Raw genomic sequence first — 58767 nt, 5'->3', positions numbered from 1 at the left:
TCACCCTCAACTCCCCTGGTTTCTGTCCTTCTGTCCTGAGGGCAATGTCAGCCACCCAGGTGCTGATATATCCACTCCTGACCCCTGGAAGGGTCTTGTGGACCTATCCACATGCCTTCCCTGCTGCAGCTGGAGCCTCTGTTGTTGCCAGGCTGCCCCCTTCACTCCCCCTTCCAGTCTGGCCTTGGGGACATGAGAGGTGGCAATGGCACAGCAGTGACTGAGTTTGTTTTGCTGGGGTTCTCAGGTTACGGTTCCCTCCGGGGCCCTCTGTTCTGGGGGGTGCTTCTGGTCTACCTGGTCACCCTGCTGGGCAACTTGCTGATCATCCTCCTCACCCTGGCTGACGCTGCCCTGCACTCGCCCATGTACTTCTTCCTGCGCCACTTCTCCGGGTTGGAGATACTTTACACCACGACTGTGGTCCCCAGGATGCTGGCCGACCTCCTTTCCTCCTGCCCCACCATCCTGCAAGCCAGCTGCTTTACCCAGGTGTATTTCTTCTCACTGTTTGGCATCACTGAATGTGGCCTGCTCACTGCCATGGCCTATGACCGCTATGCTGCCATCTGCCGGCCGCTGCGTTATAGCACCCTGCTGAACCCGGGAGCCTGTGTGTGCCTGGTGGGTGCCTGCTACCTCATGGGCATCATCACCAGCACCACTTACTCCATCCTCATCTTCACTTTGCCCTTCCACGGTACCAACATCATCCATCACTTCCTGTGTGACATCCTTCCTGTGCTGAGTCTGGCCAGCGCCAGCACCTTTTGGGGTGAAGTGGGCAATCTTGTCGTCACCATAGCCTTTATCCTGACACCCTTCTCACTGATCATAGTGTCCTATGCCTGTATTCTTGTCACCATCCTTGGGGTCGCGACATCCCAGGGACGTCGAAAAGTCTTCTCTACCTGTTCCTCCCACCTATTTGTGGTCATGCTCTTTTTTGGGACGGGGATCGTTGCCTACATGAGGCTGGGGGCAGGCTCCTCCCAGACCAGGGACCAGATCCTTGCCCTCTTCTACGCAGTTGCCACTCCCATGTTCAACCCTTTCATCTATACTCTGAGGAACAAGGAGGTCACAGGGGCAATGAGGCGGCTTGTGAAGAAATACCTCTGGAGTCCTTGACCCTCTTTCATTGTTGGAGGGCCTGATCCTTGGAGACTTTCAAGGAAGAGTGAGGAAGAAGCCCCGGCTCTGAGTGGTGTGTCGGGGTCCCTAGCCTGCCCAGCTCGAGTGCAATGTTGCTCAGAGCTTGGCTTCTGCAGCCTGTTCTTTTGGCCCTAATCTGACTTTTTCTTAGGTACAAAGCTGGAGAGACATGCATTGGGTGGAGGCTGAGGAGTGAGGGTGACTGTGCCCATCTCGTGCCATGTTTGAGCACTTTTGGTCTTTCCTGAGGCTTAGGGCCCCCTCCTGGGGCTACGATTTCTGGAGACAGTGCTTTTCTTCCTCTCAGACTCCTCACTGCAAGCCTTTCTCTTTCTTGTCAGTTGCCTCTGCTTCTACATGAACGCCTTTACTCGAGGTGGGAGGTCTGACTTGGGTGGAAACAGGGCAGAGAATAGTTTTTAATATTTTTGTTATAAAGAAAGCTGATCACCGAAGAATTGATGTTTTTGAACTGTGGTGTTGGAGAAGACTCTTGAGAGTCCCTTGGACTGCAAGGAGATCCAACCAGTTCATCCTAAAGGAAATCAGTCCTGAATATTCATTGGAAGGACTGATGTTGAAGCTGAAACTCCAATACTTTGGTCACCTGATGCGAAGAGCTGACTCATTTGAAAAGACCCTGATGCTGTGAAAAATTGAAGGCGAGAGGAGAAGGGGATGACAGAGGATGAGATGATTGGATGGCATCATTGACTCAATGGACATGAGTTTGAGTAAACTCTGGGAGTTAGTGATGGACAGGGAAGCCTGGCGTGCTGCAGTCCATGGGGCCGCTAAGAGCCGGACACGACTGAGCAACTGAACTGAACTGAACTGAACTGATTGCTGAATAGATGTCATTATACTTGTGTACTTTTATATTCTTCTGATCATAAACTTCTAGAAATAGAATTTCTGAGTCAAAATATAGGCACATTTTTTGAGTTTTCAAAACTTATTGCCAAATGCCCTCTAAGAGAGTTTTTGTTGTTTTATGGTCCAGTTGAGAGCAGTCGAATTTCCAGGGCAAGGAAATGTACTAAGAGTTGGGATGGAGCTAAATAATATACATGATTCTCATATACTCCAAATCTGGTTACCTGTATTTTTAACATCTTAAATTAGTATGATATATTTGTCAGAATTAGTGAACCAATACTGATACATTATTATTACCTAAGATTGACACTTGATTCAGATTTCTCTAGTTTTTGCCTAATATACTTTTATCTCTTCCAAGATACCACAGTACATTTAGCTGTTTTGTCTAAGTTTCTGAGAGGTTCCTTGTCTTGGATGATAATTACATCCAATCTATTCTGAGCATGCAGTTCAATAGTCACTTGTTGATCAGTGGTCAGGTGTTTAGTATATACTTTTGCCTATAAGGAGCCTGAGAACTATTTTGCAATAAGATAATTATTTGCTCCAAAGGGCAAGCCTTGGTTCTCAAAACCTGGATTTAGTTCTCAAGTGTGGGTTTGCCTCTTGGACTTACCATAGGGTCCAGTGCCACTGCCACGGAGCTTCTTAGGGTCTGCTGAGTAGTTCAGAAGGTCCAAATGGCAGAACTGAGGCCTGGACCAGCTAGAGAGCCTTTTCATGCTCTGATTGTAAGATATCTGCTAAGTAGTTTGAAGCAGCACATCCATATGAATTATGTGTTTCTTCCCCAATCCAAGATCCTCAGGAGGTCTTTTTCTTACTGTAGAGAGAAAAAGGTAAGGCAGCTTGTCCTTAATATTTGAGGAGATGTCTTGACATTCCCACAGTGGCTTCCCTGGTGGCTCAGACAGTAAAGAATCAGGAAGACCTGGGTTCAGTCCCTGGATTGGGAAGATCCCCTGGAGGAAGAAATGGCAACCCACCCCAGTACTCTTGCCTGAAGAAGCCCCATGGACAGAAGAGACTGGTGGGCTATGCTCCATGGGGTCACAAATAGTCGGACACGACCAAGCGACTAACACTTGACATCCCCAATCTTCATTGAGTGACACGTCTCTGCATTTGGTGGGACTTATCTCCTGCCCTCTGATGTGAATGTATATCTACCATGCCTACCATCTGCTTCTTTCCAGGTGCTGTCAGCATAGTCTCATGAATATGATGGGTCATGTGGTGTCCTATAGGATGGTGGGATGATCAAGATGCCTGGAGATTAAGAGATGGCACACCGCTAGAGTTGGTGTAACTCTGAGGCAAGACAAGAAAGGTGAATTTCTATCCCTGCCCAGAGAAAACATACTGAATCTGGATCGAACCAGTGCGAGGGCAGTGGAAACACAGAATCCTAACCACTGGACTGCCAGAGAGCTCCCTTCCTTGTCTGTTCCCATCTTCCTACTTTCTCTAAACTCACATTATCAGAGGGAGAATTAATCCTGTACAGAGTAAAAATAAGGGCTCTAGTGTTGAAAGCTCAAGTGTGTTATTCTGTAGCTGTGTTACCTAGGGAAAGTTGTTCAACATCTCTGAGTTTTGTTTCCTCATCTTGTGCAACTGGTATAACAACAGTGTCTACTTAGAGGAAGATACCTGTGAAGCTTAAACTTGGAGGTAGATTTACTGTGATGCTTACCATTCACTTGCATGGACTCCTTAAAAGGGCCAGAAAATTCTAGCAATTGTGTTCCTCTGGTCATATATTTTTACAAAAATTGCATAGTGATATATTTTAACTGCAATCTGTTGTAACTTCTTCTTTTCTTAATATTTATTGATTTGGCTGTACCCTGTCTTAGTTGCAGCATGTGGGATCTAGTTCCCTGACCAGAGATATTGGACCACCAGGAAAGTTCCGTAACTTCTTCTTCTTTTTTTTTTTTTTAATTTTATTTTATTTAATCTGTTGTGACTTCTGTCTCTCTCCTCTATGACTTCCTCAGCCCAGTTTCCCCTTGTAATGTGTACTGTTGAAATGTCAATGGATAATTTTAGATCTAAGGCAAAGTTGAGTTGGGGATAGATTGAGTTTGGTAGGATGATAGTGTTTGGATTTATGTTGTTCACAGTTGCTTTTGAGTATAGTTAAGTTATTGGTAGTTGTCCTGATGCAGGAATGACTTTCAGGAATGTGCCTTCTATCCATAGTGTTATATCACTCAGCATTTCAACCCAGAGTGAAGTACCAGATGTTGTGTTATGGCAAAAATGTGTCTGAAGGTGCCTGGCACTGAAAATATACAGGAAATGGAGGAGAAAAAAGATTAGAAATTTATGGATAAAGGAGTTAGCATGTGGCAAAGAACACTCAAGTCATCACACGTGTAATGTTATAAGCAGGATTCGATTTTCATCCTCTAAGTGAAAAAAGTTCTCCTCTATCAGAAATGTATTGATAATGCAGGAACATATATAGTTATAAACCCACCATTTACTAAAAAAATAGGAATGGGGGCTTTGATTCAATTCAAATATTTCATTTTAATTGAAATTTTAAGACATGTTTTGAGTGTTTCAATGAAAAAGTAAGAAATCAAAACCACTTTTCATTGATTTGAATGCATATATTTATAAAGGAAGTGAGAGCAAACCTCACTTTATTATGAAAATAATAATAAAAATATTTGTATTACATAAATATGAATAAAGATGAATGGTGAAATTATTCTTATATGAGAAGTAAATTATAATAGAAATTTCAAATTGTATTATAATAAAAACAGTTATTCATTATGAGGAACAGATAGATTCGGCATGAAGTATAGGCTCTTGGGGGCTTCCCTTGTGGCTCAGCTGGTAAAGAATCCGCCTGCAATGCAGGAGACTTGGGTTCAATCCCTGGGTTGGGAAGATCCCCTGGAGGAGGGAAAGGCTACCCACTCCAGTATTCTGGCCTGGAGAATTCCATGGACTGTATAGTCCATGGGGTCTCAAAGAGTCGGACCTGACTGAGCGACTTTTGCTTTCGCTTTCGCTTTCATGGGCTCTTGGAGGCTTCCCAGGTGGCACTAGTGGTAAAGAACCCGCCTGCAAATGCAGGAGACATTAGAGACATGGGTTAAATCCCTGGGTCAGGATGATCCCCTGGAGGAGGGCATGGTAACCTGCTCCAGTATTCATGGGCTTCCCTGGTGGGTCAGAAGGTAAAGAATCTGCCTGCAATGATGGAGACATGGGTATGATCTCTGGGTTGGGAACATCCCCTGGAGGAGGGCATGGCAACCCACTCCAGTATTCTTGCCTGGAGAATCCCATGCACAGAAGAGCCTGGCAGGCTACAGTCCATGGTGTCGCAAAAAGTCAGACATGACAGCATGCACGCACATAGGCTCTCAGATTACTTGATAATCTATATCTAACAAATAAGATTTCCCAAACATTGCAGCAGCAATCTCTCCCACTCCACATGCACTTTTGCTTTTTTAAAAAAATTTTCTGTCATGCTGTGTGGCATATTGGGATACTAGTCCCCTGACCAGGTATAGGATCCATGTCCCCTGCAGTAGAAGTGGGGAGTCTTAACCACTGGACTACCAAATAAATGCCCATATGCACTTTAAAGATTATTTACTTGATTTATTTGGCTGGGCTGGGTCTCTGTTGCAGCACATGGGATCTCTGATCTTCCTTGTTAGGATGAGGGATCTTTAGTTGTGGCATGTAGACTCTTAGTTGCCACGTGAGTCATGTGGGATCTATTTCCCAAATCAGGGATTGAACCCAGGCCCCCTTCATTGAGAGCTTGGAGTCTTAGCCACTGGAAGTACCAGAGAAGTAGCCCCTCCCCACTCCATGCAGGGCAATGTGACCTTGTAACTCTCCTATATCAGACGGTGGACTCTACCCCCTACTCTTGAATATGGGCTTGCCTTAGTGACCCTCTTGTAACCAGTGGTGGAAATGATGCTGTGTGACTTCCAGGGTTAGGACAACAGAAGCCTCACAGCTTTTGTCTTGGCTTTCGGTTTGGGATGTTTTCTCTTGGAATGCTCCTTCTTGGAAACCAGCAGCTATGCTGTGAGAAACCCAAAGCTCATAGAGAGGTCACATGTAGGTGAATAAACCCAGTCATTGCTGGCACCTGACAAGTGAATGAAGAACTGTTAGATGACTGTTCTCAGCTGCTCAAGTCCCTTCTAGCTACCGAAACTCTTCTAGCTGATGACAGAGACATTGAGCAGCAGAGAACAGACATCTTTGGTGTCCTCTTTCTAAACTCCTAGACTATAGAAATTATGAGCACAATAAACTGCCTGTTGCTTTATGCCACTAGATTTAGGGTGGTTTGTTATGTGGCAATAGATAACTTCAATACCACCCAGTTAATGAATAGGAGTAAGTCACAGAGACACAATGGGAAAAGTTTTAGATTCCTTGCTGATTAGACATAAAATACTGACATCAAAGAAGGAAATGTTCAGTGTACATGAAAGTATGATTGGATATGAAATTCTTTTTCATTATCAATGAGGATTTTCAAGATTATCCTTGTAAATAAAAGAAAGAGCTAGTAAATATAAATATATATTTAGGTATAACTTCAACTATTGGAAAATTTTGAATGACTTTGAAAAAGGTTTTACATTTTTTTATCATCCACTTCTGTGAGCAGTTTTTGTTTAGCTCGTCTCTAAATTTATGGTAGAATTCAGCTGTGAAGCCGTCTGGTCCTGGGCTTTTGTTTGCTGGAAGATTTCTGATTACAGTTTCAATTTCTGTGCTTGTGATGGGTCTGTTAAGATTTTCTATTTCTTCCTGGTTCAGTTTTGGAAAGTTGTACTTTTCTAAGAATTTGTCCATTTCTTCCACGTTGTCCATTTTACTGGCATATAGTTGGTGATAGTAGTCTCTTATGCTCCTTTGTATTTCTGTGTTGTCTATTGTGATCTCTCCATTTTCATTTCTAATTTTGTTGATTTGATTCTTCTCCCTTTGTTTCTTGATGAGTCTGGTTTGTCAATTTTATTTATCTTTTCAAAGAACCAGCTTTTGGCTTTTTTGATTTTTGCTATGGTCTCTTTGTTTCCTTTGCATTTATTTCTGCCCTAATTTTTAAGATTTCTTTCCTTCTACTAACCCTGGGGTTCTTCATTTCTTCCTTTTCTAGTTGCTTTAGGTGTAGAGTTAGGTTATTTATTTGACTTTTTTCTTGTTTCTTGAGGTAAGCCTGTATTGCTATGAACCTTCCCCTTAGCACTGCTTTTACAGTGTCCCATAGGTTTTGGGTTGTTGTGTTTTCATTTTCATTCATTTCTATGCATATTTTGATTTATTTTTTGATTTCTTCTGTGATTTGTTGGTTATTCAGTAGGGTGTTGTTTAGCCTCCATATGTTGGAATTTTTAATAGTTTTTCTCCTGTAATTGAGATCTAATCTTACTGCATTGTGGTCAGAAAAGATGCTTGGAATGATTTCAATATTTTTGAATTTACTAGGGCAAGATTTATGGCCCAGGATGTGATCTATTCTGGAGAAGATCCATGTGCACTTGAGAAAAAGGTGAAATTCATTGTTTTGGGGTGAAATGTCCTATAGATATCAATTAGGGCTAACTGGTCTATTGTATCATTTAAAGTTTGTGTTTCCTTGTTAATTTTCTGTTTAGTTGATCTATCCATAGGTGTGAGTGGGGTATTAAAGTCTCCCACTATTATTGTGTTATTGTTAATTTCCCCTTTCATACTTGTTAGCATTTGTCTTACATATTGCGGTGCTCCTATGTTGGATGCATACATATTTATAATTGTTATATCTTCTTCTTGGATTGATCTTTTGATCATTATGTAGTGTCCTTCTTTGTCTCTTTCACAGCTTTTATTCTGAAGTCTATTTTATCTGATATGAGTATTGCTACTCCTGCTTTCTTTTGGTCTCTGTTTGCATGGAAAATCTTTTTCCAGCCCTTCACTTTCAGTCGGTATGTGCCCCCTGTTTTGAGGTGGGTCTCTTGTAGACAACATATATAGGGGTCTTGTTTTTGTATCCATTCAGCCAGTCTTTGTCTTTTGGTTGGGGCATTCAACCCATTTACGTTTAAGGTAATTATTGATAAGTATGATCCTGTTGCCATTTACTTTGTTGTTTTGGGTTTGAGTTTACACACCCTTTCTGTGTTTCCTGTCTAGAGAAGATCCTTTAGCATTTGTTGGAGAGCTGGTTTGGTGGTGCTGAATTCTCTCAGCTTTTGCTTGTCTGTAAAGCTTTTGATTTCTCCTTCATGATTAATATGTGTCTTGGGGTGTTTCACCTTGGGTTTATCCTGTTTGGGACTCTCTGGGTTTCTTGGACTTGGGTGACTATTTCCTTCCCCATTTTAGGGAAGTTTTCAATGATTATCTCCTCAAGTATTTTCTCATGGTCTTTCTTTTGTCTTCTTCTTCTGGGATTCCTATGATTCGAATGTTGGGGCGTTTAACATTGTCCCAGAAGTCTCTGAGGTTGTCCTCATTTCTTTTAATTCTTTTTTCTTTTTTCCCTCTCTGTTTCATTTATTTCTACCATTCTATCTTCTACCTCACTTATCCTATCTTCTGCCTCTGTTATTCTGCTGTTGGTCCCCTCCAGAGTGTTTTTTATCTCATTTATTGCATTATTCATTATATATTGACTCTTTTTATTTCTTCTAGGTCCATGTTAAACATTTATTGCATCTTCTCAATCTTGTCTCCAGGCTATTTATCTGTAACTCCATTTTGTTTTCATCATTTTGGATCATTTTCACTATCATTATTCAGAATTCTTTATCAGGTAGATTCCCTATCTCTTCCTCTTTTGTTTGGTTTGGTGGGCATTTATCTTGTTCCTTTACCTGCTGAGTATTTCTCTGACTTTTCATCTTGTTTATATTGCTGTGTGGGGGTGGCCTTTCCATATTCTGGCAGTTTGTGGTTCCCCTTTACTGTGGCGGTTCCTCGCTGTGGGTGGGGTTGGACGGGTGACTTGTCAAGGTTTCCTGGTTAGGGAAGCTTGTGTTGGTGTTCTAGTGGGTGGAGCTGGATTTCCTCTCTCTGGAGTGCAACCAAGGGTCTAGTAGTGAGTTTTGAGATGTCAGTGGGTTTGGTGTGACTTTGGGAGCCTGTATATTGAAGCCCAGGGCTATGTTCCTGTGTTGCTGGAGAATTTGTGTGGTATGTCTTGCTCTGGAACTTGTTGGCCCTTGGATGCTGCTAGGTTTCAGTCTAAGTATGGAGGCGTTTGATGAGCTCCTATCGATTAATGTTCCCTGGAGTCAGGAGGTCTCTGGTGTTCTCAGGATTTGGACTTAAGCCTCCTGCCTCTGGTTTTCAGTCTTATTCTTAAAATAGCCTCAAGACTTCTCCATCTAGGTTACATTTTTCCCTTCCATCTCAGCAGTTTGTTCAGGTCAATTTGATCACTCTCTTCTGCAGCCCGGCTTCCGGGTGGCGGCAACACCTAGCAATGCTCCTACCAGCTGCTGCTGCTAAGTCGCTTCAGTCGTGTCCGACTCTGTGAGACCCCATAGATGGCAGCCCACAAAGCTCCCCCATTCCTAGGATTCTCCAGGCAAGAACACTGGAGCGGGTTGCCATTTCCTTCTCCAATGCATGAAAGTGAAAAGTGAAAGTGAAGACACTCAGTTGTATCTGACTCTTAGCGACCCCATGGACTGCAGCCTACCAGGCTTCTCCATCCATGGGATTTTCTAGGCAAGAGTACTGGAGTGGTGTGCCATTGCTCCTACCAGCAGTTTTTGTTTAATCCCACATTGCAGGCAGATTCTTTACCAGCTGGGCCACAAGGGAAGCCCAAGAATACTCGAGTGGGTAGCCTATCCATTCTCCAGGGGATCTTCCTGACCCGGGAATTGAACTGGGGTCTCCTGCATTGCAGGCGGATTCTTTACCGACTGAGCCATCAGGGAAGCCCATTTAATAGGTGACTGCTGTGAAAACCTTGAGGGAAAACTGGCTAATATGTGAGGTTCAAAGACTAAGGACTTCCCTGGTGGTCCAGTGCTGGGGATATGGGTTTGATTCCTCATCTGGGAGGATCCCAGATGCTGTGGGGCAACTAAAGTGCTTTTCAACCTTCATGCCTACTCCCTGCAGCCAGTTCATGCCTGTCCTGCTGCCCACTGTGGATGAGAGACTTGTGGAGGAGGTGGGCTTCCCATGTGACCAAGGAACACAGTGCACAGCCCAAGGCGTGGCCTGCAGGGTAGAAGGGTGGGGAGTTCAAGGGGCTTCCTGAGAGTCCAGCTCTCCACAGTGGTCCTAGATAGTCTGTCTGTTCCCTGCTGATGTGCCCCTCTTGTGGTATCTAGCTGGCTTCACAGAAGGTGTGCTAATTTGTGCACATTTGTTCAGTGTGCATGAAAAGTATGATTGGACATGAAATTCTTTTTCATTATTGATGAGGATTTTCAAGATTACCCTTGTAAATAAAAGAAAAGAAAGAGCTAGTAAATATGAATATATATTTAGGTATAATTTCAACTACTGCAAAATTTTGAATGACTTTGAAAAAGGTTTTACAGTTTTTTATCATCCACTTCTGTGAGCAGTTTTTGTTCATGATGAACATAGTTATTTTAAGAAATTAATACTCTAAAGGCTTGATCAAAAAGTTAACTATAGTTCAACTAAAAATAAATAAAAAATTTTGATCAGGAGGTGTTTAGTCATTTTTCAAGCACAAAACCTAATATAAAAATTATGTTCACAGAAGCAAGCTCCTTATAAACATTTAAATATTTTATTTGGAAGCCTTATGTAAAACCTGTATTTAAAAACTTCCATATTATTATATATTTTGTTTTACCAATAATTATATAGTAAAAAGAGGGTGCATTGAATTCTTTTTCTATCAAGTCCTTTCTGTGTACATGCTAAGTTGCTTCAGTCCTGTCTGACTCCATGTGACCCTATGGAGTGCAGCCTGCCAGGCTCCTCTGTCCATGGGATTCTCCAGGCAAGAATATGGGAGTGGGTTGCCATGCCCTCCTCCAAGGGCAAGTCCTTTCTAGATACCTCCAAATCCCTTTCAGTTTGTCCTGAAATATGAGCACTTTCTATGTGTGCCATGATGTGAGGAAGGTTGGAAACCCTACATCAAGTCACTTATTCCAGGAAGCCTTCCAGAAACACCTCTAAAGAATAAATCAATCTTTAACTAGGAGTAACTCCCAAACATGAGCTGGTCAGTTGAGGAAACCATTGATGTTGTCATGAGAGACCAGATGCCACTTCTACAGCAGGAACTTGCTTCTTCAGCTGCAGAATTCTTTGCTGTTGTCAGAGAAAGGGGCTGCTCTCTGCCTTTTGTGGAGCCTCAGTCAAAGTTAGGCAATGGTGCCTCCAATTGGTGGAAACGGGCCATGTGCCTGGGTGGGGGTTTAAGAACTATTCTCAGCTCTCAGAGGAGGTAGTTTTTCTCCCCACCAGACTTCTAAAGTGAAGGATTCTTCTAACAATGAAGGAGGGTCCAATGCTGGGTGGCCACAGTGACTGTTAAGTGTCCACTTTCCAATTCCCATCCAGCGTGGCCTCAGGGCTTCATATGGTCTGAGGTGCATATGAAGGATGTCCGGGATCAAGCTGATGGCACAGGTTGGAAGAAGAACAGGGGACACTGGGGAGATGCTCTTGACAGTTGGACATGTTATTACCAGTTAAGGATGATGTCAGAAATCAAGGATGGGGAAAGGCAGGGAGGAACATTCATGTGGGCTATTTCGAGGGGATAACAGTTCCCTCTCTTCTAAAAGGCATCCAGGGCATAAGATTGCATTGTGTTTCTGGGAAAAAGGAGATGAAGGGCAAGGTAAACTCCATGGCCTCTAGGTGGGTCACTTAGTTGGATGTCACGTTCATAGACATGTGCCTTCATGACTGACATGGACCTCTGATGACTGGTGTAGCCATGACAATCACCTTGTTTAGGGATCCAGAACAGCCTAGAAGATGTTCAGTATTCTTCCCCATAGGCAGCATCCCTTCCCATTCTGCCTTGCCCTAATAACTCATTCTTTGAGAGTGAGTCTGGGGTGTGGGAGAGAAGGTAAGTTCGTGATTTCTCTCTGTTTTAATGTCAACCCTTTCTGCCAGGAAGCCTAATCCCTTTGAGATGCTGCATGGGGCTTTTCAGATGGTGCAGTGGTAAAGAACCCGTCTGCCGATCAAGGAGACACAAGAGACGCAAATTCGATCCTTGGGTTGGGAAGATCTCCTGGAGGAGGAAATGGCAACCCACTATAGTATTCTTGACTGGAAAATTTCATGGACAGATGAGCCTGGTGGGCTACAGTCCATGGGGTTGCAAAGAGTCGGACATGACTGAGTGACTGAGTGTGATCGCACACCCCCCCCCCCACACACCCACACACACCCACACACACATGGTTTCTGGTCAGCTGGGTTTTAAACTAGCATCTGGGGGCTGGGAGGAGCATCAGTGAGTGAGTGAGCAGACAACCCCTGAGTCTTTTCAGGGTGAGGGGACCTGCCTCTTTACCACATGCCACAGGGCTCTTGTCACCTCCTTGTTCCGAAGGGTGTAGATGATGGGGTTCAGCATGGGTGTGACGACCGTGTAGAATAGGCTGAGGATGCGGTCCATGGTGACAGAGGAGCCTGCCCGGGGCCGGATGTAGGTGATGCTGGCTGTTCCAAAGAAGAGGAAGACCACGAGCAGGTGGGAAGAACAAGTGGAGAAGACCTTTCGGCGGCTCAGGGTGGAGGCCATTGCCAGGATGGCACTCAGGATGCGGGCATAAGAGGTGACAATCAGAGAGAAGGGGACCATGATGAAGACCACGGTGGCCATCATCACAGAGACCTCGCTCCTGTGTTTCCCAGCACTTGCCAATCTCAGTACTGGCAGAATGTCACAGAGGAAGTGTGGGATGACTGGGCGGCTGGGAAAAGACAGGGTGAAGATGAGGGAGGAATGGGTGGTGGCTGTGATGATGCCCATGAGCCAGGAGATGCCCACCATGGCCATGCAGGCCTGCCAGCTCATGAGGGTGGAGTAGTGCAGGGGCTGGCAGATGGCAGCATAGCGGTCATAGGCCATGGCTGTGAGCAGGCAGCACTCTGAGATGCCCAGCACAATGAAGACATACATCTGGGCTGCACAGCCCCAGAAGGAGATGGCATGGGGGTGTGGGAAGGCCAGGTCAGCCAGTGTCCTGGGCACAATGTCGGTGGTGTAGAGTAGCTCCACCAGGGAGAGGTGGCGCAGGAAGAAGTACATGGGAGAGTCTAGGGTGGGGCTGGCCCGTGTGAGGAGGATGATCAGAGAGTTACCCAGCAAGGTCACCAGGTAGACCAGCAACACCCCCCAGAACAGGGGGCCTTGCAGGGCCCTGAGGTCGGAGAATCCCAGAAGGAGGAATTCAGGCAGAGTCTGATTTTCTTTAGCCATAAGTTCAGGCTGGAGCCTATGGCACAACCAAAAAAGAGATGTTAATATAAAAACAATTGGCCTTTATGTAATTTAGTAAAGCACTTTTCATACAGTCCCTCTTGAATCAACTGAGAGAGTTAGGGTCTGCACTTTATGGATCTGTCAGCCATTGCAGGAAGCATAAGAGACTCAGGTTCAATTCCTGGTTTGGGAAGATTCCCTGGAGGAGGGCACGGCAACCTGTCTCAGCATTCTTGTCTGGAGAATCCCAAGGATAGAGGAGCCTGGCAAGCTATGGTCCATAGTATTGCAAAGAGTCAGACATGATTGAAGTGATTTAGCATGCACATGGGTATCAGAAGTGTCAAATAATTTGTCGGAGGCTGTATGGAGGGTGTGGCCAGCATGGACTCAAATCTAGGTCTCCTGACTCTAGATTCCGTGTATTTCCCACTTTTCCCTGTGCTCTGGGTCCTGGGTGTGGGGCCTGACCCCAGGTGTGCATTGGGTCTTTCTTCAGAGTAGGGTTGGATCAGTTGCTATGTCCTAGTTCTCTTTGTATTCCCTGGACTGAAACCCCAGCCTGAAAGAAACTATGCAGCCCCCCAACAGTGGACTCAGTCAGGGACAGTCCCAAGCCTATGTCTAATGATCACCACGGTGGGCTGTGGATTTAGAATGTCAGGCAATGACGTGACTGTGTGTGTGATAATATTGCCCCATTGTATCCTACTTTGGGATTCTGTAGGCTTCCCTGGCGCCTCAGCAGTAGAGTCAGTCTGCAGTACAGGAGACGTAGGTTCAATCCCTGGGGCGGGAAGATCTGCTGGAGAAGGAAATGGCAACCCACTCCAGCAATTTTGTCTGAGAAATCTCCATGGACAGAGGAGCCTGGCGGGCTACAATCCATAGGGTCACAAGAGTCACAAACTACTTAGCAACTAAACCACTACCACCACCACCACCACCACCCACCACCTTAGGATACTTAGAATCTTTTTCATAGATTGTCAGCTTCTGGCACTTGCTTTGTGAGGGGAGTGGGGCAGCCACAGGCAATGTTGCATGCTGTACTTTGCTCTCCTCTTAGCTGGGCCCTGTGATCTTCCGTCCCAGCTGTCCGTACTCTGTTCTCCAGGCCTCCATGCATTTCCATAGACAGTGCCCCCTGCAGGAAATGTCTTTATGCATTCTATTAAAATCCCACTAATCCTTCAAGCTCAACTCAAGTTCTCCCTGCCTATGGCAGCTTCTCTGCTCCTCCTGATCAGAAATAATTACCCATGGAATTTCAGGATTAATAGTGACCTTAATACATGCATGTGTATGGCTGAGTCTCTTTGTTGTCCACCTGAAACTATCACAACATTGTTAATTGACTGTACTCCAATATAAAATAAAAAGCTTAAAAAAAGTGACCTTAAGGGTCATATTAGGGCTTCCTTCATAGCTCGGTTGGTAAAGAATCCACCTACAATGCAGGAGACCCTGGTTTGATTCCAGCGGGTCGGGAAGATCCGCTGGAGAAGGGATAGGCTACCCACTCCAGTATTCTTGAACTTCCTTTGTGGCTCACTTGGTAAAGAATCTGACTGCAATGTGGGAGATCTGGGTTTGATCCCTGGGTTGGAAAGATCCCCTGAAGAAAGGAAAGGCTACCCACTCCAGTATTCTGGCCTGGAGAATTCCATGGATGGTATAGTCCACGGGGTTGCAAAGAGTTGGACATGGCTGAGCGACTTTCACTTTCAAGGGTCATATATTTCAGCATGACAGTGCTCAGATGTTATCTACAACATCTTAGAAGGATGTTGTGTAGTGTCTCTGAGCATCTTCAGTCATGGGGAACTCACCACCTATTTAGGTAGCCCCCTTTAGCACTGGCCTCCTCTGTAGGACAAGTCTTCATTCATTGGTCTTGGCCAAATTCTCAGATCTTGTAGAATGTCAAAGCCCTTTTGTAACAGACAACTTTCAAATATTTGAAGAAAGAACCTTTGCCAATGCTCTCATGAGACATTACTTGTATCTCAGTTTCAGCACTTTTTAGAGAAGAGTCTCTACTGTAAGGTCCTACAGGGAAAGTTGGGGGAGTTTGTAGGGGGCTGTCTGTTTTCACAATTGCTAATGTTCTCACATTAGCTGGGGAACTAGTGCTGGGTCCCCACCAGGCACTATGTTAAAAGACTTAATATTCATGAAACCCTTGGATATTCACAATTACACTATGACATAGAAACCTTTATTTTCTCTGATTTACAGATGAGCACATGAAAGCTCAGACAGTATCATTCTCAAAGTCACACATCTAGTAACTGAGAGAGTTTGGGCTCAAAGCCAAGAGTTTGGAGTTCTGTCTAACTCCAGCTCCTGTGCTCTTGATCACTAAGTTATCAACTGTCTTAGAGGCTAATTTAATCACCAGAACAACTAGCATGGTACACTGCACATGCCAAGTGTTCAGCTACAGATTTATTAAATGAATGAATGCACTAATAAAGACAGGGGGACTGATGAAAAAAAGGGTTAAGGGATTTGCTTAAAGTTATGCAGCTAGTTGGACAAAGGCGGGAAACTGGTCCCAAGTCTTTGAGAAGTCAGGGTTCCCAAGATTTGCAGAGCTTGTATTATCCCTATTTACCCCACACATGAAGATTAGCTAGTCATCTTCATCTTTAAGCAGGCGAGTCTCCAAGTTCTGCCCATTGCTCAGACCCTTAACCTTCCCCCACCCTCATTTTGTCCACTCACCGTATTTTTGGTTTTAAGTCATTTAGTCTGTAGCTGACACTTAGAGATTGCTGCATGCTCTGCAGTATCTCAGTTGACTTTATAATAACTCTAGTGATAGTTGTTATTCTGTCACTGCAATAAGGAACCAGAGCTCCAAGAGCTTCAATTACTTCTTCAAGATCACACCATAACAGAGTGGATGGTGGAACCAGAACTGTAACTTGGGACCTGAGGCTTCAACCACCATACCTACTGTATCTCCAGTGAGGTCAACAGCCTTACCCTACGCTTCTGGGAGATGAACTCCATCTAGTCAGTTTGGACAGCAGTATCTGAGTCCCTTTTCCTCTTGACTCTGGTCAATAATCCTTCAGATGATCAATCCACTTAAATAATCTATGGGCTAGATTGTGCTGTTTTTAGCGTTTAAAAATAATATCTTTGCAACTAAAATATTTAAAAAATATTTGGAGTAAAGTCATCTATGATTTTCCCATCTTGGTTAAATTTCTTTCTCGTGTATTGCCCTCAAGTCTTTATCCCGCTGCAAACCCATCTTATATGCTCTTAATCATAGTGCTTATACTAATTTGTCTTTTCCCTTTCCTTTTCAATGCTTGCTAGAGCCATTTTGCCATGAGATCACATAACATTCTGAGGGATCCTTTTAAAAGCTCTTGTAGTCATCCATTGAATTTCTCTACCAGCATTCAACAAATACCTCTCATACTCTTACAACTCAAATTCTTCCATTTTGGGGGATAGTTTAGATAATGATGCAAATATTATATTAATGTATGTCTCTTGTTGGTTCTGTTAACTTACTCCCTTGGGCGAAATTTCTGGGAGAGGGATAAGAGTGTGGACATTTTTATGGGTCTTGCCATGCACTATATAATTTTGGATTTCTTTTAACTGGACACAAGTGGCAATCCCAACCTCCCCTCCTTCCCTGAATAAAGCTGAATTCTCCTTCATCTTGTCTGTCCTCACTAAGGCCTCTCCCTCCAGATTCACACTTCTTTGCCATGCTATGAATATCTCTTTGGCCTTCCTTGGTGGCTCAGCTTGGTAAAGAATCCACTTGCAATGTGGGAGACCTGGGTTTGATCCCTGGGTTGGGAAGATCTGGAGAAGGGGATGGTTACCCACTCCAGTATTCTGGCCTGGAGAATTCCATGGACTGTATAGTCCATGGGGTCACGAAGAGTTGGACACAACTGCCGGACATGGACATCTCTTTACTCCCAGTCCCCTAGTGACATTTTTCCCTGAGATATCACTTGTGAGAAGTGTCTCCTGCATCCTTCACTCTCCCCACTCTTCCCTCAGCTCCTGTCATCCCTGTATCCACTCTGCCTTTGTTGGTTTCCCACTTCAGCTTCTCTTATCTCCATATAAGCTGTCAGAGTTGGGACACTCATTAGAGACATACAGACCCTGAAGCCACAGTTATCTTTTTCAAAGTCTCCCACAGAGGAACAGAGAGGACGAAGTGTCCTTCTGGGTCACAGAGAGGGGCTGAGGTTTTTTTTAAGATAAAATTTATTTTAAATTGTGGCTTAAAATCACACAACATGAAAGTTTTCACCCTAACAGTTTTTTTTTTTGTATACATTCTTTGGTAGTGTTAAATACATTTACCTTGCTGTGCAACACATCTCCAGAACTTTTTATTTTGCAAACCTAAAACTCTATGTCATAGCATTGACATATATACAATATCATGTGTAAAATAGTAGCATTGACATATATACAATATCATGTGTAAAATAGATAATATTTTACAGGAAGGTAACATAACATACATGCATAACATACAGCAGGAAGCTGCTATATGACACAGGGGGCCCAGTCTGGCACTCTGTGACTACTTAGAGAGATGGAATGGAGTGGAGAGGGAGGCTCAACAGGGAGGGGTTATACATATATGCATAATTATGTATAGTATATGTATAATTCGGAGAAGGCAACGGCACCCCACTCCAGTACTCTTGCCTGGAAAATCCCATGGCCAGAGGAGCTTTGTAGGCTGCAGTCCATGGGTTGGCTAAGAGTCAGACATAACTGAGCGACTTCACTTTGACTTTTCACTTTCATGCATTGGAGAAGGAAATGGCAACCCACTCTAGTGTTCTTGGCTGGAGAATCCCAGGGACGGGGGAGCCTGGTGGGCTGCCGTCTATGGGGTCACACAGGGTCGGACATGACTGAAGCGACTTAGCAGCATATGTATAATTATGACGTATTCATGCTGATGTATGGCAGAGACCACCACAATATTGTAAAGCAATTATCCTCTAATGAAAAATATAAAAAGAAATAAAAAAGACTCTATACCTGTGAAGCAACAACATCTCATTTCCCCATTCCCATCACTCTTTTTAAGGCAGATACCCACTGCATCCCCTGCCTCCATCACCCCTTCAATAAGTCTTCATAAGACAGACAGACAAATTGGTCCATTAGTTGGTATATGGTTGGATCAAGGCTGTATATTGTCACCCTGCTTATTTAACTTATATGCAGAGTACATCATGAGAAATGCTGGGCTGGAAGAAGCACAAGCTGGAATCAAGAGTGCCGGGAGAAATATCAATCACCTCAGATAGGCAGGTGACACCACCTTAATGGCAGAAAGTGAAGAGGAACTAAAAAGCCTCTTGATGAAAGTGAAAGAGAAGAGTGAAAAAGTTGGCTTAAAGCTCAATATTCAGAAAACTAAGATCATAGCATCTGGTCCCGTCACTTCATGGGAAACAGATGGGGAAACAGTGGAAACAGAGTCAGACTTTATTTTTTTGGGCTCCAAAATCACTGCAGATGGTGATTGCAGCCATGAAATTAAAAGATGCTTACTCCTTGGAAGGAAAGTTATGACCAACCTAGATAGCATATTGAAAAGCAGAGACATTACTTTGTCAACAAAGGTCCATCTAGTCAAGGCTATGGTTTTTCCAGTGGTCATGTATGGATGTGAGAATTGGACTGTGAAGAAAGCTGAGTGACGAAGAATTGATGCTTTTGAACTGTGATGTTGGAGAAGACTCTTGAGAGTCCCTTGGACTGCAAGGAGATCCAACCAGTCCATCCTAAAGAAGATCAGTCTTGGGTGTTCATTGGAAGGACTGATGCTAAAGCTGAAACTCCAATACTTTGGCCACCTCATGTGAAGAGCTGACTCATTGGAAAAGATTCTGATGCTGGGAGGGGTTGGGGGCAAGAGGAGAAGGGGACGACAGAGGATGAGATGGCTGGATGGCATCACTGACTCGATGCGCATGAGTCTGAGTGAACTCCGGGAGTTGGTGATGGACAGGGAGGCCTGGCGTGTTGCAATTCATGGGGTCGCAAAGAGTCGGACGTGACTGAGTGACTGAACTGAACTAACTGAATTGGATCAACAGGTAAGTGTGGATAACTAGCTATTTGGGCAGATGATGAGCGATGAATATGTGGCTGGCTGGCTGCACTGCTGGTCAGCTCAGAGAGCTCTGAATGCATAAAGTGAAGCTCTTGAAGGGTACACTGGAATAGGCAGCAGTCCTGAGGGGTAGATTTGTCATCTTGGAGGCTGAGCTTCTGGATTCTACTGGGGGATTTGGGAAATGGGGAAAATGGGGGAGGAGAGCAGTATTTTTTTTTTAACATTTATTTTTATTTGGCTGTGCTGGGTCTTAGTTTCAGTATGTGGGGATCTAGTTCCGTGACCAGGGATAGAACGTGGGTGCCCTGCATTGGGAGTGCAGAGTCTTAGCCACCGGACCACCAGAGAAGTCCTGAGGGCAATCTTTATTGGCAGGGAAATCTTGGGAAGCGTAGTTAAACAGTTAATCTTTTTCTTTCAGGTTTTTTCTTTTTGCCTGAAGTATTAATGAGAGCTCTGCATGGGGTAGTGTTTGTGCATTAGTGTGTGCATGTTGTTTCTGCTGGGGAGCATATGGAGGACAAAGGAGGATGCATCCAGGTCCATCTCTGGGCTCTGAGATGAGGACCATCAATAAGAACTTGAGAAGAATGTCCTAAGTTCTCATCAGACACTGACCACAGATAGTGTGGAGGCTATGAATGCACTGACCTGCACTCACTAGCCACTACCTCAACCCCACCACTTAACCACACACAACCCATCCTATTAGGCACACTACAAGCATGCATATCACAGGATTGCACAATTATCACATGGTATGACCCATCCCATAGCACAACTACTCACAGTACATGCTCAAAGGTTTGCATATTCTGAATATATACACTTGCCTGCTGTATTATTTGCAGCTTTATCTGATAGAAATTGTCCACGGTTTCCTGTTTCCTTCTCATCCCTTCTCCCAGTCTGGCCAGGCTGGTGACCTCTAAAGCATATTTTTGCACATGAGTAGTAGAGATCTGGGAAACCTCCCCTGGCCTCTTTTCTCCTTGACCAGGTACAGGTATTGGCTTCCAGCCCAGAGAGACAGCTCATAAGGCCCTGAGCAAGTCCTGATCTATCCCCTGTTCCTCCTTTTTTGTCCCTGGGCAGGGTCTAATCTTATTAGGGAAAGGTCCAAGCCTGCCCAGCACTCTGTGGGCCACTTACTTGGAGAGGTGGAAATGGCCACCAGGTTAGAGTGGGGCTGATGGGCACAGGCTTGGGTTCTGTTGTTCTCTTTCTCCTCTGTGAGACATGACCTCTGTGGCTCCACAGTTATTCTATTGCTGATGTTGTACCTCTACCCCTGGGGATCTGGGAGGCTCTGACTCTTGGGGGCTCCTTGAGTAACTCTGAACTGATATAGTGTCATGGGCTGTTGATTCTAAGTCTCCAATGATTGCTGCATCCTTTTTCCTCTCCTTAGTCTCATTTTTTTTTTTTTTGGCCAAGCTATGTCCTCATTTTCCTCATACCTTGTTCCTCTCCTGGCTAACTTTGTTTCCTCACACATTGTAGGATTTTCTTGGTTGCAAATGACATGAGACTTGAGGGTCTCCCTCCATTTGTGTAGAATCTCATGATGGGCAATTCATTCCTCTGTGTGAAATCTTGGCTCCTGTTAAATGTAGATCCTTCTGGAAAACTCTAGAAGTTAATAACAGTGAAATAAGGTTGAGTCAGATTGATTTTCATGCCTGGTTTTCTTTTTAGATGGAAAGTGTTCCAGTGAACCCATTACCCATCAGTTCATGGCAAAGAGCCAGGGTTTGCATCAATGTTCAGGCAGCCCCTCATGTTACTGCAGATGTTCTTAGTGGGGTTTTTACCCAAAGAATTAAGCTTTATGAATGTTTAACATGTCTGGGAAAATTGGTGAAATTTGGGAATAGAACATAGGTGTTACCTGGAATAGCTTGGGCCTTTCCCTCAACTCTTGATGCCCTCTAGTTGATGCTTGTCTTCACTTTAAAAGAAATTTTATTTATTTATTTGGCTGCCCAGGGTCTTAGTTGTGGCATGAAGAGTTTTTAGTTGTGGCCGGGGAACTCTTAGTTGAGGCATGTGGTATCTAGTTCCTTGACTGGGGATCGACCCAGGGCTCCCTGCATTGGCAGCGCAGAGTCTTAAATCACTGGACCATTCCCCCCACCTTTTTTGTCTCCTCTTTTTATCTTCCATTCTCTCCAATTTTCTCTATTACTCCACTGATCCTTTCTTATTGAGATCACCAACAACCCTCATGTTACCAAATCGAATGGATAATTTTCAGTCTTTATGTTATTGAGTCTCTCAGCAATATTTGACATACTTGACCTCCTTTCCTTCTTGCTGCTGCTGCTGCTGCTAAGTTGCTTCAGTCGTGTCCGACTCTGTGCGACCCCATGGACTGCATCCTACTAGGCTTCTCCGTCCATGGGATTCTCCACGCAAGAACACTGGAGTGGGTTGCAATTTCCTTCTTCAATGCATGAAAGTGGAAAGTGAAAATGAAGTCGCTCAGTCATGTCTGACTCTTAGCGACCCCATGGACTGCAGCCTACCAGGCTCCTCCATCCATGGGATTTTCTGGGCAACAGTACTGGAGTGGGGTGCCATTGCCTTCTCCCCCTTTCCTTCTTAAAACTTTCCTTTTTAAATTCTGTGATTTCTACACTTAAATCTTTGACCATGGCTTCTACTGTATATATAGCTGAATATCTCTCCTGAGATGTCTTAGAGGCATCTCAAACTTACCATGTCCCAAGTAGAACACTTGTTCCTCTTCCAAGCTTCCCTGTCAATAGTAAGGGACCTGTTACCACTCAGTTGCCCACATAAAAAATCTGACTGTCTATTTTAATACATTTATTTCATAACACTGCATATTCAAATTCTCAGCAAAGCCTGTTAATCCTGCATCCAAAATTTAATCCCAAGCAACCACCTCTTATCATCTTTGCTGCTAAATTTGCAGTCTAGCTGATTGTCCCTCTCCCTCACCAGAGTCATTCTTGTTCCATCTCTTGTCTCCACCCAGCCAATGTGATTTTCTCCAAGTATAAGTCAGATGGTATCATTTTCTTTCTTTAAATCTTCTAATAGGTCAATAGCTTCTCATTTTAGATAAACTATAGACTCCTTCACTTGATTTATAGGACCCTAATAATTTAGTCCCTGTGTTTAAGCATGTCTTTTTATTCTTTTTTTTTTCTTTTTGCCAAGCCATGTTGCTTGAAGAATCTCAGTTCCCCCATCAGGGATTGAACCTGGGCACTCCAGCAGTGAAAGTGATGAGTCCTAATCATTAGATCACCAGGGAATTCCCAGCATGTCTTTTTATTCTGATGTTTTGACATGTGGGTAGACCACTCCTCTCAGGGTCAGCTAATTCCTAAGGATAAGAAATTACTTACCTGGAAGCATACCTTTCATATGCAAACCAAGCATTCTAGAGTCCATACCCATAGCTATCAGCATTATTGAGCTCTGATATCTGGCTTGGTACCAGACAACTAGAGACAGCCAATAGAAATTATTCAAACTAGTTAATACTAAACGTCTACTTTGCCTACTCTGCCTACATGGCCTTACCCATTCCTTCCCATGAAAAGCACAATAAAGGCTCCTGCTCATGCTATCCTCTAGTTCCCTCTGCCTGCTGATTGACCCTAGTACTACTTCATGGGGCTCTGCATGGTCTGGCATGCTCCACCATCTTGGTGACTGTGAATAACAATCTATCTTTCCAATAGCAATTAATTCCTGATCTGTGGCCCTCACTTGTGTTTTGGCCCACCATGTGATCTATCCTGGAGATTGTTTCATGAGCATTTGAAAAAAAGTGTGTATTCTGCTGCTTTTGGGTGCAGTATTCCATATATATTTATTACATCATGTAATCTATCATGTCACTTGAGGCTAGTGTCAGACCAGTAGTGCTATCTCACTTATGGGTGGATCTGGGTCCCGGGATCTCTGACTATAGGGCCCTGGGGGTCCTAGAGCTGGCGTTTGCCCACTGATAGGCTTGTCTTTTTCCTGAAAAAGTTGGCTGTGGGGCCTGGGATGTCTCAAAGCTTGTGTTGACCCCACTGGTGGGTGTGATTGGATACTGGGGCTTCTGCCTGAGGGTCCAAGGTGTCTCAGAGCTGCTCTTGTCATGTTGGTGGTTGGGGCCAGGGCCCAAGGTGTCTGGGGACAGGCACCAGCCTGCTGGTGGGTGGACTGTGTCCTGCCACAGCAGGTTGCAGGCTTGTGCTGGTCCTGGAGCTGGTGTCTGTCCCCTGATGGGTACAGCAAGGGCCTAGGGGGCCTTGGGCTGGTGTTGTCTCACTGGTAGGTGGAGCTGGGTCTGGGTGGTCCTGGAGTTGATGTGTCAGTCTGCTGGACAATGGAGTTGGGGCTCTGGGTCTTGGAGCTGGTACCTGACCATGGGTGGGTGAGGATGGTTGTGGGGCTAGAGCTAGCTGGCTGGTGGGTTGGGCCAGGGAACAGGTGGTCCAAGGGATATTGCCTTTTTACTAGTTGGACACTGCAATCTCTGGCTGCAGGCCCTGGGGCTTCTGATGGGAGTGTCTGCATGCTGGTGTGTGGTGCCAGGTTCTGGATTCTCTCAAGTACAGGGCCATGTCCCAGGGCAGTTGTGGCTTCAGGGGATCTTATACAGCCTGCCTGCTGTTGATTGGGCAAGGCCCTGGTGCTGATAAGCTAGAGGGAGGATTCCCAAATGGTGCTGGGCAGCATCAGTATTCATGTCATAGAATAGGTTCCCAAATATGGCTGCTTACAGTGTCTCTATCCCCAAGGTGAGCTCCAGCTGCCTCCTGACTCTCTTGGATAATTTCCAAGGTGAGTAGGTGAATCTAACCCAAGCTCCTTTCAAATCACTGATTCTTCTTTGATTGCCTGAGCATGTGAAATTTTGTGTGTGCCCTTTAAGAGCAGAATCTCTATTCCCCACAACCCTTATATCTTTACTTGCAGAAGATATTTTCTACTAGATTCTGGTCTTTTTCATCAATAATTACACTGTAAATAGTTGCAATTTTGGTGTGCCCATGAGAGAAGGTGAGCTCACAGTCTTTCTACTGTACCATCTTAGCCAAGCACTCTCACATTTTGGTCTTAATTTTAGAAAGATATTTTTACTAGGCATATAGTTGTGAGTTAATAGTTTCTCATCCCTGTATTTTAAAGCCAGCATCCCACTGTCTTCTGTCTGGCATAATTTCATTTGAAAAGTCTCAGATTCTCATCTTTTAGTAGTTTTCAACATATTCTCATTTTTGTTTTAGCAGTTTGACTTTGACGTATCTAAGTGTGTGTGTGTGTGTGTGTGTGAGAGAGAGAGAGAGAGAGAAGGAGAGGGAGGGGGAGAGGGAGAGAGAGAGAAACTGATTGACATATCCTGACATTTTGCTGTGAGTTCTCCAGTTTCCCTGGGTTTGTTGTTTGTTTCTTTACAACTGGAAGGTTATCTGACATTATTCCCAGGTGGTTCAGTGGTAAAGAATCTGTCTTCCAATGCAGGAGACACAGGAGACTTGAGTTTGATCCCTGGGTGAGGAAGGTCACTTGGAGGAGGAAATGGCAACCCACTTCAGTATTCTCTGATGGCTCATCTGGTAAAGAATCTGCTGGCAATGTGGGAGACCTGGGTTCCATTCCTGGGTTGGAAGATCCCCTGGAGAAGGGAATGGCTACCCACTCTGGTATTCGGGCCTGGAGAATTCCACGGATTGCATAGTCCATGGAGTTGCAAAGAGTTGATACGACTGAGCAACTTTCACTTCACTTCATTTCAGTATTCATGCCTGAAAAATCCCATGGACAGAGGAGCCTGGTGGGCTACAGTCCACAGGGATCTCAAAGAGTCAGACATGCCTGAGTGACTGAGCACATGACCTCAAATATTTATTTCCCTCATTCTGTTCTGTTATTCTGGACTCCTATTGCATATATTTTTGAATGTTTGATATTGTCTCATTGCTTTAAAATAATCTGCTTTTTTTCTCACACAGTTTCCTCTTTGCACTCAATTTGGATAATTCCTGTTGACCATTCTTCAGTTTTACTGATTTTTCCTAAACTCTGTCCACTAGCTAATGAGCTCATAACAGAAATTCTTTATTTCTGTTATTGTGTTTTCTAGTTCTAAAATTCTATTATACTCTCAAAAAACTTTCTCTCTTTGTTAAAAGTATTAGATATTTTAACATTGGCATCATAATTATTTTATGATAATTATGTTATTGTTAGTCTGTGTATGATAATTCCAAGATGTGTGTCACTTCTGGGTCTGGCTCAAAGTTTTATGTTGTCATTAATGGGTTGTTTTTTCTTACTTTTTTGTGTGTTTTGTAATTTCTGAATGCATGTTTATTATTAAGTACAGACAAATAGTAGAAGTTGAGGTAAACAGTATTTGTACACATAAATGGGCATTATTTTGGTGTGTAAGGCTGATAATTGATAGATCAGATCTACTGAGTTAGAAATTGCTGGAGTTTAGTTTTAATTGGTGTTATCAATAATTTCAGTACACCACAGTTTTCAAAATCTTTCAGTTGTGGGCTGCTATTACCTTGCATATAGTGTGGTGGCTCATTGTTAAATTTTCACTGGTGTTAATCTGGAAAAATCTCCTGGTGGAGGGGAAGACAGTGGCAGATGTGATCTTGCAGGCATTAGAAAAATACAGTGGAAAAAAATGCCTACAAAGACAGTAGAGTTGACTGTTGCTAAGTTGTATTGATGCTCTGAAGAGGGTAATAAGAATCTAAGGGCTATTAACGAGCAGTTAATGGCAAAGTGTGACAGCTAGAGAGCTCACCTATGTGTTGGTTAGTTAGAGGCTTTATCTCCTGTAGTGAGAGAACAGACATAGTTGAGTGGCTTGTTGATCTACTTGTTAGCAGCAGAGAGCTTCAGAGACGTTTGAATGCTTAGATTTGGCAGGTCCTTTATGAAGCTCAGGACCCTGATGGAGGAAACACAGATACTGAAAATGTGGAAAAGGCATATCTGGAGAGATGCTTCTGAGGATTTTAACTTTTCAGCTTGCTATGAGCACTTTGGATTTGCAAAGGTGGCCACTATTCCCTACCAAGGGCTAGCTGGAAGATGTTTAGGAGGCCTCCTATTTACAAGACATCAGATGTTCCCCTTAAGAGCCGTCCCTGACTCCTCTCCTAGATGTCAGACTGATAACTAGGATTAAACCCTGAATAATCCAGCTGAAGAAATGCTGGACTTGGTAAAAGAGGAAAGAACCTATACACTAAGGAATGAAAAGAATTGGCTTGCTTGTACTGGCAGAAGTCAGAGAAGTGTTCCTGGGACTAGGATTTGATCAGGGTCCCAGAATGTAAGACTGTCTTGACTGAGCAAGAATTTATTGACTTGGGAACACATTTTCAGGATGTGGGATTTAACATCCTCCCAGAGGCCCCACTTCAACACTGGGATAGCTCTCAGTGCCTGAAAAAGTGATGTCCAACACTCAGTGATGCAGAAATACCTGAGTTGTCTGAAAGTTGGTGAAGGAAGGAGTAAAAAAGCCCAAGGGAGGTGGGAATAATGGAAAAGATATAGGACATATGAACTTAAGGCCTATTAATTGGTTTGTTCCATTGGAAGGCCCGCAGCACATTTCATTCACAAGGTCATGGGAAATGTACTGCTGAGAGGGCCAACAGCATCATTAAAAAGTTCACTGACAGCTCTCCTTTACCAGGGATGATGGTGGGACAGATATTCATGGAGCTAGGCTTGTTAATATTCATGGGAATGATAGAGCTTGAAGAGGTAGAGGACAGTTAACTCTCAGAAGCAATGACCACATGATTGGCGAGGTCAGAGAGGCAGCCAAAGGACTCCAAATGCAGGAAGTTGTAGAGAGTTAATAGACTTTAGCATCCCAAGGCCTCCCTAAGAAGCATCTGTAACATGCCCAACCTCCTCAGGTTCATCTAGAAATGTATCCTGTAAAAGTCAGGTGGATTCATGTTGATATATGGCAAAACCAATACAATATTGTAAAGTTAAAAAATAAAATAAAAAAAAAAAAGAAAAGAAGAAGAAGAAAAAAAAAAAGTCAGGTGGAGTTTGCCAGACTCCAGCTACAACAGATTCAGGTCATTGCCAACATAACCTAAGATATCTCTTCACCAAGATTTACCTTTAAATGGAGTCCAAATGATTCCTTGGTAATGGTTTTCATTCTGATCTCAGTGGTCAGAAATGTCCTTATGAACAGACATGAGATTCCATACAGTACTTTACAGTAGGAATCACTTTCTGTAGGAGACGCCAGAAAGAGGCAGGCTTTTTTTGGAATTGTTTGAGGGAGAAGAAAATTGCTTAAAACCTGAGAATGTTTTATGAAATAGATTTTTTTGTATGTGTGTGGCATCATGAATAATCTCTTCTGGGAAGTATCTAGGAATTTCTGACACAATATATTTACAACTTTTTGATAGTGATTGATAAGACTAAGAGCCCTTCATGTAAGGTAGATATAGTCATTCACCTGATCACTAGATTTGTGACAAGTAAAGCAATTTTTAATCAGACTCTTCTGTTTTATATGTACTCTTAAGATATTATTTTCCTTCTTTATTAAAAGATATCTATAGGAAATAAAATATCTGAACTGGCCTTCTTTGAATACCTTTCTCTTGCTGACAGATGTAGAATTAAATTTTGATATGTGTTTTCAGTCAGTTTATCTGAGAAATAGTTTTAACAAAAGGAGTTATCACAAGGTCAAATTATCAGTTGGCATAACTTTATGAATCATTCAAAATTTCCCTTGATTTTGAGGCCACTAAAATGAATAAAGATGTGGTATTTTTCTGGCCACATTACTGAAGGCTTCTTTTACTTGTTTATTCCTTAGAGTATAAATGAATGGATTCAATAAAGGGGCAATTAATGTATTGAGTATGGCGACTCCCTTATTGAAGGCAACTCCATCTTTTGCTGAAGGTTTTATGTACATGAAGATGCAGCTGCCATAAGAGAGGGTGATGACAATCATGTGGGATGAGCATGTGGAAAAGGCTTTCTTCCTTTTCTGAGCAGAAGGGATCCTTAGAATGGTCTGGATGATGTTTGCGTAGGAGAGAATCACCAGCATCAGGGTGAGCACCAACGTCACAACTGCTGAGATGAAGTCAACCAGCTCCAGGACTCTTGTGTCTGAGCAAGATATTTCTATGAGGGGTCCGTAGTCACAAAAATAATGATTCAGGACATTGGAGGCACAGAAGTCCAGTTGACTGGTCATGATGATTGGGGATAGGATGATGAGAAATCCAGCCAGCCAAGAGCAGAGGACTAGCTGGATGCAGACTCTGCTGTTCATGATGGTCGTGTAATGTAGGGGTTTGCATACGGCCACATAGCGGTCATAGGACATGGCAGCCAGAAGGTAAAACTCTGTGGCTCCGAAGAATATCACAAAGAAATACTGAGTGAGGCAACCAGCAAAGCTGATGCTCTTGTTCCCAGTTGAGATACTGAATAGTAGCCTAGGAGTGAAAGTGGATATAAAGAAAATTTCTAAGAAGGAGAAGTTCCAGAGGAAGAAATACATGGGCGTGTGGAGATGGGAGTCCAGTAGTGTGAGGGTGATGATTGTCAGGTTTCCTAAGATACTGATTATGTAGGTAAGGAGGAGAAGTATTAAGATGATATTTTGAAGCTCTGGGATGTCTGTTAGTCCCAGCAGAATGAATTCTGTCAAAGTTCGGTTTTTCATTGCTAATGATTCTGCCTGTGAAACTGAGAAGAGAAATGAGGTATGAAAAGGGCAGCAAAGCTCAGGAATATTGAGGGGAGAATGTGGGTTCCCCTTGAAATTTATTCATGGAAAATTCCTCTAAGTTAACAAAATGTCTGTTGGTCTCAACTGGCCCTTCACAAAATATGTTTACCCAGGTTCCCATGTAGGCAGCTTTCTTTTTGAAGCCTTTTTCTTGAGGCAATGAAATAGTCATCTGGCACTCCATAATGCATCTTCTGCACATAAAAATTTACCCGTTTATCCACTCTTTGCTTTTTCCCCTCTCTATCTATGAAACCCTTCTCCAAGATCTTGTAGGAATGTTTCATCTTTCCTTAGTGTTAATGTTTTGATCATTTGCTTCATTGCTGTCTTCAATATATTGGACACACCCATATCCATTTGCTTTGCAGGAGTGAATAGCTCTTTTTATATTCTGGCTTTTGTGCCTGGTGGCAGGTTTGGAGAAAGCTCTGAAATATTGAATTCTTTTTTGTATGAGACTTTTTCTCCTGGTTTTAACTGATAGAAGAGATTACAGTTAGCCAATAATTTTAGGCAAGCTTTCTTTAAATATTCTTTAAGTACTGTTTAAATATTCAGGGAGTAATGTTTACTGGACCAGGAGCCTTTCTTACGTTCTTTTAGTTTTCAGGACATAGATGTTACTGCTACAGAAAAGTAGGAAAGAGTCAGCCTGGTCCCTTACAGACTGATATGGATTCCTCCCAGAAAAATACCTGCTAGGGTCAAGAATTATTTTAGGCATTTATCTTTGTTCTGATCTTCCAGTATCACAGGAACTAAGGGTCTTCAAGGGTGCTTATCTAGAACAAGTTCATAGTGGAAGTCCCTGCTGCCCTTGGCCCACTGTGATCACTGGACTCTAATGTCAAGGCAGTGTCACCCTCTGAATGGGAGGCTCAGGCTTCTGTTCACTTTTTGCTCTTTGGAGAATTTTTCTACATTATCATTGAGAAATTTACATTTGTATTTCACAGAAATATAATCACAAGTCTGAATATATAATTGTTTGGAGAAGTTCATTTCATTATTGTAATGTAGAAAAATTGTAAAAGATAAAAATTCCACTTATTCAATAGGTGACTAAATACATAAATTGTGACCTTTTGTATTTGGAATAAAATGGGAAAATTATTTGTACTGACTTTCGTGGTTTACAATATATTGCTAGGGAAGTAAACACAATCACAAGTATAGATTGTGATTTTTACCTGTGTAAGAAACTGGGAATGTATACATATATTTCCAAATGTCTGGAAGAATTTTAAATGGTCAATGACAGTTATTTTTGGAGTGCTATTGATCACAAAATGAAAGTTTTTCTCTTTTCCTTTATCCCCATATTCATAATCTAAAAATAAAAATATGAACCTGAATGAGATTTTTAACAGTAAAAAACAGTAGTAGAAATTACATTCAGTTGGATTTCATAATCTGTCACCATAAAATGATAATATTGATGAACTGAGGACATACTCACTTTTTGACACTCAGAAAAGATGTTGAGGGATTTTACCTCTGGATGCTGTTAGGAAGAGTCAAAATTGAGAAGTCAGTTGTGGATAAGAAAGTAAGATAAAATGTAACACATATTCCACTTTTCTAATACTACTCCATGCTCACAAAGCATACAGGTTTCTTGGGCAAGAGTTTGAAAAGAAATAGTTTCTAGCTCCTTTTGCCTTTAATCAATCACTTGTTCCTGCCTTTTCTATAAGTTGATCCCATTTAGGATTGGTTCTACAATTTCTGAAGTTGCTACCTTATTTAAAGTATTTGAAGAATAGAGGAACATTTTACTTCTCACAGTCTCTTTTTTTCCCTCCATTTGATCTGGACTTCTTTACAATTTTTTATCAGTTTGAGTGATACACATTTTATCGCGTTTACTCAGCAGAGACATTGGGGAATAAATTTTTCCCTAGGGGCCCAGGTCAAGAAAACTTTAATTAGCCTTAATAAATAATGCTGGGAATTAACTTTTGACAGGTAACTAGGAAGATGCTCCAAAGAGACCCACGAGGAGGCTGTTACATGGGCATCAGTTACAGGATAAAAGTCTTGTGGGAACTGAAGTAATAATGGTGATCATAATAATAAAAATGAAATATTAGTTTATCAAGCATTTTATCTGAGCTGGGCAGAGTTTTATTAATTTCCATTCTTTATCACTTTATGCTCACTACATTTGAGGCATTTGTTATTTTTAGGCTCTTGGCCCACCTAGTTAGTAGGTGTGTGACCTTCAGAAGGTTCTCTAGCCTCTCTGTGCCTCAGTTGCTTCATCTGTTAAATGGGGATAAGAATAGTAATTGGAACAAAAATCTGTCATAAGCACTAAATGTGTTGATAGATGTGGAGTGCTTGGAATACAGTAAATGGAAGACAAGTTATCATTATTATTACTGTTATTATTTTACCCATTTTGCAGATGAGGGAATGAAGAACATAAAATTGTGTAGTTTTCCCAACATCACATAACAGGAACTCTGAATTATTGGCGTCTGAGGGCTGGTTTGCCTAATTCTATAACATGCCATGTGCCTCTTCAGGAGCATGAGGAATGCAGAAGCAGTTGGCTTCCTACTGTCAGTGGCATCACTGTTTCACCATGGGGGTGGGGAGTTTAGCATTTATTTCAGAGCAAATTCTTTCTTTCCTGTGTTGGGCCACTGTTCTCTGATTCCTGCTTTCTGATGAAAGGCAGGATGTTATATATGCTTCTATCTTCCCCTCCATGGACTTGAACTACCTTCCCTGATATTCCTTCCCCATTTTCTTTCTTCAAACTTTTTTTTTATGTGGACAATTTAAAAAGTCTTTATTGAATTTGATACAGTATTGCTTCTGTCTTATGTTTTGGCTTTTTGGCCATGAGGCATGTAGGATCATAGTTCTCCACCGGGGATGAAATCTACATCCCCTATATTGGAAGGCAAAGTCTCAACCACTGGACCATGAGGGAAGTCTCTCTCACCCATTTTCTTTTCGATCTGCATCTCAGAAGCCTAGGTGGCTTCTGTTCATATACTTGGAGTCCATAGATCATTTACATGGAAAAGTCAATAGCAGACCAATCTTCAGGGATCACAGAATCGTTGAAAGAGAGGTCCATGGTGTCGTTACACTTGACTCTGGTCAAGAGATCAAATGGTACTGGAGTTTCCTCTTGAGTTTGGTGAGAAGAATGGTTTCTATTTTTAGGGTTGGTCTAAGGTAAATCTATGAGATCATGAAGTTTGTCTTTTGTTATCCGTGGTTGAATGAGTGCTTACTCTTTAGCTGTAGGCAGAGTGACTTAAAAGATGAAAGCTGTAAATACGGGTTTGAGACTGATAATATGTAGCTGACCAAGAGTCTTCCAACCCATAGACCCCCAGTAGGAAAGACAAAACAAGCTAATGGAAACGGCAGAAGGACAAAGGTGTGTAAACCAAGGCAGGAGAGGTACTGGAAATGGATTTTTCAAAGAAGCAAAGGACGGGAAGATAAAAAAGAAGCCAAGATGGTGTAAACATGTGAAAGAAGAGGTAAATGTGGTCATTCAGAAGCTGACACAGTGAGATTATTTTGTATTCAATACGTGGGATCATTTCTTCCAAGCCCACATTTCCCTAAGAGAATCTTTCTTGGGTTTATCCTAGAATGGGTAGCTCCTTGACCACTGATGATTGGAGCTTGATAGCACAGGGGCCAAGCTGTCATAATTAGAATCTCTTTCCTGGGTGCTTATACCATATTTGAGTTTGCTAACTGTACACAGTCAGGCTGGAAGATTTAGATTTTATGGGGCAGGCATAAAGGGCTATGTCACAGTGGATGAAGAATCAAGGATGCTGGACCATAGTGAGAAAAGCTGGGATAGAGCCACAGTGAGAGAGGGAGGGAGAAAGAGAGTGGGGGGAGGGGGAGGAAAGGAGAAGGATGAGAAAAGGGAGGAGGAAAGAGAAAGGGCTGAAGTGCCAAAGAATTGATGCTTTTGAACAGTGGTGTTGGAGAAGACTCTTGAGAGTCCCTTGGACTTCAAGGAGATCAAAGCAATCAATCCTAAAGGAAATCAGTCCTGAATATTCATTGGAAGGACTAATGCTGAAGCAGAAGCTCCAATACTTTGGCCACTTGATGCTAAGAACTGACTTATTGGAAAAGACCCCGATGCTGGGAAAGATTGAAGGCAGGAGGAGAAGAGGACCACAGAGGATGAGATGATTGGATGGCATCACTGACTTAATGGATGTGAATTTGAGCAAGCTCTGGGAGTTGGTGAAGGACAGGGAAGCTGGGCATGCTGCAGTCCACAGGTCACAAAGAGTTGAACATGATTGGACGACTGAATTGAACTGAAGAGAAAGGAAGAGAGAAATTCAGTAATCTTGAAACTGATGTTTCCAAGTAGATTTTAAGGTAGTCAAAGGATAGGTTCTCATAAATTATTCCACCAGGAGATTTCTGTCTAAATACAAAATTTTAAAATACTGGGACATAAACTTCACACTTGAGCCCTAACACATTAGCTACATAAATACAACCCATTTCATGTTTATATATTGAAAAAAATTTATTTTTATAAACAGACAAAATATAGAAGATAATAGTGAATCCCCATAGCTGATTATTTATGTCCTACAATTTGAAGATTTTGATATCATTTTAATCAAACCAAGGCCTTTTCAACTGGGTACAAGCAGAAAACCATGGAGGGTTTTAGAAACACTAAAATCTATAGATATCTGTGCTCAGTGGACTTGTTCCAAGCATCCAATCTGTTTGGCCAGATCACGTTGAGATATTCACCTTTTAAATAAAAGTTTCAAAAACATTTTTTTTGCATCTTTACAAATGTATTTTATGCCTCAAATGAAGCGCTTAAAAAATTTACACTTAGGCACTTTCCTGGCAGTCCAATGGTTAGGACTCTGAGCTTCCATTGCAGGAGGTGGGTGTTCAATCCCTGGTCAAGGAACTAAGATCCCACATGCTACTTAGTGCTGACAAAAAGTTATAAAAAAAATTACACTTAGAAGGAAATTTCCAAGGGGAAATAATTTTGGAGAACTCATGCTTTGACTACCTTGACATGTATTTGTAAACAGGAGTTTCAAGATTAGAGTTGCTCTGTCTCCCTCCTTCCCTCCTATTATTCCTACTCCCTCTCATTCTTTTCCATTTCCTTCCTACTCCTTAAAAACAATATTTATTTCTTTATTTATTTTGGCTCCACTGGGTGGCATGTGGGATCAACATGACCAGGGATCAAACCCAGGCCTCTTGCATTAGGAGTGTTCCCTGAATTGGGAGTGTGGAGTCTTAGCCACTGAACTACCAGGGAAGTTCCCCTCCTTGCCTATCTTTTATTTATCCTTTTCTCTCTCCCTTCCTCTGCTCCCCCACACCTAGAATGAGGTGTGTTGTCCAGGATGAAAACAAAGATGATCTCTCCTACACTGAAACAGAATGAAAAGTTAGAGCAGCTCTGAGCTCCACACTCACCTTCAGAGACAGCCTTGGTACCTGTTATTAGGAAGAGAGGAAAAGAAAACTTCAAGTTATTATTTTTCCCTTTTGAGGTCTGAGACAAGAGTAGATGTATGGTCAATTATCACTTTTTTAAAAAGGATTTTATACTGATCTTTTAATTTTTATTGAGAGTCCTTAAGACTTCTCTTGAGGATTTTTTCTAAGCAGAGTTCCCTGGGTACTTCCCTTCAGTGTTTGACATTTTCTAAGACAAAACAGAATGAGACAAAACAAAACCACACAAAACCCCGCTAGAGGGAGTTATTTGTCTAAATTATTCCCGGGACAGAGATTCCATTGTTTGAGAATTGAAATCCTTTCAGGTTTTGTAACTTGCGTGGTGTGTAACATTTGATAGAAAATCCTTCTGGAAACAGCCATGTAACCAGATTATCTCTAGAGTATTGATTCTGTGCCTTGAACATCTGGTTTCTTCTACATGAACATGTTATAAACTGTGTCCTGGGTCCTCAGTCCCTCTCCCCATCATTCCACAGACCTGGTGGGTGTCTCACACTGGAATAACCTTCACTTTGTAAAACTTGGGAGTGCAGGTGAAATGGATTTAGAGGTATCAATGCAGTGTGTTAGCCTTTAAAGTGCAGCTGCCAAGCTGGGAGCATACTGCATTTGTCTGCTTTGGACCTGGCTCATTAGTTGTCTGTCTTTACTGGGCTTGGGGAATGGAATTAAGACTGAGTCAGAGATTTCCCTGGTGGTCCAGTGGTGGAGAATCCACCTGCCAATGCAGGGGACAGGGGTTCAATCCCTGGTCCAGCAAGAACACACATAGATCCCAGGCAACTAAACCCGTGCACCATAACTACTGAGCCCACACACCCAGAGCCCACAAGCTGCAACTATTGAAACCTGCACACCCTAGAGCTTGTGCTCTGCAGCAAGAGAGGCCACTGCGTGCATCCCAACCAGAGCAATTCAGTGGGCAGTGACAGAGACCCAGTGTAGTCAAAAATATATAAAAAAATTGATTCAGCCTGGGAAGTGGGCAAATCAGCACACCCTCCTCTTGCCTGACCATTTCCTGCAGCTTCAGAGAAATACATACCCAGATAGGGAAGCTCTGGGTCTCTCTCCTGTAGGGCATCACCTTCATCAGACAACTTTATTTTGAGTGACAAGGTCCTTGGAAATCAATGTCTCAGAAGTGCCCTTGATGAGAGTATGGGGGAGTTGAGAGTATGGGGGAGTTGAGAGTATGGGGGAGTTTAGAAAGCTCCTGAGCTTTCTGGGAAATTAAAAAACCTCATTTTATACAGAGAATGTGCTCAAGTTAGGCTCCATGGGATAAGACCTTCAAAATCTACCAACCTCCCTGTCTGAATCTTATTTCAGGGGCCAGATTACCTGTGACGAGGACACTGAAGGCCCCAGAAGAAAAATAAATAACTCTGTCTCAATATGCATTCTGTAGACAATCTATTTCTCGGTAACTATGGTCTGTGACCATAGGTGAGAAGAGACCAGGTCCTCCGTCCTGACCTGATCATCCCAACTACAGTTCATATGAGCAATGACTCTCTGTCCCTCACTTCTTAATGGTAGATCCTGAACCAGGACACTGCATGTATTTACCATATATGCTTACTTTTTGTTGATGAATTTTTGTTGACTAATAAACCACATTAATACTTAGTGGCTGAAAGCAGCCACATTTGTTTTATTCATGATTCTGTGGGTTGGCCATTTGGGCTGGGTTCATCTGGATGGTTCTCTATTGGCCTTTGATGGGCTCATTCATGTATCTTTGACCACTGTCAGCTGGGCAGCTCTGTTTCATGGTGGCAGGGAGCATGTGTGTATGTGTGTGTCTGTGTGTGTGAGTTTATCTGCAAGGGTGATGGGGGCAAATTTTGCCTAGGTTAGTTCAGGCTTGTTCATATAGTGGTAGGTTTCAAGGACTTCTTGTTTCTGCAAGTTTCCTGGTGGCTCAGATGGTAAAGAATCTGCCTGCAATGAGGGAGACCTGGGTTCAATCTCTGGGTCAGAAAGATCCCCTGGAGAGAGGAATGGCTTACCCACCCCAGTATTCTTGCCTGCAGAATTCCACGGACACTCTGGTGGGCTACAGTCCATGGGCTTGCAGAGTTGGACATGACTGAGCAACTAACAATGCAAACATAAAGTGTCACTTGTATGAAGCAAGCCACATGGCTAAACCCAATGTCAGTGTGAGAGGGCACAACCAATGTAGGTGGCTACAGGGAAGCAAAGAGTATATACTAATCACTTGCAGTCTCTGACAGCTGGTCATCTTTGACACATGAACTATGTGTTGAAATACAGAGGTAGAGTGAATCTGAGAGTGGGTGTGGAGGAAGAAGCAACAGGAGTGAGTGAGCCTCGACTCCTTACACACCCTGGAAGGTGTAACCTTGTAGGGCTGCTATTTATTTTGGAGCCCAGTCATTTTTCTGACCAAGTCTTTTACTACTTGCTTCACTTGCTGGTTCCTGAGAGTATAGATGAAGGGGTTCAGGAGAGGGGCAATAACTGTGTTGATTAGAGACACTCCTTTGTTGAGATCAACCCCTTTGCCTGGAGAAGGCTTTACATACATGAAGAAGCAGGTGCCATAGCACATGGTGACCACAATGATGTGGGAGGAACAGGTGGAGAAAGCCTTTTTCCTCTCCTGGACAGAGGGGATCCGGATAATTGTCCGGATAATCTGGACATAGGACATAGAGATCAGCACCAGTGTGCTGAGCAGTGCCACCAAGGCCAGGGTAAAATCCACCATCTCCAGCACCTTTGGCCCACTGCAGACCACCTCCATTAGAGGTGTATAGTCACAGAAGAAGTGGTTGATGTGGGTGTCACAGAATGGAAGCTGACTGGTGAAGACAAGTGGGATGATGATGAGGGAGAATCCTGCCAGCCAGCAGCTGAGGATGAGCCGCATGCAGACTCTGCTGCTCATGAGGATGGGGTAGCGGAGCGGCCGGCAGATGGCGATGTACCGGTCATAGGCCATGGCTGTGAGGAGGAAGAACTCCGTGGCCCCCAGGAAGATGTGGAAAAAGTCCTGGGCAATGCAGCCGGCAAAGCTAATAGTCTTCGTTCCCGTGGCAATGTTGAGCAGCATCTTGGGCACGATGACAGTCTGGAACCAAATTTCCAAGCAGGACAGATTCCGGAGGAAGAAGTACATAGGGGTCTGCAGGCGGGTGTCCAGCAAGGTCAGGCTGATGATGGCCAGGTTTCCAGAGACGGTCACGAGGTAGGCAAGCAGCAGGAGCAGGAAAACTGCCACCTGAAGCTCTTTGGTGTCTGTCAGGCCTTAGAGGAAGAACTCAGTCACCAAGGTCTGATTGGCCATTGTAGATTTCATGTCCTTTCCAGAACCGTGCAAGCCCGGGCAGATAGAGACATCAGACATTAGCAATCCAGGGCAGATAGAGATATCAGACATTCGCAATCTTGGGCAGATAGAAGCATCAGATAGGCCTCCCAATGGATCGAGGGAATAGAGCAGAAGCTTCTAGAGGCCCTTCCCTAGTCAAAAATGTCACCTTCTTTAGAATCCTGAAAGAATTATTGGATGTCAGTGATTGTCCTCTCTCACTCCCATCTTCCCTCCCTCTCTTCTTTCATTTCTTCCTTTTATTTCATCTGAGAAAGTCTATACAGAATCCTCTGCTAAGAACAGAAGAACTAAGATGCATTTAATCCCACTGATCACAGCTTCCTCTGTCCATCACCTCATCTGGCTCCAAAACAACTTGCAGAGTGATGCTGCATCACTTCCTATTTTCACACCTCTTGCTAGTTCTTCTTCTGGCTGACTCTATAGGTAGGGGGACCATACAGGTGAGAGCATTCTGGGAAACACAGTCCTCAGTTTAATGAAGATGATATAATAGTGAAACTGTGTACAAGCCTCTGTGTCCTTGTCTTCTAAAGTAAAATGCTGACTCAAGAGTTAATGACTGGGAAATGTGAAGATGTAGAAACAAAGAGTAGCTATTAGTCTGGGGAACTGGTAACAATTTAGACAATAATTCTGCCACAGAGCTGAATTTCCAAACTCACAGTTCCTTGAAAGGTATAGATAAAGGCCTGACACATTTTCCTGTTATTTTTACAGGAAGCAGACTCCCTCCAGGTGAAAACTGCTGACAACAAGCATAGACCCTAGACTGGTTGAAATTAGAAGGTTGATGATATGTAGAACTGCAACTTGAAGCTGGCCAATCCCAGAACTGTCCATGAGCTGATCATACCCTACTCCTTACTACCCTCTCCAGGGTGAGTCACACAGTCTTGAGGGCACTAGCCTACTGGCAAAGCAATAAAAGCTACTCTTTTTCTACTTCACCCAAGACTCTGTCTCCATGTTTCCATTTGGCATCAGTGAACAGAGGCTAAATTTGGTGAAATAGTTAATCATATCATGTCCATGCAAGAAACTCATTAAGTACTCTTTTGTAAAGTGGGAATAGTAACAGGATATTTGTGATGATGAAATGACATAATGCTTGTAAAGATTTTAACAGTGATTGCCACAGGGTGAATATTCAAAAAGCAATTATTATTATATTTATATATTAAATAGATAAGCAAATAAACAAAACAAGAATTCTTTGCTGTTCTCCCAGGCCTCTTTAGAATTGGCAAACACCTATTCATCCTTTAAGATCTAGCTTAAGACTTCTTTTTTTTTTAAGTTTTATTTATTTTTGTCCACACTGTGCTGAATGTGTATGTGGGATTCTAGTTCCTGGATCAAGGATGAAACCCATGTCCACCACAGTGGAACCTTGGAGTCCTAACCACTGGACCACTGGGAAATTCCCCTTAAGACCTCTTATTTGAAGCCTTCCCTGTAAGCCCTAGGCTGAATTCACTGCTTCCTTCCATTTCCCATAACTTATAGTCTGTGCCTGGTATGGTGCTTACCAGATGGCATGTGGTAGAGAATCCCCTGGCCACTGCAGGAGACACAGGAGATGTGGGTTTGATCCCTGGGTCAGGAAGATGCCCTGGAGGAGGAAATGGCAGCCCACTCTAGTATTCTTGTCTGGAAAATCCCATGGACAGGGGAGCCTGGCAGGCTGAAGTCCATGGGGTTGCAAAGAGTTGAACATGACTTAGTGACTGAGCACTTGCCTGGTATATTTCCATAGGGTCTGTTATAAAGGATAGAGCTTGTCTTCCTTGCAAGACAACAAACACCTGAGCTCAGGGACCTTTTTGTTCATCTGTGTATCTCATCACTTACCTTCCCTCTTTACTCAGTGTAGGTACGCATCTTCTCAGGTCTGTATTGGCAAAAAAACCTCCTACTTCCTTGCATATGTAGCATGCAGTTTTGTAATATGAGGCCATTTTCACTTACATTGAATCTTTATTAAAAATTGCTTGACATTGCATCTGGACATTAAAGATGGGGAAAGTCATCTTCGTTTTTCATCAGACCACTTTCTTCTCTCACCCAGGTTTATTGAGGTAGAATTGACAAACAAAATTGTAAGGTATTTAGACAGATTCCCTGATAGCTCAGCTGGTAAAGAATCTGCCTGCAATGTGGGAGACCTGGGTTTGATCCCTGGGTTGGGAAGATCCCCTGGAGAAGGAAATGGATACCCACTCCAGTATTCTGCCTGGAGAATTCCATGGACTGTGTAGTCCATAGGGTTGCAAATAGTCAGACGCGACTGAGAAATTTTTAGTTTCACTTTCTGAAGTGTCCAAGGTGATGATTTGATACACGTATGTTTTGTGAAAGGATTCCCCCTATCCAATTTATTAGCACACCCTCTATTTCACATATTAACACTTTTTTCCCCTGTATATATAGCTGAACTGAGAAGGCAATGGCACCCCACTCCAGTACTCTTGCCTGGAAAATCCCAGGGACGGAGGAGCCTGGTAGGCTGCAGTCCATGGGGTCGCTGAGGGTCGACATGACTGAGTGACTTCACTTTCACTTTTCACTTTCATGCATTGGAGAAGGAAATGGCAACCCACTCCAGTGTTCTTGCCTGGAGAATCCCAGGGACAGGGGAGCCTGGTGGGCTGCCATCTATGGGGTCGCACAGAGTCGGACACTGACTGAAGCGACTTAGCAGCAGCAGCAGCATATAGCTGAATATCTCTCCTTAGATGTCTTAGAGGCATCTCAAACTTACCATCTCCCAAGTAGAACTCTTGTTCCTCTTCCAAGCTTCCTCTTCAAATTTCAATTATATACTACAGTATTATCAACTATAGTCACCATGTTATGCGTTAAATACTCAGACCATATTCATCTTACAATTAAATCTTTTATCAACTTATGCCTAACTCTTCTACCTTCCACCAGCAATCAACAATCTGTTTCTGTGAGTTGGACTTTTTATTTAGGTTCCTCAGAAGTATTTATATAAGTATTCCATATAGTATTTGTCTTTGTCTGGCTTATTTCACTTAGCATAATATCCTCCAAATTCATCTATGTTACTGCAAATGGCAGAATATCCTTCTTTTCTGAAAATTTAATATGCATAAAATAAAGTATATATGGACCACATTTTCTTTATCCGCTCATCTGTTGATGGGCGCTTAGGTGCCTTGGCTATTGTTAATAATCCTGCTATGAACATGAGAGTGCAGGTGTCTCTTAGAGGTAGTGATTTTGTTTCCTTTGGCTATATGCCCTTAAATGGGATTACTGGATCATATGCTAGCTCTATTTTTAATTTATTGAGGAACCTGTTTTTTATACTTTTTTTTATACTGTTTTTCATAGTGGCTGTACCAGTTACATTGCCACTAACAATGTACAAGGGTTCTCTTTTCTCCACATGCTTGCCAACGCTTGTTCCCTCTTGTCTTTTTGATAATGGACATTCTGACAAATATAAGATGATCTCTCATTGAAGTTTTAACTAACATTTCCTTAAGGTTTAGTGCTGTTGGCATCTTTTCATGTACTTGTTGGTCATTTGTATATATTCTTTGGAAAAATGTCCGTTCAGGTGCTCAGACCCCTTTCTCACACTGATCTCTGGTGTTTGACATGTGATAGGTATATCTATAGATTGCTGGGATGGAACTGACAAGAAATAAAATACTATGAGGCTTGTTGCACCCATTTTTTGATAAAGAAGGTAAACTCCACAGAAATTAACTATTCGCCTGGGGCCATGAAGAGAATCTAAAAACGATGGGGAAGCCACTTGAATGTTGCCTCACATTCAGGATCAGATCTATGGTGCTCTCAGGTTTGTTATTTTGTTGTGTAGAAAAGAGATTTTCCCCTGAAGAAATCTATGAAGTTCTGTGAATTATTTTCTCTCATCCCTTTTAGTTTGTGATCAATGACTCAGGAAGTTCATGATCTCTGTCACTGGTCTCTAAATGTGGGGAACATTCACATCAAGGGGTGAGCCAGAGGATTTACTGGGGTATGTGATGGAGATATGTCAGTCTTCTAGTTATACCTTATTTCGTGAAATCTAAGATAGAATCAAATGTTCCATACAGCATTGTTTTTTGTGCCTTTAAGGAAGAAAAGATGCTACCAACTAGACTATGACACTGTGTTAAATTACTATTGATCGTCAGATGTTTCTAAGTTTCAGAGATGTTAAAATGTGTGTTTTGAAGTTGATGAAGTATTTTATTTATTTTTAGCTCTTTAAAAATTTTTGTTTTTTTAATTGCTATAAAGCATAATCTATATGTTTATATAGAAGTACATATAAATAGTTTTAAAATAAATTAATATACACATATATTGGAATTATATCCTCAACTTCATTTCAAAATATTTACAGACTGGATGTATGATTTAAAAAGTTTGGAGAATTATTGCCAAAGAGACCTGCTGCCTATCTATTCCCCCCATTTCCTTGCTTCCACTCCCCCCAAGGCAGTCTGTGTTTGCAAATAGGTCTATTTTCTTTGGGGGAAGAGAAATATACTTTTGGCTTCCCTGGTGGCTCAGACGGTAAAAAATCCACTTGCAATACAGGAGACCTGGGTTCTATCTCTGGGTTGGGAAGATCCCCTGGAGAAGGCAGTGGCTAACTTCTCCAGTATTCTTGCCTGGAGAATTCCTTGGACAGAGGAGCCTGGTGGACTACAGTCCATGGGGTCACAAAGAATTGGAGATGACTGAGCAACTAACACACACACACACACAAAACTATCCTTTAGCCTCATTAAAGAAGATTTCTGAGTCTGTTATTTTCTCAGAATGAGCCCAAAGGAATTCCCAAGGGCAGTAGAGAATTTGCCCAGTGATTCAGAAGCCCTGGTCTTGGGTCATTTCTGGGGCCTGGCAAAGGAAGCTGTGACCTGCAGCTCCCTCTTTTTCAGTACAATGACTTGTTATCTGGTAAGCGGCCTCAGGAACTTGCTAGTCCAGGGACAACACAAGCACCTCAGGTGATGATCCTTCAAAAAGAAAGCAGGAAGTGTACAGACCTGAATGTCCCGTTTCATGAAGAGTTCAGACTTGCAGCAAAATGTGGAGGCAACATTGTAGAAATAATCACAGGACTAAGTTTTCATAAAAATTTCTTTTCTTGACTCATCTTCATTTCTACCTGGCCTTGTCACACATATCTGCCCCTTCAGCTGTAACAATTCGGAAACATAGCTAGCCAAGGACAAATTTCTGTTGATTAGTCAACATCCAAACCATGTATCAGAAGGGTCAGAGAGAGTCTGTGATGGGGCTGGAAGCTTCCCCTTGTGCCATGGCACATGGTTTCCCCCCTGGAACCTAAGGTTCTGAAGTTTTGGGTCATGCAAGAGGCTTCTGAACAGGTCCCACTCAATCAAAATGGAACATGTGGTTTATAGACTCTGTTATTGTGGACCCAGAGGATCAATTATGGGAAACAACAAATGGTGCTCAGGGGAATCTGTGCTCAGAATTTACTAATGAGCTTTGGGTGTGGTTGTTTTGGCCACAGTTGTAAGCAGGACGATTTGTGAAAAATCCCCAGAGAAAGGGATATTTACCTAAAACTTTGCCTAAAAGAATATGTGCACCTGTCATTTGTTAACAGTGTATCAGTAGTTGGTAACAAGTGTTGATAAATATTTTTGAGACCTGATGAGTATGTTGCAGAGTTCCAAAGAATAGCAAGGAGAGATAAGAAAGCCTTCCTCAGCCATCAATGCAAAGAAATAGAGGAAAATAGTAGAATGGGAAAGACTAGAGATCTCTTCAAGAAAATTAGAGATACCAAGGGAACTTTTCATGCAGAGATGGGCTCAATAAAGGACAGAAATGGTAGGGACCTAACAGAAGCAGATGATATTAAGAAGAGGTGGCAAGAATACACAGAAGAACTGTACAAAAAAGATCTTCATGACCAAGATAATTACGATGATATGATCATTCACCTAGAGCCAGACATCCTGGAATGTGAAGTCAGGTGGGCCTTAGGAAGCATCACTACGGACAAAGCTAGTGGAGGTGATGGAATTCCACTTGAGCTATTTCAAATCCTGAAAGATGATGATGTGAAAGTGCTGCATTCAATATGCCAGCACATTTGGAAAACTCAGCAATGGCCACAGGACTGGAAAAGGTCAGTTTTCATTCCAATCCCAAAGAAAGGCAATGCCAAAGAATGCTCAAACTACCACACAATTGCACTCATCTCACATGCTAATAAAGTAATGCTCAAAATTCTCCAAGCCAGGCTTCAGCAGTACATGAACCGTGAACTTCCAGATGTTCAAGCTGGCCTTAGAAAAGGCAGAAGAACCCAGAGATCAAATTGCCAACATTTGCTGGATCATCGAAAAAGCAAGGGAGTTCCAGAAAAACATCTATTTCTGCTTTATTGACTATGTCAGGGCCTTTGACTGTGAGGATCACAATAAACTGTGGAAAAGTCTTCAAGAGATGGGTATACCAGACCACCTAACCTGCCTCTTGAGAAACCTATATGCAGGTCAGGAAGCAACAGTTAGAACTGGACATGGAACAACAGACTGGTTCCAAATAGGAAAAGGAGTACGTCAAGGCTGTATATTGTCATCCTGCTTATTTAACTTCTATGCAGAGTACATCATGAGAAACCCTGGGCTGGAAGAAGCATAAGCTGGAATCAAGATTGCTGGGAGAAATATCAATAACCTCAGATATGCAGATGACACCACCCTAATGGCAGAAAGTGAAGAAGAACTAAAGAGCCTCTTGATGAAAGTGAAAGTGGAGAGTGAAAAAGTTGGCTTAAAGCTCAACTTTCAGAAAACTAAGATCACAGCATCCAGTCCCATCACTTCATGGCAAATAGATGGGGAAACAGTGGAAACAATGGCTGACTTTATTTTTCTGGGCTCCAAAATCACTGCAGATGGTGATTGCAGCCATGAAATAAAAGACACTTACTCTTTGGAAAGAAAGTTATGACCAACTTAGATAGCATATTAAAAAGCAGATACATTACTTTGCCAGCAAAGGTCCGTCTAGTCAAGGCTATGGTTGTTCCGGTGGTCATGTATGGATGTGAGAGCATGAGATTCAAGTCAATGTATGGCAAAACCAATATAATATTGTAAAGTAAAATAAATAAATTAATTAAATTAAAAAAAAAAGAAAGCTGAGCACTGAAGAATTGATGCTTTTGAACTGTGGTGTTGGAGAAGACTCTTGAGAGTCCCTCGGACTGCAAGGAGATCCAGCCAGTCCATCCTAAAGGAAATCAGTCCTGAGTGTTCATTGGTAGGACTGATGTTGAAGCTGAAACTCCAATACTTTAGTCACCTGATGCGAAGAGCTGACTCATTTGAAAAGACCCTGATGCTGGGAAAGATTGAGGGCAGGAGGAGAAGGGGACAACAGAGGATGAGATGGTTGGATGGCATCACTGACTCAATGGACATGGGCTTGGGTGGACTCCAGGAGTTGGTGATGGACAGGGAAGCCTGGCGTGCTGCAGTTCATGGAGTCGCAGAGTTGGACACGACCGAGCGACTGAACTGAACTGAATTGATGAGTATGTTGGAAGGAACTGAAGACAACTTTGTCATTCTTAGTCTTGGCTGGTCCATTCACAAGCATCTATATATGTTGAGTTAGTTCATCAGTTTTTAAATCATTTTAAAATGTGTTATTTATTTATATTTGGCTGTGCTGGGTCTTGGGTCTGTGGTAGGTTTCCTCTAGTTGTGGTAGGTGGGGGCTACTCTTTAGTTGTAATATGCAGGCTTCTTTCTTTGTGGCTCCCTGGCTCTAGAGTGTGGGCTCAGTAACTGTGGCTCATGTGCTTAGTTGCCCTGAGGTATGTGGGATCTTCCTGGACCAGGGTTAAACCCATGTCCCTGCATTGGCAGGCGATGGTGGTTCTTAAACATTGGACCACCATGGAAGTTTTTAATTGACTTTAAATCCTACTATAATACTAAAATATTTTATTCAGTGTGGCAGTTCAATATGTCAGCAAATTTAGAAAACTCAGCAGTGGCCACAGGATTGGAAAAGGTGAGTTGTCATTTCAATCACAAAGAAGGGCAATGCCAAAGAATGCTCAAACTATCACACAATTGGGCTCATTTCACATGCTAGCAAGGTAATGCTCAAAATCCTTCAAGCTAGGCTTCAGCAGTATGTGAACTGAGCAGCTTAAAATGTACAAAGTGGGTTTAGAAAAGGCAGAGGAAGCAGAGATCAACATCTGATGGATCATAGTGAAAGCAAGGGAATTCTAGAAAAATATCTACATCTGCCTCATTTACTATGCTAAAGCCTTTGACTGTGTGGATCACAACAAATGGTGGAGAATTCTTAAAGAGATGGGAGTACCAGACCACCTTATCTGTCTCTTAAGAAACCTGTATGCAGGTCAAGAAGCAACAGTTAGAGCTGGACATGGAAAAACTGACTGGCTCAAAATTGTGAAATGTGTAAGTATGTCAAGGCTGTATAGTAACACTCTGCTTATTTAACTTGTGCTTCCCTGGTGGCTCAGATGGTAAAGAATCTGCCTATAATGTGGGATACCTGGATTTGATCCCTGGGTTGGTAAGATTCCCTGGAGAAGGGAACAGCACCCACTCCAGTATTCTTGCCTGGAGAATTCCATGGACAGAGGAGCCTGGCAGGATGCAGTCCATGGGCTCCCAAAAAGTTGGACATGACTTTTCACTTTGTTTAACTTATATACAGAGTGAAAGTGAAAGTTGCTCAGTCATGTCCGACTCTTTGTGACCCCATGGATTATACAGTCCATGGTATTCTCCAGGCCAAATAGTGGAGTGGGTAGCCTTTCCCTTCTCCAAGGGATCTTCCCAACCCAGGGATTGAACCCAGGTCTCCCGCATTGCAGGCAGATTCTTTATCAGCTGAGCCACAAGAAATCATGTGAAATGCCAGGCCGGTGAATCATAAACTGGAATCAAGATTGCTGGGAGAAGTATCAACAACTTTGCATATGCAGATGAATCCACTCTAACGGCAGAAAGTGAAGAGGAACTAAAGAGCTTCTTGATGAATGTGGAAAGAGGAGAGTGAAAAAGCTGGCCTCAAATTCAACATTCAAGAAACTAAGATCATGGCACCTGGTCCCATCACTTCATGGAAAATAGATGGGGAAAAAGTGGAAACAGTGATAGCTTCAAAATTGGGCTCCAAAATCACTGTGGATGATGACTGCAGCCATGAAATTAAAAGACACTTGCTCCTTGAAAGGAAAGCCATGACCAACCTAGACAGTGTCTTAAAAAGCAGAGACATTACTTTGTTGCCAAAGTCCATGTACTCAAAGCTATGGTTTTTCCAGTAGTCTTGTAAGAATGTGTGAGTTGGACCATGAAGAAGCCTGAGTGCTGAAGAATTGATGCTTTCAAACTGTGGTGCTGGAGAAGGCTCTTGAGAATCCCTTGAACTGCAAGGAGGTCAAACCAGTCAATATTAAAGGAAATCAACCCAAATATTTATTGGAAGAACTGATTGCTGAAGCTGAAGCTCCAATACTTTGGCCACCTGATGGGAAGAGCCAACTCATTGGAAAAGACCCTGATTGAAAGATAAAAGGAGAAGGCGGCGGTAGAGGATGAGATCATTTAGATAGCATCACTGAATCAGTGGACCTGAATTTGAGCAAACTCGGGAGATAGTGGAGGACAGAGGAGTCTGGCATGCTGCAGTCCATGGGCTCACAAAGAGTTGGACATGACTTAGCGACTGAACAACAACTAAAATATTTTATTGAGATGTGGCAGTTCAGATGGCTACCCCTGCGTGATATGATTGTGGTATGTTGTTAATACAGAATCAGAAACCTCAGAGTCTAGTTCTAGTTCGAGTCTCAGTTGTGGCATGTGAGAAGTAGTTCCCTGACCAGAAATTGAACCCAAGCCCCCTGCTTTGGGAGTGTGGAGTCTTAGCCGATGGACCACCAGGGAAGTCCCTTGAGATACTGCTTTAATAAGAAGAGGGTTGAAGAAGTTATCCTTGAGAAGAACTTCATAAATATTATTCAGATTCTGTTTTAAGTTTGAGGTCTTTACATTCACTAAAGACTCACAATCTTTCTGGCCACATTTTTGAAGGCTTGTTTTACTTGTTCATTCTTCAGAGTATAAATGAATGGGTTCAATAAAGGGGAGATTGCGGTATTGAGCACAGCCACTCCCTTATTGAAGGCAACTCCTTCTTTTGCTGAGGGTTTTTTGTACATGAAGATGCAGCTGCCATAAGAGAGGGAGATGACAATCATGTGGGATGAGCATGTGGAAAAGGCTTTCTTCCTTTGCTGAGCAGAGGGGATCTTCAGAACAGTCTGGATGATGTTTGTGTAGGAGAGAATCACCAGCATCAGGGTGAGCACCAACGTCACAACTGCTAAGATGAAGTTAACCAGCTCCAGGAGTCTTGTGTCTGAGCAAGATATTTCTATGAGGGGTCCGTAGTCACAATAATAATGATTCAGCATGTTGGAGGCACAGAAGTCCAGTTGACTGGTCAGGATGATTTGGGATAAAATGATGAGAAATCCACCTAGCCAGGAGCAGAGGATCAGCTGGATGCAGACTCTGCTGTTCATGATGGTCATGTAATGTAGGGGTTTGCATATGGCCACATAGCAGTCATAGGACATGGCAGCCAGAAGGTAAAACTCTGTGACCCCCAGGAATATGGCAAAGAAATACTGAGTGAAGCAGCCAGCAAAGCTGATGCTCTTGTTTCCAGTTGATATGCTGAACAGTAGCCTAGGAGTAAAAGTGCTTGTAAAGGAAATTTCTAAGAAGGAGAAGTTCCAGAGGAAGAAATACATGGGCATGTGGAGGTGGGAGTCCAGTAGTGTGAGGGTGATGATCATCAGATTTCCAATAATGCTGAATACATAGGTGAGGAAGAGAAGTGTGAAGATTACAGATTGAAGCTCTGGGATGTCTGTTAGTCCCAGCAGAATGAATTCTGTTATATAAGTTTGGTTTTTCATTGCTACCCTTTGCTGCCTACAAAGCAAAGAAATAAGTGATGAGAATGGAAGAGGAGCTCAGAAACCTTTGGGAGAGCCGAAGCTTTTCTTGTTGAATTGGTTCAAGTGCCTTTTTTTTCTGTCATTTTGACTTAAATGAATTTTTCTATTGGATAGAAGTTGACTCTTCACAAGAATTCCTGTTTTTAAAAAATCAATTTATTGGTTTTTGTTTTGTTTTGTTTTACTTTGCTGTTGAGTTGTGTGAGTTCCTTATGGTTTATTAACTCTTTGATGCATGGTTTCCAAATATTATCTACCACTCTGATTGGTTGCCTTTCATTTCATTCATGGTTTCTTGAATTAAAGCTGGGGATAAGCTTTTAATTTTAACTAATTTATTAACTGATTAATTAATTAATTGTAGTTCCCTAATGAAGGATGGAATCCTTGCCCCCTGCAGTAGAAGTGCAGAGTCTTAACCACTGGACTGCCAGGGAAGTCCCAAGGATTATTTTCCTAAATTTCCATATACGAGGGTTTTCTCCATGGTCCTTTTCAACTTGTCATGTACTTCCCTAGCCTACCTTCTAAACCAATGCCTAAGTTATCATTTTCTATATTTCCTATTTTATTTTCATTTTCAATGTTAACTTTACTTTTGATCTTTCTTTATTTCTGCTAATTTGGCAGTGAAATTTCACTTCCATAACGCTCTTGGTCTCAGTGTGAGAAGAAATGCTAACTTGTTAGCTATAGTTGAGGAGTCTTTAGAATAGAATCAGCAATGCCATTATAACTATGGTAACTAAAGATGCCCCAACTTTTCTTTGACGTTTTAGATTTGTGGACCATTGTAACTAATGTCACCAGTCTCACAATCTTTGCTGCTGGTGTCAGCTTTCCCTCAGGTCCTAGTTATCCTGTCTTAGGTGGTTTTAGCAGAGGAGCAGATGGTATCTCTCCAATCAGATACCTGCTATCATTTTCTTCCATATCCATGTTTATTAATAAGCATGTAATTTTACTCTGGCTAGAAAAATATAACTGAAATCAAAAGTTGTGAACCTTATTGAGAAATATGATTTTTTTCTTCTAGTATCTTTATTTTTTTAAATTTCTGCCTTTAACTAGTGGTTTCTCCCTAATTTTTCCTCCTTTCTTCAGACACTAATGATGTATCTCTTACTTTGGCACTTGTTGCTCCCAAACACACATTCAGGTGGTTAGCCTGCTTTAGTTTCCACATGAGTGAAATGGTACTGTCTTATGCCTGTCTCATGCTACCCCTCAAGTGGATATTTGTAGGCCTGAATTCTTATTTCATTTTCATCTCCATATCATTAGCTTTAACATATTTCTTTTAGATATTCTCCCCTCTAACTAAACTTAATATGTTAAAATTATATCAGCATATTTCTACCTTGTGATTAAAACTTCTTTAAATTTCCAAGCTCTTTGATAGAATTTTTTTTTGGTTTGTTGTTTTAAGATATTTACTTTTGAAATAAGTGTTGGTTCTCTTGCCTTTCCTCTGCTGTTAAGGAACTTACATTCAGTGTTTGGAGAGATGTAATGTACACATGAAATAGATAATGGTTGGGACTTCTCTGGTGGTCCAGGGGTTAAGCATCCATCTACCAGTGTGAGGGACACAGGTTTGATCCCTGATCCAGGAGGATTCCACATGCCGTAGGGCGACTAGGCCTGTAGGCCGCAACCACTGAGCTTGCGTGCCCTAGAGCCTGTGCTCTGCAACAAGAGAAGTCATTACAATGAGAAGCCTGTGCACTGCAACTAGAGAGAAGCCTCTGCTTGCTGAAACTAGAGAAAGCCCATGCATAGCAATGAAGACCCAACGCAGCCAAAAACAAAAATAAATTAAAAAAAATAGAAAATGGTTAATGACTGAATAGAATACATTAATTCCTATCTTAAAAATATTATTTTATACAAAGTGGCAGTTTTATAACTTCATGTTTTCTGTTAGAAGTCAATTGAGAAAACTGTGTTTATAGACCACTGTTGTTTAGTAGCTAAGTCGTGTCCGACTCTTTGCAACCCATGGACTGTAGCCTGCCAGGCTCCTCTGTCCACGGATTTTCCAGGCAAGGATACTGGAGTGGGTTGCCACTTCCTTCCCCAGGATAGACCACTGACCTAAGTTTAATTTTCTGATTATTTAGCCACTCACATTCAAAAGGAAAATTAGTCTTTGCATTGACCCTGGCAATACATGGCTTAAGCAAATAGTTTCTCTGTGTTTCTGTAGCCATAAGGCTACAGAAGTTATAGGCCTCTGTGAGAGCTGGTCTCTTTCTTCACTTCCAGCAGATCTGCTGTGCAAATGAGTAGGAAAATCAGTGAGTTAAGTCCAGTTGCTAAGTACGTTATCTGAGTAAGATAATCTGTGCAAAGTGTAATTAGCATTTGTGAGATGTTTTATGGAATTTTAAAAAATTGTGGTACATATACACAATGGAGTATTATTCAGCCATTAAAAAGAATACATTCGAATCAGTTCTAATGAGGTGGATGAAACTGGAGCCTATTATACAGAGTGAAGTAAGCCAGAAAGAAAAACACCAATACAGTATACTAACGCATATATATGGAATTTAGAAAGATGGTAACAATAACCCTGTGTACGAGACAGCAAAAGAGACACTGATGTATAGAACAGTCTTATGGATTCTGTGGGACAGGGAGAGGGTGGGAAGATCTGGGAGAATGGCATTGAAACATGTAAAATATCATGTATGAAACGAGTTGCCAGTCCAGGTTCGATGCACGATACTGGATGCTTGGGGCTGGTGCACTGGGACGACCCAGAGGGATGGTATGGGGAGGGAGGAGGGAGGAGGGTTCAGGATGGGGAACACATGTATACCTGTGGCAGATTCATTTTGATATTTGGCAAAACTAATACAATTATGTAAAATTTAAAAATAAAATAAAATTAAAAAAAAACACAAGATAAAATTTACCATCTTAACCATTTTTTTCTTTTTTAAAAAATATTCATTTTTTAATTGAAGGATAATTGCTTTACAGAATTTTGTTGCTTTCTGCCAAACATCAACACGAATCAGCCAAAGTGTGGAGTTCGATGTTAAGCATATCCACATTGTTGTGCAACAGATCTCCAGAACGTTTTCATCTTGTAAAGCTGAAATGCTATGCCTGTTGAACAACTCTCCCTACTCCTGCTCAACTGCTGCTCCTGGCAGCCACTATTCTACTTTCTATTTTTATGATTTTGACTACTTTAGACATCTCATATAAGTGGAATCATACACTGTGTATGTATGTATGTATTTTTGTGACTGGTTTATTTCACTTAGTGTAATGTTCTCAAGGTTAATAATCCATGTGACAGGATTTCCTTCCTTTTAAAGATTGAATAATATTCCAGTGTATGTATATGTCACATTTTATCTATCCATTCATCTGCTGATGGGTTGCTTCCATTTCTTGATTATTATGAATAAAGCTGCTATAATCATGGGTGTACAAATATATCTTCAAGATTCTACTTTCATTTCTTTTGGATATATATCCAGAAGATATTTTGCTGGATCATATTATAATTCTATTTTTAGTTTTGTTAGAAATAGCCATACTGCTTTCCATGGGGACCACATTCTATGTGGAAATTTTATATCAAAATGAATATCTGAATGTCTGTGGCACAGGATAAATACAGAGAGCTGTCTGATTCTAAGATAAGAATTAACATAAATGATGCATTCTATTTGGGCATTATCCATTCTCTGTTTTATGGGTATATGTCACCTTTCCAAAAACAGATTGTAAGTTCCTTAAGAGCAGAGGAAGAACAGGAGAACCAACACTTATTGAATGATTGTAGTGTTGGTATTAAATTAGGCTCTTTCATAAATAATATTCTTCTTCTTTTTTGGTATTCTTTTACCCCCCCAATAACACTGTCTAAAGCACACAGCATAATAAATACATAATTGTTAAATAAATGAAGAAAAAGATAGTGCCTTTTCTCTCTACTCCTTATTTTGCTCTTCATTTAGCCTTTTATCTTTGGCAATTTGCTATATAAACTGTAAATTTTTCCCAGCTTTTTTTAATCTAACAATAAATAGGAGCATTTAAGAGTCAGTCTAAGGTAAAGTCTCTTGAGCCTATAAATGGACTTTACTGTTTCCTGTCTCTCTTTCACTGATGAAAGCCAAGGAGTCATGTGTGTTATCTGGTCTTTGCTCTAAGAGCTGAGAGCCCAGCCTTTATCAGCAAGGTTGTATTTTGAAATTTTCCTTGTTCACACTTGGTGCTTTTCTACCACCAAATAATAAAAATCTATATTTCTCTTATTTGTTATTGTGGGTGAGGGGAATATAATAATTTAAAAATGTATATAAGGACTTCCCAGGTGACATAGTGGTAAAGAATCCACCTGCCAATGCAGGAGACACAGAGGCACTCTGTTTCAATCCCTGGGTTGGGAAGATCCCCTGGAGTAGAAAATGGCAACCCACTCCAGTATTCTTGTCTGGGAGATACCATGGACAGAGAAGCCTGGGGGCTACAGTCCATGGGGTCACAGAGTCAGACCTGACTTAGCGACAACAACAAATGTATATATAGTTCGTTTGGACTCTCTCTCTTGCTTAGTTTTCATAATACTGAGTTGTCAGCGACGGAAAGGCAAATCTCAGACACCAAATAACTTCAGGAGGGGCTTTCAGGAACTAATTAAATTCTTACCATCAACACTTGGTGGTGGTGGTTTAGTCACTAAGTCATGTCCAACTCTTGTGACCCCATGTACTGTAATTCACCAGGCTCCTCTGACCACTGACACTAAGGGAGTGGTGTTCCTTTGCACTCAGACTCTTCCATCCTATGCCCTCTAAGCCTCCTAGATGGGCTGAGTCACTTCATTTGGAATATGGGTATAGCTTTAACACAGAACCAGGAAAGGGACTACCAGATTATTTGGTCATAATATACTTTTACAAAAGCTCAGCATTTGTCCTAAGAAAGAAGCCTCAAATTTCTAGAATCCTTTAGGCATCTTCCTGTTCTGATATTTTAAGGCCCCTGAAACAGAGAAATCCTAACCCCACCTCCCTATATCCCTGGCCTCTCTGGATCACCAGGGAGCCATCTCTGCCATCGTCCCTAAGAATGTCCTAATCACAAGGATGTATGGAACATGGCCACGTCATCCAGCGTCTGAACATCCAGGCTCTTGAACTTCCTGGTCATTAATTTTTGGTCTTTGGTGAACAAACTGTGTGTTATCATTCAAACCTTTATATTCATATTCCACACAAATTCTATAATAATTCTGCTTCCATAATTTTACAAAGCTATTCATTACAACCTTGTCTGTAAACATAAAAACTTGGAAACAATGAAAATTTCCATCAATAAGAAAGTGACTAAGTAATTTTGGTGTCTCCAAACTATAAAATGCATTAAATAAATAAAATAAATGGCAAAGATTTATGTGAACTCACTTGGAAGGACATATCTGGTATATTGCTATATGAATAAAGGAAGCTGTTGAATAATTGTGTATTATATTATTCCATTTGGTCTAAAAAATATATATCTTCTGCTCTAAAATTATATTTTTATGTGCATGGTCATACAGATCTGGAAAAATTGCTATCAGTATTATTTTTATGGAGTTAGATGAAGAAGTGGGGATATAAGGAGAGCTGTGTCTTTTTATTTTATACTTATCTACATTATATGAATGCAACAAAGCAAGCATAAGTTGCTTTTTAATTAAAAAAAATCACAGTAATATGATTTCATGCTCTATAGTCACAAACAAGGAACATGGATATAAGTATAAGCTGAGGATATACTTACACTTGACTTTCAGGGTGGTCCTGTAGGATTTTACCCATACATGTCCATGCGATGAATCACAATTTAGAAGTCAGATGTAGAGGAAAGGTAAAATAAAACTGAACTTGTTTCACTTCCCACAACTACTTATTGACCTAATTATTCACAAAAATTCACAAACCTATGAAAATTTCATAGGAAAAATGCTATTTCTTTTCTATATATCAGTTTAGCTGTCATTCACTACTTTTTATTTCCTCATTAATTTAAAATGCACCCTGGATGGTAAGTAATCCTTTGAGATGTGATTTATTTAAGTTAAACACATTTATTGTAGTGATAGAAGAAAGCACCCTCCCTTCAAAGTCTAATTTCCTCTGTTCTGACCCTTCTGAGCCTGAATATGTGCTGTCTCTGACTTTATACTAGATAGAAGCATATTTTAAATGTTCTATTCAGGGGAGGCCTCAGAACAATCAGTTGAGGAAAGAAAAGATCCCAGGAGGCCCACATTCAGAGCATGCTAATGAATCCTGTTTTTTGAGAACTCTGGAACTGAACTTTTAATAAGGGATTGGGGAAGAAGCCCAAAGAGACCGAGGAACATGTTTTTTGAGCCATTTACCACATGCTGGGCCTAATTCTAAACATATCTTCATTACATTATGCATAATGCTAGACAATATACCTTAATAACTTGCTTAATGCTCATAACACCATGTCATATATCTCCTGAGGAACCAAACGGTATCAGAGCATCTGCCTTCTGTTGCTGTGGTGATCTTACCTTGGTCAAGTAACATGAATCCTTAGAGTTTTCCCCATTAGTTTCTTTCCCTTCCCTTCAGTCTTCTGTGTCCTGTAAACTATTCTCAGAAGGAAGACTGGAGGCCCGGTGTCCTTCTTCTCTTTCTTCTATAGGGCTTGAAAACCCCTCCTCCACGTATTTACTGATTCTCTCGATTTTTAAACCTTTACACAGATATGATAATTGTCATGTGGCTCCCCAAGGGCTTAAAATTCAAATTTCCTTTATAAAAGGATTTTCAGATTGGATTGGTCAAAGGAATAAGATCAATAATTTGCTTTGGCCAAAATCTGCTATATAATATTAATTTTCCACTTGTGCTTAGTGGGAGGAATGTTTCTCACTGGGGTTGCTCCTTGACAGTTGAAACTTATCTTAGCTACTTGTGGGAGCAACTTCTCCTCCTGTTCCCAGTTTGGCTTTTGATGGAGAGATGGAATGGGTGAGTGCGGCATATATGTATTTCTGAGAATGCTAATGAGATATAGCATTACAGCAAGTAGAGCTCTTTAGGAAAGACAAACATAGGCCTCAGAGAATATCAGAAGGCAATAACCGTAACAGTAGGTATATAAGGAAAAGGCAAGAGAGGTGGAGTAGCAGAACCTTAACATTAAGATTTGCAGAAGGGATTAACTCAATCTAGCCTAGAACCTCAAGGGAAAGGACATTTATTTGTGGATAATCCTTGATGTCACAGACTAGACAAAGAGATAATTTTATGATAGTTATGATACACTTTATTTTTCTCCCAGTCCACACCTCCTTTTGAGAGAACTTGGCCAGAGGAGAATGACCTAGGTATAGACATGAGCTAATTACATTCTCCTTTTTGGAATTTGGAGTTAGGTACAGAGACTATGTTGATAAATAATGGGTGATCAAGCTAGAAGGTAATACATATAAATAAATAAATATTACTTCTTAAAATTTTTTTATTTTTAAAATTTTTATTGGCATACAGTTAATTTACAATGTTGTATTAGTTTCAGGTGTACAGCAAAGTGAATCAGTTATACATATATTCACTCTTTTTTTGATTCTTTTCCCATACAGGCCATTACAGAGTATTGAATAGAATTCCCTGTGCTATATAGTAGGTCCTTATTACTTATTTATTTTATATAGAGTAGTGTGCATATTGGAAAAGGCAATGGCAGCCCACTCCAATACTCTTGGCTGGAAAATCGCATGGACAGAGGAGCCTGGTAGGCTGCAGTCCATGGGGTCGCTAAGAGTCAGACATGACTGAGCGACTTCACTTTCACTTTTCACTTTCATGCATTGGAGAAGGAAATGGCAACCCACTCCAGTGTTCTTGCCTGGAGAATCCCAGGGACGGGGAGCCTGGTGGGTTGCCGTTTATGGGGTCGCATAGAGTTGGACACGACTGAAGCGACTTAGCAGCGAGTGTGTATATATCAATCCCTTCTCTATGTTTATAAGAGACATCATGGGATAACATTATGGTAAATAAAACACATAATTTGGATGGATGAAAATGCTGAACTGGGAAAAGAAATTCATATCCTGAATGAAATTTTATTCTAGTGAAGACAACTGCTGCTCCCCACTGTAATAGAATAGATCCTGTACAATTAACTGACTAGCGAGTGGTTGATGGCATATGGTGCCATGCCACGGGAGATTAGATGCAGCACAGACAGTGGTCAGATCAGTCTTGGTGAGGAAAGGCTCATGCATAATTCACAGTGTGTAAAGTAATTAGCCTCCAATTAAAATAAATAAATTAATTTTAAAAAAGAAGGAAAAAAAAGTCATTTTTATTTAAAGTAGAATTTACATTCAGTAAAACTCCAAAACTTGGCAAATGCAGTCACCATTATAGTCAAAGTGTAGAACAGTTCTTCGATCGCTCCACCCCCAAACCCTGTGCAATAAACTCTGCCCCAATTCTTAAGAATCCACTGATCTGTTTTCTATCAAGGGGGTCAAGTTTAGTCATCAAATGGTCTAGTATAGAAAAAATTGAAAGCAGAAACCCCCAAATTTTTAACAGCATACTTTGAAACATACATTTAGAATATTCTTTTGAATATTCTTTTAGAATGAGATTTGAAAATACCTTTTGTCAATTAAAGCAGCTGACAAGTTGTCTTAAGATAGTTGTAGAGAAGCTAGTCTAGTTACTGCGGCTGGGGCTGGTTGATAGAAAACCCATTTTAAATAATGGAATTGAATTCTTTCTTTTCCCAAACTTTAATTTTTTTACTTTGTATTGGGGTATAGCTGATTGGAATGGAATTCTATAGAAGTTCTCTAAAAGCAGATATATGTGCTTTTTTGTTTGTTTGTTTGTTTTCTTTTTTAGCTATGTCATGTGACTTGCACAATCTTCGTTCCCCAAACAGGGATTGAACCCTGAGCTATGGCAGTGAGATTGTCAAGCCCTAACCTCTGGACCATCATGGAATTCCTGAGATAGCTATTCTTACAAATATCAGTATTTGGTACCTTTTTGAAAGTTCACCCCTGTTACCGCCATGAAAGGCACAAAGAAAGCAAAACCTCCATGTTGTATATATCAATTGTCACATGTTAAAATACACCTTATTTCCATGAAAAGTTGCTTTCAAGCACCACAATTCTGTCTTTCAAACATCAGCTCTGAAGTTTTTCAGCATCTTGAACTGAGTCGAGTTGCACTCTGTGGATGAAAAGCTTATCCCTCTTAAAGAGGATAATAGAAGATCCACATTGTTCAGAAGAGATATGGATGTGGAAAGGAGAAGCTTCTTTAGAGAGGTCAGGAGCCATAGGTGGGATAATATAGGCTTTTGCAAGCTT

General features: G+C 41.8%; 5 protein-coding genes across 5 annotated transcripts; 1 reads left to right on the top strand and 4 right to left on the bottom strand.

Moving 5' to 3' along the window:
* The first annotated feature begins 15 nt into the window (after nucleotides 1-15).
* LOC102410283 (olfactory receptor 9-like) lies at nucleotides 16-1602 on the top strand. Its single transcript, XM_006079727.4, has one exon. The coding sequence runs from the start codon at nucleotides 112-114 to the stop codon at nucleotides 1129-1131; it is 1020 nt and encodes a 339-aa protein (XP_006079789.4). The 5' UTR covers nucleotides 16-111; the 3' UTR covers nucleotides 1132-1602.
* A 10842-nt stretch (nucleotides 1603-12444) lies between these two features.
* On the bottom strand, nucleotides 12445-13576 carry LOC102410608 (olfactory receptor 10P1). The gene has a single exon (XM_006079728.4). The coding sequence runs from the start codon at nucleotides 13481-13483 to the stop codon at nucleotides 12545-12547; it is 939 nt and encodes a 312-aa protein (XP_006079790.3). The 5' UTR covers nucleotides 13484-13576; the 3' UTR covers nucleotides 12445-12544.
* Nucleotides 13577-28419: 14843 nt separating this feature from the next.
* LOC102403673 (olfactory receptor 6C4-like) lies at nucleotides 28420-29387 on the bottom strand. Its single transcript, XM_006079796.4, has one exon. The coding sequence runs from the start codon at nucleotides 29353-29355 to the stop codon at nucleotides 28420-28422; it is 936 nt and encodes a 311-aa protein (XP_006079858.4). The 5' UTR covers nucleotides 29356-29387.
* Nucleotides 29388-37324: 7937 nt separating this feature from the next.
* Nucleotides 37325-39850, bottom strand: LOC102403988 (olfactory receptor 2AP1-like). Its single transcript, XM_044941965.2, has 2 exons — nucleotides 39841-39850; nucleotides 37325-38220 (listed from the first exon to the last, which is right to left on the bottom strand). The coding sequence occupies exons 1-2, from the start codon at nucleotides 39848-39850 to the stop codon at nucleotides 37325-37327; spliced, it is 906 nt and encodes a 301-aa protein (XP_044797900.2).
* An 8554-nt stretch (nucleotides 39851-48404) lies between these two features.
* On the bottom strand, nucleotides 48405-49827 carry LOC112584349 (olfactory receptor 6C4-like). The gene has a single exon (XM_025282454.3). It carries the CDS (start codon nucleotides 49332-49334, stop codon nucleotides 48405-48407), a length of 930 nt encoding a protein of 309 aa, XP_025138239.3. The 5' UTR covers nucleotides 49335-49827.
* Between the last annotated feature and the right edge of the window lie 8940 nt (nucleotides 49828-58767).

Source organism: Bubalus bubalis, chromosome 4, assembly GCF_019923935.1.
Source record: "Bubalus bubalis isolate 160015118507 breed Murrah chromosome 4, NDDB_SH_1, whole genome shotgun sequence".
Classification (NCBI taxonomy): domain Eukaryota; kingdom Metazoa; phylum Chordata; class Mammalia; order Artiodactyla; family Bovidae; genus Bubalus; species Bubalus bubalis.
Note: the sequence above shows the minus strand (reverse complement) of the source record. Positions and strands in the feature narration are given on the sequence as shown.

Coding starts and splice junctions, on each gene's coding strand:
- LOC102410283 (XM_006079727.4), top strand. CDS start 112: ATGCCTTCCCTGCTGCAGCTGGAGCCTCTGTTGTTGCCAGGCTGCCCC.
- LOC102410608 (XM_006079728.4), bottom strand. CDS start 13,483: ATGGCTAAAGAAAATCAGACTCTGCCTGAATTCCTCCTTCTGGGATTC.
- LOC102403673 (XM_006079796.4), bottom strand. CDS start 29,355: ATGAAAAACCGAACTTTGACAGAATTCATTCTGCTGGGACTAACAGAC.
- LOC112584349 (XM_025282454.3), bottom strand. CDS start 49,334: ATGAAAAACCAAACTTATATAACAGAATTCATTCTGCTGGGACTAACA.